The sequence below is a fragment of the Bufo bufo genome, chromosome 3, assembly GCF_905171765.1.
Source record: "Bufo bufo chromosome 3, aBufBuf1.1, whole genome shotgun sequence".
NCBI lineage: Eukaryota > Metazoa > Chordata > Amphibia > Anura > Bufonidae > Bufo > Bufo bufo.
The window spans coordinates 23,626,721-23,698,809 of NC_053391.1; the positions used below are offsets into that span (position 1 = coordinate 23,626,721).

The following is a 72,089-nucleotide window of genomic DNA, read 5'->3' on the forward strand; positions in this document are numbered from 1 at the left end:
CGATCCGAATTTCAGGAAAAATTTGATTTGCACCAAATGCGAATTTCCTCGCGCTTCGTGGTTACGAATCACATTTTTTCCTAAAATGGCTGCTAGTACTGCTACACGTGTGAGGACATGGAGAAAGGTTGTATATGGCGAAACATGTCGGGGGGCAGTGTATAAGTTTTTAGGCTATATAGACCTCTGTCCGTCATAAATATAGACCCCGCTTAGTACCACCGAGTGGTGACTGGAGCAAGCGCGCCACTACCAGGCCACTATTATAATAGCACAGCTAGCAAAACAAACGGCACATCAGAGGCCCTATTAGATAGTTTTAATAGTAGGTTAGGTAGTTCATTTCTATTTTAATAAGTTAGTAATAAAAGCTATATTTGAATGTCAATGCTCAATATACACATGTCAAGAGAAGGCAACCAGTAGTATTGCACTATATGAAAATAGAATTAAAAGTGCCTCTACATGTGTATGGTATACCTTTTGGAACAAGTGTTCAAACAATAGGGGAAAACCCTACTAATACCCCAAAATAAGCATAGGAAAGAAACGGATGCTATAAATTTAGCTAAGTATGGCTAGTTTTTTATCAAGCCATCATTCCACACAAATAACATTAGCTGAAGCTAATCTAGTTTTTTCTACTGAAAGCTTGCCAATAACTCTTCTTGACATCAATCAAGCAATCAGAGAGCTAAATAAAACCTACAAAAATTATGTACGTTCTATCTGGGAAGTTAGGAGCCTAGATACCTATCTACAACAAAAATTGGTATATAGAGGTATCCGTATAAACATAACACCTAACTCACATTAGGACGATCCAGAGTTTACTAAAGGGTGGGAGACTCTTCTAACGGAGAATTCGCTGCGCATGCAAGCATACCTGTTAGATTATGAAAAGAAGCATATGGTAAAAATCTCCCAACAGCTAGAAAAGGAAATAGCTGATATTAAAACATTTCAAACACACCCTGAGTATATACAACTAGAAAGTAAACTACAGAAGAACGTAGAGTATCTCCAAAGTGAGATTAAGGAGAGAAAACATTGTAAATATAATCGCGATAAAACTGACTTTGAATCTGGTAATATCTATAATAAAAAAAATACTGGTTATAGAAGCGGTAAATTCAGCTACCGTAAACCAACCCAATATACAGATATATCAGAGTCAGAAATCTCTGAATCAGATTCAAGCTCTAGTACCGCAAAACTAGGCACCAAAAGGAAGGCTAAGAATAAAACAGGACAGTATCAAAAAAGATACAATTACAACAGTACATCAAAATGTGCAGAAAATCAACAAAGCAGATCTGGAGGACATCCAGCACAGAGCACAGAGAGAAGGTCCGTGCAAAATACAGAAAGAGGAGCCGATGCAGCTCCATCATCATTATTCTCCTCAGCCTTGTCCTTTCCTTTTGTGACCACACAGATGCCAATAGGAACGCAAAATACCGCTCCATATCAGCCCCCGCCAACCCCAATCCCAACGTCTTTTTTAGCATCGGGAACACAGTTAAGAGACCGGGACAAGTGGGGATATCAACCGAAGACATAGTGCCCCCTTAAAGCACCTCTGAGATGCAAATAATTAATCTATCAAACATTCTCCTGGATTCTGAACATGAAAGACTTATACAAAAAGGACTCTCGTACACACCAGCACCATATTTTGACTGCTTCACTTGGGTGAAAGATATAAATCTATTTGCCAGAAAATTGGCTCTACATAAAGAATTTAAAAACAAAGAAAAAGACACCCAAGAAATGATAAGACGAGAACAAGAAGCAGTCCAAATATTGGAAGAATTACAACAGGAACATCTTGGTCAAATTCCAGTACCCAAAGCACCATTTACCACTATGAGCCCCCAGTCAAAATTTACACCACACTTCACCAAATATAATAATATACAAACCTGTGTAGATCTAGTCACCATAGAACTACAAAAAATAAAAGCAAAAAAATCAGATATTAATAGTAATCTTACAGTTAAGGAAAAGACAGCGCTACAAGAACTAATTAAAAACCAAAGTTTAGAAATAAAGCCGTCAGACAAAGGGGGGAACATAGTAGTTATGGAGAAAAAAAAGAGTACAAAAGCATGGTCATGGACCTTTTACAAGATAAAAATACATTTAAAAAATTAAAAACTAATCCAACCACTCAATACGTTCATGAAATAAAAAATATTTTACAACATGCTAAAGAAAAAAATCTTATTACTAAGGAGGAGTTCAAAGTCATGTTCAAACCCAATCCAGTCATGGCAACATTTATGCCATCCCAAAGATACATAAAAATCGAGTTCCCATTCCAGGGAGACCAATTGTATCGGGAAATGAAAGCTTATGTGAGGGTATAAGTGCCTATGTCGACGAGGTGATATCCCCATTTGTCCCCAGTCTGACATCATATTTAAAGGACACCAAAGATGTACTGTCAAAACTACAAAATATATCTGTCGAAAAGGAGATGCTATTAGCAAGCCTGGACGTTGAAGCGCTATATACTAGCATACAACACTCAAAAGGCCTAGAAGCAATAAAATATTATTTGGATACCAGAGGAACACAATACAAAGAACATAATGAGTTTGTCCTGTCAATATTACAATTTCTACTCACACACAACTATTTTATTTTCAATGGTGATTATTATTTGCAGACCACTGGTACCGCAATGGGTACGAAATGTGCACCGAATTTTGCAAATCTTTTTTTAGGGTGGTGGGAAGATAGAACAGTTTTCACTGAGGCACATAGTAAATTCACTAAGTATATCACATATTGGGGTCGTTATATTGACGACGTCATCATACTGTGGGAAGGCCCTAAGCAAGAATTTCACGAATTTGTAAAAATTCTTAATATTAACACTGTAGGACTCACATTCACTGGAGAAATTGATGAACACCAACTTAATTTCTTAGATATCACTCTTAGGCTAACAGATGGAATCATCATGACAGAGATATACAGAAAGCCGACATCAAGTAATAGCCTTCTCCACTGGTCAAGTTACCATCCCATGCCACTCAAAAAAGGTATACCAGTGGGCCAGTACCTGAGAGCAAGAAGGAATTGTTCCACTGAAGAAGCTTTCGAACGCGAGAGCTGTACTCTATATCAAAGATTTATAGAACGTGGGTACCCAAAAAAAGTGCTTCATAAGGCCTATCGGAAGGCGAAGGCAAAAAACAGGACTGACCTTCTACATAACAACAAAACTCCAATAACTAAAAAAATAGTACGGTGCATTGGCACCTTTGATATCAAACATCAAGAAGTGAGTAAAATCTTAAATAAATATTGGAATGTTTTAAAATTGGATGATGACATCAAAAATGTCATATCTGAACATCCCACAATAACATACAGAAGAGGACCCAACTTAAAAGAACAACTAGTACACAGCCACTTCCAAGAAAACTACCAAAAAACAGAAGCAAAAACAACGTGGCTAACCACTAAAGGGTCTTATCCGTGTGGTAATTGCCAGTTCTGTAGTAAAATGAGAGCATGTAAGCAGTTCCAAAATCCAGTTGATAATAAAATCGATCAATATATCAACTGTAAGACTACAGGAGTAGTCTATGCTATAGAATGCGGATGCCCCAAAATATACGTGGGAAAAACCATCCAAGAGCTCCGTAGAAGAGTTTCAAAACATCTCAGTGATATAAATCTCAAAACAGATACCACACTATCTAAACATATCCAAGCTGAGCACAATGGTAAAAGCGTCAGTTTAAAAATATGGGGCATAATAAAACTTAAGCCTGGCCCTAGACAGGGTGACTTAGACAAAAAATTACAGCGTGAAGAAACACGCTGGATATATAGACTAAAAAGTCTTTCACCCCGGGGACTTAATGAAGGATTTACCTTTGCCTCCTTCTTGTAAAAAATGACATTATCAATATCGCTAATAATAATTATTATTATTAACAGTTATATAAAAAACAATATTATAAAATAATATTAAATAACAAATCAGAATCAGACCACCTACCATACAATAATAGATAAGTGACAAGCGAAGAACCATCAACAATAAATAATTTAAAATAAAAAATAAAAATTAATAAATAAATAAAATTAATTACCTCCGAGTAGACTCAATTCAATCTAAAATGTAAAGAAAAAAGAAAAAGCATTTATTATTAATACATATCAAAATAATAAAAAATAAGAAAAATAATATGTTAAAATACGGATAACAAAATATCAAAAAATAAAAATAAGAAATAAAATGTTATGAAAAATCTAAATATTTGAAAATAATCAAATACAAAGATCTAATAATTCAGTGATGATATTCATTAATATCAATAATCAATTACACCAATCATAACACTATACAACATATAAAGTAGAGATAATATGCCAATACCAAGTAAAACACTATTAGCTAATATAGCATATTAAAAACTAAGTGTCTGAGCAAGCGCAGGAGAATCTAAAAAAAGCCCCATAGTAATGACAGAATATATTCTGAAGATTCATATAAGGATGGGAGCATGTGCAGAACTATTGACATGCCGATTTCTGCATCAGCAGGTTAACATACGAAATCTCTATTAAATGTAGCATAATAAAGTTGAATCATCTGAATGAAAGTAAGTGCTTAAAAGAACTATAGATATTTGCGCCAAATATTTAACTCACAGCATCGGCTAACGTCTTGTCAGGAGAATATCATTGACAAAAAATCCAAGTGCGGTGACATGCGCGAGATCTCGGATCATATCGCGAGATCATAGACGTCACCGAAATAAAGCAGACCCATAAGAAGAACTGACTAATCGGGTTATCCGATACTAAGAACAATACAACAAGGTACAAAATAACCAGTCAGTGACGGATTACGTCACAAAAGAGGAGGTTATAAATAGGTTGTGTCACTCGTATCTTATTGTAGACTGCCCGTGCCCCTGAAGACGCCATGTATATGGCGAAACATGTCGGGGGGCAGTGTATACGTTTTTAGGCAATATAGACCTCTGTCCGTCATAAATATAGACCCCGCTTAGTACCACCGAGTGGTGACTGGAGCAAGCGCGCCGCTACCAGGCCACTATTATAATAGCACAGCTAGCAAAACAAACGGCACATCAGAGGCCCTATTAGATAGTTTTAATAGTAGGTTAGGTAGTTCATTTCTATTTTAATAAGTTAGTAATAAAAGCTATATTTTAATGTCAATGATCCATATACACATGTCAAGAGAAGGCAATCAGTAGTATTGCACTATATGAAAATAGACATGGAGAAAGGAACTCTGGGAAGGCGGGATGACCCATATGCCATGCATGCAGCCAATCAGCAGCCAGCCAGCCCTCTGATGTCACAGCCCTATAAATAGCCTCAGCCATCTTGGATTCAAACATTTTTCAGCGTTCTGAGTGCAGGCAGAGACGACAAAAGGCGCTAGGGACAGTGCTAGAAAAAACCTCATTGTGGAAAAAAAAGTGATTTACAAGTGCAGGGAAACATTATTCTGCGTTCAGCGCTGCAATTATCTGTTCAAAAGCCTTTATGTCACTACCAGAGCTTTGGGACGTTCTCACAGCTCTGTTTCTCCACCCCTGTGATGATGTCACTACTAGAGCTGGGAGGAGTTCTCACTGCTCTGTTTACTTTTGGTTTCCTTCCTCCCAGCTGTTCCTCATGCGTTTGATTTCCCTCTCTTTATATCACCCCTCCTCCTATTGTAGGGCGTGGATTATAGTTCTCATTTCAGTTGTAGCTCTTGCTTTAGTATCTTCACTTGTAGCTATCAGTTCACTAGACCTGTGTTCTGCTGCAGCAAGCACTCCGGATATTGCCAGCTGTCCTTGGATCCGTCTTCTCTGCGGCTGCAACACCTTCAGCTAAGTGTACAGACATTGTTGTGTACCTGATTATTTTCTGACTGGATCTGAGGTGGCCACGGTTCCCTCCATATACTGAGTAGGGCACCGGTGGCCGTGCCCCTTCCACTATTGTAGGGGTTACAGTGGTCATCAGTCTTAGGTACGTGGGCATGCCTCGTTCCGCCATTTGGATCCGGGCATGTGCTTTAGCAGCATAGGGAGAGCTTTGAGGGTCTGACAGGGGTCACCCTTTATCCTCCCTAGTTTGGGTCCGGTCAGTAGCTCTTTTACTGTGTATACTATTGTTGCTCACATACAGCCATGACATTATAATCCACCATAACCGTCCTTTTTTTGACATGGATCCACTTTCTGGCCTGGTTGACCGCATGCAGGGTCTTTCTTTGGAAGTAGCGGATCTCCGTCAATCTATGACTCAGCTTCAAGCATTGGGCTCTGCTCCGGCTCATGGAGTCTGTTGCGAGCCAAAGGTCTCACTTCCGGAAACGTTCTCCGGGGGCAGTGAGAATTTTGTTCGCTTCAGAGAGGCATGCAAACTCCATTTTTGCTTGTGTCCCCACTCCTCTGGTAAGGAGGAGCAGAGGGTGAGGATTGTCATCTCCCTGCTCAGGGGTAATGCTCAGACTTGGGCTTTTTCGCTGCCATCAGGGGATCCCTCCCTTCGATCCGTGGAAAGATTTTTTGTGGCCCTGGGGCAGATTTATGATGACCCGGATCGTGTTGCTCTGGCCGAATCTAACTTACGTGTTTTATGCCAGAACAAACTGTTTGCAGAGCTTTATTGTTCTGAATTTCGGAGATGGGCAGCTGATTCGGGTTGGAATGATGCTGCACTCCGGAGTCAGTTCTGTCATGGTCTCTCAGAGAGATTGAAAGATGCGTTTGCTTTCCATGAGAGACCAACGTCCTTAGAGTCTGCCATGTCATTGGCGGTACGCCTTGACAGGCGTCTAAGAGAAAGAAACGAGACCTCTCTGTCCAGCCATTGTCAGTCTAGGGGCAGTGGTGCGGACTCATTCAGTGTGCAGGGGCCTCATCCTGTCTCGCTCCCCTCTGAGGAGGAGCCCATGCAGCTAGGTCGACTTGCCCCTGATAAAAGAGGATTTAGTCCTCAGAGTATGGTGTGTTTTTGTTGTGGGGGCATAGGTCATTTGGCAAATGTTTGTCCGTCTAGGAGATTCTTGAACTGTACTAAGAGCGATAATAAGAGAAAAACCTCAAAAGGTAAATCATCAAATTCTGCTTCATCTGCTACTTTGGGCAAAGTTGATGTAGGAATTGATGCTTTTCCTCTGACCTGCAGTTCCCGTTTTCTCCTGTCTGCCAGGGTGGCGCTAGAGAGCAAAGTCATTTCTTGTGAGATTTTTGTCGATAGTGGAGCCGCCGTCAATCTTATTGACACTCAATTTGTAGCCATGCATGGTTTTCAGGTTTGCACATTAGAAAAGGATATACCTGTTTTTGCTATTGACTCTGCTCCACTCTCACAGAGATCTCTGAAGGGCATTGTTCACAATATCCGGCTAGCTGTAGGTGACACTCATGTGGAGGATATATCTTGTTTTGTCCTTAACGGATTGCCTTCTCCTCTAGTTTTGGGGTTACCCTGGCTCACTAGACATAACCCCACTATTGATTGGCAAGGAAGGCAAATAAATGAGTGGAGTGACTTTTGTAAAGAGAATTGTCTCACAGCGACTTTTGCAGAGGTGTCTACTAAAACTGTGCCATCATTTCTCTCTGATTTCTCGGACGTGTTTTCCAAGAGCGGTGTTCAGGAGCTACCTCCTCACCGGGAGTTTGACTGTCCCATTAACCTCATTCCCGGCGCCAAGCTGCCAAAAGCACGCCTCTACAATCTCTCACAACCGGAAAGAATCGCAATGCGAACTTATATCTCCGAGAGCCTCGAGAAGGGGCATATTCGTCCCTCAAAGTCACCTGTGGCCGCGGGGTTTTTTTTTTTAAAAAAAAAAGATGGCTCTCTGAGACCTTGCCTAGATTTTAGGGAGCTGAACCGTATCACGATTCGCGATCCCTATCCCCTTCCTCTGATCCCGGACCTCTTCAACCAAATTGTTGGGGCCAAGGTGTTTTCCAAATTGGATTTGAGAGGCGCGTACAACCTGGTCAGGGTCAGAGAGGGGGATGAATGGAAAACGGCCTTTAATACTCCTAACGGGCATTTCGAGAATCTAGTTATGCCTTTCGGCCTGATGAATGCTCCGGCCGTCTTTCAGCATTTTGTTAATAGTATTTTCTACCATTTAATGGGGAAATTTGTATTGGTGTATCTTGATGATATTTTGATTTTTTCCCCTGATGTTCAGACCCATCAGGATCATCTTTTTCAGGTTCTGCAGATTCTGCGGGAAAATAAATTGTACGCCAAGCTGGAGAAATGTCTTTTTATGGTATCGGAGATTCAATTTCTGGGTTTTCTCCTCTCTGCTTCTGGTTTTCGCATGGATCCGGAGAAGGTCCGTGCTGTACTTGAGTGGGAGCTTCCTGAGAATCAGAAGGCATTGATGCGCTTTCTGAGTTTTGCGAACTATTACAGAAAGTTCATTTTGAATTATTTCTCTGTTGTCAAACCCCTTACTGACATGACAAAAAAGGGGGCGGATTTTTCCTCTTGGTCGGAGGAGGCGCTTGCAGCCTTTTCTAAGATTAAAGAGAGTTTTGCGTCTGCTCCCGTCTTGGTGCATCCCGATGTTTCCTTACCTTTTATTGTTGAGGTGGATGCTTCCGAGGTGGGTGTGGGTGCAGTTTTGTCCCAGGGCCCTTCTCCTGCCAAATGGCGACCCTGTGCCTTTTGCTCTAAAAAACTCTCCCCGGCAGAGAGAAACTATGATGTGGGAGATAGGGAGTTGTTGGCCATCAAGTTGGCTTTCGAGGAATGGCGCCATTGGTTGGAGGGGGCCAGGCACCCTATCACCGTTTTTACCGACCATAAGAATCTGGCATACTTGGAGTCGGCCAGGCGTATGAATCCGGGACAGGCCCGATGGTCTCTGTTCTTCTCCAGATTCAATTTTGTCGTTACATTCCAACCTGGGATCAAAAATGTGAAGGCTGATGCTCTCTCTCGCTGTTTTCCGGGAGGAGGAAACTCAGAGGACCCGGGTCCTATTTTGGCGGAGGGGGTAGTTGTTTCTGCTCTATATTCCAATTTGGAGGCCGAGGTCCAGGCTGCCCAGACTGAGGCACCTGCCCGTTGTCCTTCTGGGAAGTTGTTCGTGCCTCCTGAGCTACGTCACAAACTCTTCAAGGAGCATCATGATACGGTTCTTGCTGGTCACCCCAGGAGTAGAGCCACGGTAGATCTCATTGCTCGGAGATTTTGGTGGCCGGCTCTTCGTAAGTCGGTGGAGGGTTTTGTGGCTGCTTGTGAGACGTGCGCTCGCGCTAAGGTCCCTCGTTCACGGCCTTCAGGTTCCCTTCTCCCGTTACCCATACCTTCCCGTCCTTGGACACACCTGTCCATGGACTTTATCACGGATCTTCCTCGTTCCTCGGGGAAGTCGGTGATCCTGGTGGTGGTGGACCGTTTTAGCAAGATGGCTCATTTCGTACCTTTCCCTGGTTTACCCAATGCTAAAACGTTGGCGCAAGCTTTTGTCGACCATATTGTTAAATTGCACGGCATTCCCTCTGATATTGTTTCCGATAGAGGCACGCAGTTTGTGTCCAGGTTCTGGAAGGCTTTCTGTTCTCGCCTGGGGGTTCGGCTGTCCTTCTCTTCTGCTTTTCACCCGCAGTCGAATGGTCAGACTGAGCGCCTCAATCAGAATCTGGAGACATATTTGCTCTGTTTTGTGGCAGAGAACCAGGAGGATTGGTGTTCATTTCTCCCTCTTGCTGAGTTTGCTCTGAACAACCGTCGTCAGGAATCTTCTGATAAGTCACCATTCTTTGGTGCATATGGGTTCCATCCGCAGTTTGGGACATTCTCGGGAGGGGCTCTTTCTGGTTTACCTGAGGAGGAGAGATTTTCCTCGTCTTTGACTACCATTTGGCAAAAGATTCAGAGTAATCTTAGAAAGATGAGTGAGAAGTATAAGCGTGTGGCTGATAAGAGACGTGTGCCTGGTCCGGACCTGAATGTGGGTGATCTGGTGTGGTTGTCTACAAGAAATATTAAACTGAAGGTTCCCTCCTGGAAATTGGGTCCCAAGTTTATTGGGCCTTATAAAATCTTGTCAGTCATCAATCCTGTTGCCTTCCGTCTTGATCTTCCACGGGTTTGGAAGATACATAATGTATTTCACAGATCTCTCTTAAAACCATATGTCCAGCCCACAGTACCCTCCTCTTTGCCTCCTCCTCCGATTTTGGTTGATGGCAATCTGGAGTTTGAGGTTTCCAGAATTGTGGACTCTCGCATTGTCCGCGGTTCTCTTCAGTACCTCGTTCATTGGAAGGGTTATGGTCCTGAGGAGAGGATGTGGGTTCCGGTGTCGGACATTAAAGCCACTCGCCTCATCAGGGCATTTCATAGGGCTCATCCTGAGAAGGTGGGTCCTGGGTGTCCGGAGTCCACCCGTAGAGGGGGGGGTACTGTCACTACCAGAGCTTTGAGACGTTCTCACAGCTCTGTTTCTCCACCCCTGTGATGAAGTCTTTACTTTCTGTTTCCTTCCTCCCAGCTGTTCCTCCTGCGGTTGATTTCCCTGCCTTTAAATCACCCCTCCTCCTATTGTAGGGCGTGGATTATATTTCTCATTTCAGTTGTAGCTCTTGCTTGAGTATCTTCACTTGTAGCTATCAGTTCACTGGACCTGTGTTCTGCTGCAGCAAGCACTCCGGATATTGCCAGCTGTACTTGGATCCGTCTTCTCTGCGGCTGCAGCTCCTTCAGCTAAGTGTGCAGACATTGTTGTGTACCTGGTTATTTTCTGACTGGATCTGAGGTGGCCACGGTTCCCTCCATATACTGAGCAGGGCACCGGTGGCCGTGCCCCTTCCACTATTGTAGGGGTTACAGTGGTCATCAGTCTTAGGTACGCGGGCATGCCTCGTTCCGCCATTTGGATCCGGGCATGTGCTTTAGCAGCATAGGGAGAGCTTTGAGGGTCTAACAGGGGTCCCCCTTTATCCTCCCTAGTTTGGGTCCGGTCAGTAGCTCTTTTTACTGTGTATATTCTTGTTGCTCACATACAGCCGTGACACCCTTATTTGGCAAGGGTACCATCTTTATGTGGACAATTTCTACACAAGTGTGGCCCTCTTCAGGCATTTGTTCCTAGAACAGATTGGCTGCTGTGGCACCACGCGACCTAGTCGCCGGGGGTTCCACCAACGGCTCGTTACCCCCCGTCTTGCAAGGGGGGAGAGGGCTGCCTTGTGTAGCGAAGAACTGCTCGCGGTGAAATGGAGAGACAAGCGTGACGTTTACATGCTCTCCTCCATTCACGCAGACACGACAATACAAATTGAGCGAGCAACCAGAGTCATCGAAAAGCCCCTCTGTGTCCACGACTATAATGCGCTCATGGGAGGGGTGGACTTCAATGACCAGATGTTGGCTCCTTATTTAGTTTCCCGACGCACCAGACGCTGGTATAAGAAGGTGTCTGTATATTTGATTCAATTGGCGATGTACAATAGTTTTGTTCTCTACAGTAAGGCTGGGAGAACGGGATCCTTCCTCAAATTTAAGGAAGAGATCATCGAGAACATCCTGTATCCAGAAGGTTCCGTGGCCCCATCCACCAGTGTAGTGAGCCGTCTACACGAGCGAAATTTCCCCAGTGTCGTTGCTGGTACCTCAACCCAACCGTCATCCCGAAAAAGATGTCGTGTCTGTAGCAGGAGTGGAATAAGGTGTGACTCCCGCTATTTCTGTTCTGACTGTCCTGACCACCCTGCCCTATGCTATGGAGAGTGTTTCCAGAAGTACCACACCCAGGTACACCTAGCATAGGGATTGCATCTCACAGGACAGGCACACAGGGCTATTAGGGCCCTTTTACTCACAGCTGCTGCAAAACTCTTCTTTTACCTGGGATAAAGTGCATAATGTACTTCGCCACATCTTTGGGCGATTTGCGCTTTGCACATTGTCCCATGGGGAAGGAGAGGTTTGTCCTATAAAAGGTAAAAAAAAAAAAAATCACCGGTAAGCCAAAAAGTTAACGTTCAGTTCAAAAAGTTAAATAAAGTTTATATGTTCTGTTCAAAAGTTATTATAAAGTTAATAAAATTTATTGCGTTGCGGCCTGGTATTTTCTTTTTTGTGATCGCACACTACATCCAGCACTCTGCCCTCCATGCTGGACGAGACATTGGTTTATATTTTGGCCAAAGCATAGTAAGCCACTCACCGCGTCAAGGCTGTCTCATGAGTGGTCCCTAACTCTTGCTCCTACCTGTTCATGGGCCACGACAGCCACACAAAATCCAGGGAATGCAGGTCAGCATGCAAGCCAAGTACACTTTGCTTGTAACCCCGTCCGGTGCCATTACAGCTTTCATCGGATCCAGGGATGCAAGTACCAACATGCATGCTGAACCCACCATATACTTCTCCCGGAGCCAAATGGCCAATGGTAGGCTCTATACAAGCAGACTCAGTTTGATACTGACTTTAAAACCAGCCTCAAGGACAGATTAACTGGTCAGGTGTGCAATGACTCCAAGGAGATCGCCACGCCTCCAATATATACTACAAAGAAAAAAATAAGGGGTTGGGTCAGCACAACCTGCCTGTAGGTGCAGATCGCTATGGCGAAATACATATACAAACGGAAAATGCAAATGTGATCGCACACTACATCCAGCACTCTGCCCTCCATGCTGGACGAGACATTGGTTTATATTTTGGCCAAAGCATAGTAAGCCACTCACCGCGTCAAGGCTGTCTCATGAGTGGTCCCTAACTCTTGCTCCTACCTGTTCATGGGCCACGACAGCCACACAAAATCCAGGGAATGCAGGTCAGCATGCAAGCCAAGTACACTTTGCTTGTAACCCCGTCCGGTGCCATTACAGCTTTCATCGGATCCAGGGATGCAAGTACCAACATGCATGCTGAACCCACCATATACTTCTCCCGGAGCCAAATGGCCAATGGTAGGCTCTATACAAGCAGACTCAGTTTTATACTGACTTTAAAACCAGCCTCAAGGACAGATTAACTGGTCAGGTGTGCAATGACTCCAAAGTGTACTTGGCTTGCATGCTGACCTGCATTCCCTGGATTTTGTGTGGCTGTCGTGGCCCATGAACAGGTAGGAGCAAGAGTTAGGGACCACTCATGAGACAGCCTTGACGCGGTGAGTGGCTTACTATGCTTTGGCCAAAATATAAACCAATGTCTCGTCCAGCATGGAGGGCAGAGTGCTGGATGTAGTGTGCGATCACATTTGCATTTTCCGTTTGTATATGTATTTCGCCATAGTGATGTGCACCTACAGGCAGGTTGTGCTGACCCAACCCCTTATTTTTTTCTTTGTAGTATATATTGGAGGCGTGGCGATCTCCTTGGAGTCATTGCACACCTGACCAGTTAATCTGTCCTTGAGGCTGGTTTTAAAGTCAGTATAAAACTGAGTCTGCTTGTATAGAGCCTACCATTGGCCATTTGGCTCCGGGAGAAGTATATGGTGGGTTCAGCATGCATGTTGGTACTTGCATCCCTGGATCCGATGAAAGCTGTAATGGCACCGGACGGGGTTACAAGCAAAGTATACTTGGCTTGCATGCTGACCTGCATTCCCTGGATTTTTTGTGGCTGTCGTGGCCCATGAACAGGTAGGAGCAAGAGTTAGGGACCACTCATGAGACAGCCTTGACGCGGTGAGTGGCTTACTATGCTTTGGCCAAAATATAAACCAATGTCTCGTCCAGCATGGAGGGCAGAGTGCTGGATGTAGTGTGCGATCACATTTGCATTTTCCGTTTGTATATGTATTTCGCCATAGCGATCTGCACCTACAGGCAGGTTGTGCTGACCCAACCCCTTATTTTTTTCTTTGTAGTATATATTGGAGGCGTGGCGATCTCCTTGGAGTCATTGCACACCTGACCAGTTAATCTGTCCTTGAGGCTGGTTTTAAAGTCAGTATAAAACTGAGTCTGCTTGTATAGAACCTACCATTAGCCATTTGGCTCCGGGAGAAGTATATGGTGGGTTCAGCATGCATGTTGGTACTTGCATCCCTGGATCCGATGAAAGCTGTAATGGCACCGGACGGGGTTACAAGCAAAGTGTACTTGGCTTGCTTGCTGACCTGCATTCCCTGGATTTTGTGTGGCTGTCGTGGCCCATGAACAGGTAGGAGCAAGAGTTAGGGACCACTCATGAGACAACCTTGACGCGGTGAGTGGCTTACTATGCTTTGGCCAAAATATAAACCAATGTCTCGTCCAGCATGGAGGGCAGAGTGCTGGATGTAGTGTGCGATCACATTTGCATTTTCCGTTTGTATATGTATTTCGCCATAGCGATCTGCACCTACAGGCAGGTTGTGCTGACCCAACCCCTTATTATTTTCTTTTTTGTTTTGTTTTTTTTACCTTCCAGGTGGACCAACCGATCGACCAGCTGCAGCACTGATGTGCATTCTGACAGAAGCATTGCGCTGCTGTCAGATTACACAAAATTCGGTGCATGCGGCGCTGCAAGACGAGATTTCTCCTCTGCAGTAAAAGATACGTTTGCCGAGGCTTATGAGCTGAGGAGGTGGCGGTGTTCATATGCTTTGGCAAACACTTTGTATATATATAAAAAAAAATAAAAAAAATCCCGGCAATGATTTATTCATCCACATCGATTGATGTGAATGGAGAAATCGGGTTTGCCAGGGCATACGAGCTAAGTGGGTATGGATGTTGGGCGGAGCTCCTATGTCCTGGCAGACGCCTTTCCCCTCCTTTTTTTTTTTTGGCAGAGATTTTTTCATCCACATTGATCGATGCGAATGAAGAAATCTGTGCCGTTTATTTTTTCTTTCAGCCCAGAGGCAGAACGGAAAAAAAAAATCTCATTACCCGTATGCTCAATATAAGGAGAATAGCAGAAACTCCTAATGCTGGGCATACATGTAATGATTGCGGAGACCCTCAAATGCCAGGGCAGTACAAACACCCAGCAAATGACCCCATTTTGGAAAGAAGACACCCCAAGGTATTCGCTGAGGGGCATATTGAGTCCATGAAAGATTGAAATTTTTGTCCCAAGTTAGCGGAAAGGGAGACTTTGTGAGAAAAAATGAAAAAATATCAATTTCTGCTAACTTGTGGCAAAAAAAAAAAAATTCTATGAACTCGTCATGCCCTCATTGAATACCTTGGGGTGTCTTCTTTGCAAAATGGGGTCACATGTGGGGTATTTATACTGCCCTGGCATTTTAGGGGCCCTAAAGTGTGAGAAGAAGTCTGGGATCCAAATGTCTAAAAATGCCCTCCTAAAAGGAATGTGGGACCCCTTGCGCATCTAGGCTGCAAAAAAGTGTCACAAATCTGGTATCGCCGTACTCAGGAGAAGGTGGGGAATGTGTTTTGGGTGTCATTTTACATATACCCATGCTGGGTGAGATAAATATCTTGGTCAAATGCCAACTTTGTATAAATAAAATGGGAAAAGTTGTCTTTTGCCGAGATATTTCTCTCACCCAGCATGGGTATATGTAAAATGTCACCCCAAAACACATTCCCCAACTTCTCCTGAGTACGGCGATACCACATGTGTGACACTTTTTTGCAGCCTAGGTGGGCAAAGGGGCCCATATTCCAAAGAGCACCTTTAGGATTTCACCGGCCATTTTTTACACATTTTGATTTCAAACTACTTACCACACATTAGGGCCCCTAGAATGCCAGGGCAGTATAACTACCCCACAAGTGACCCCGAGGTATTTCGTAATTGGGCATAGTGAGTTCATGGAAGTTTTTATTTTTTGTCACAAGTTAGTGAAATATGAGACTTTGTAAGGGAAAAAAAATATATATCATTTTCCGCTAACTTGTGACAACAAATAAAAAGTCACTATGAACTCACTATGCCCATCAGCGAATACCTTAGGGTGTCTACTTTCCGAAATGGGGTCATTTGTGGGGTGTTTGTACTGTCTGGGCATTGTAGAACCTCAGAAAACATGACAGGTGCTCAGAAAGTCAGAGCTGCTTCAAAAAGCGGAAATTCACATTTTTGTACCAAATCCCGCTCCTGCGCCATTCACTTCTGTACTCGGCGCAGTAAGTAAAGGCCGCTCTCCTGGTGCCGGATTTTTCACTGTGACGTAGTCGGCGCAGGCGCAGTGAGGAATCCGGCACCAGGAGCGCATCATTCACTTACTGCGCCGAGTACAGAAGTGAAAGGCGCAGGAGCGGGATTTCGTCAACGATGCTGCGAACTGTCACATCAATCAAGAGGAGCGGGGCGGGCAGAACAGGGGACCTGGGCGGGATAAAGGGTGAGGAGACGGAGCCTCTGGGTGCTGATTTTACCAAAACGGCTGCAGGGAGAAAGGTAAAAAACATCCTGTTATGTAGCACAACCACAACCCATTTGGGCCGTTATTATTTGCTGGGAGAGGCGGTGACACTGGGTGCAGGTGATCTGTATCTGTCAGTAATAGAGCCGCGATCTGCTCCTGACGTCTGGTCTCAGTGCACATTAGTGGAGCCCAATGTCCGGGGCCTGACCCTTCTCTACTCATCCGGACAGCGACTGACCTCCTCCCGTTAGCCCATACATTCTAGTGAACCTCCTCCCGTTAGCCCATACATTCTAGTACACCACCTCCCGTTAGCCCATACATTCTAGTACACCACCTCCCGTTAGCCCATACATTCTAGTGAACCTCCTCCCGTTAGCCCATACATTCTAGTAAACCACCTCCTGTTAGCCCATACATTCTAGTGAACCTCCTCCCGTTAGCCCATACATTCTAGTGAACCTCCTCCTGTTAGCCCATACATTCTAGTGAACCTCCTCCCGTCTGCCCATACATTCTAGTGAACCACCTCCCGTTAGCCCATACATTCTAGTAAACCACCTCCCGTTAGCCCATACATTCTAGTGAACTTCCTCCCGTTTGCCCATACATTCTAGTGAACTTCCTCCCGTTAGCCCATACATTCTAGTGAACCACCTCCCGTTAGCCCATACATTCTAGTGAACCACCTCCCGTTAGCCCATACATTCTAGTAAACATCTCCCGTTTGCCCATACATTCTAGTGAACCACCTCCCGTTAGCCCATACATTCTAGTACACCACCTCCCGTTAGCCCATACATTCTAGTAAACACCTCCCGTTTGCCCATACATTCTAGTAAACACCTCCCGTTTGCCCATACATTCTAGTGAACCTCCTCCTTCAGGACATGCGCAGTAGTGCAGGCAGGCGCGCGCTGCCCAGCAGATACCACCCGGTGACGCACGGAGCCGACCCCCCCTCAGACTCCGTCCTGTTGGGACCTTCCTGTAAGTACTGAGGTGATACAGAAGGGTCTCTCATCTGACAGAGGCTCAGATTCGCTCAGGGGTTTTCTTCTACATTTATTTATGTACCTTACGACGTGTCACATGACTCACTGGCGTCCCCCCAGAGCCCCCCATCCCTCTGTCTGCTGCTTCCCCTGCGGGTGTAGCTCCAGCAGCAGAGCGCTGTGTGAGAGAGAGGGGGCCGCACCGGACATGACGTTCCCAGCTTTGGAAGGAGGTGTGCCGCTCCGCTGTGAAATTTCCCTACCCCGTCGTTGTGCGACTGCGCGGCGCAGCACACCTCCTTCCAAAGCTGGGAACGTCATGTCCGGTGCCCCCGCCCCCAGAACAGTGACCTCTACAGACCCCCGCCCCCATAACAGTGACCTCTACAGACCCCCGCACCCATAACAGTGACCTCTACAGACCCCCGCCCCATAACAGTGACCTCTACAGACCCCCGCCCCATAGCAGTGACCTCTACAGACCCCCGCACCCATAACAGTGACCTCTACAGACCCCCGCCCCCATAACAGTGACCTCTACAGACCCCCGCCCCATAACAGTGACCTCTACAGACCCCCGCCCCATAACAGTGACCTCTACAGGCCCCCGCCCCATAACAGTGACCTCTACAGACCCCGCCCCCAGAACAGTGACCTCTACAGACCCCCGCCCCATAACAGTGACCTCTACAGACCCCGCCCCCAGAACAGTGACCTCTACAGACCCCCGCCCCCATAACAGTGACCTCTACAGACCCCCGCCCCATAACAGTGACCTCTACAGACCCCCGCCCCATAACAGTGACCTCTACAGACCCCCGCCCCATAACAGTGACCTCTACAGACCCCCGCCCCCATAACAGTGACCTCTACAGACCCCCGCCCCATAACAGTGACCTCTACAGACCCCCGCCCCCATAACAGTGACCTCTACAGACCCCCGCCCCCATAACAGTGACCTCTACAGACCCCCGCCCCCATAACAGTGACCTCTACAGACCCCCGCCCCCATAACAGTGACCTCTACAGACCCCCGCCCCCATAACAGTGACCTCTACAGACCCCCGCCCCCATAACAGTGACCTCTACAGACCCCCGCCCCCATAACAGTGACCTCTACAGACCCCCGCCCCCATAACAGTGACCTCTACAGACCCCCGCCCCCATAACAGTGACCTCTACAGACCCCCGCCCCCATAACAGTGACCTCTACAGACCCCCGCCCCCATAACAGTGACCTCTACAGACCCCCGCCCCCATAACAGTGACCTCTACAGACCCCCGCCCCCAGAAAAGTGACCTCTACAGACCCCCGCCCCCAGAACAGTGACCTCTACAGACCCCCGCCCCCAGAACAGTGACCTCTACATGCCCCGCCCCCAGAACAGTGACCTCTACATGTATCCGCCCCCATAACAGTGACCTCTACAGGCCCCCGCCCCATAAAAGTGACCTCTACAGACCCCCGCCCCCATAACAGTGAACTCTACAGACCCCGCCCCCATAACAGTGAACTCTACAGACCCCGCCCCCATAACAGTGACCTCTACAGACCCCCGCGCCCATAACAATGACCTCTACAGACCCCCGCCCCATAACAGTGACCTCTACAGACCCCCACCCCCATAACAGTGACCTCTACAGACCCCCGCCCCCATAACAGTTACCTCTACAGACCCCCGCCCCCATAACAGTGACCTCTACAGACCCCCGCCCCATAACAGTGACCTCTACAGACCCCCGCCCCCATAACAGTGACCTCTACAGACCCCCGCCCCCATAACAGTGACCTCTACAGACCCCCACCCCCATAACAGTGACCTCTACAGACCCCCGCCCCATAACAGTGACCTCTACAGACCCCCGCACCCATAACAGTGACCTCTACAGACCCCCGCCCCATAACAGTGACCTCTACAGACCCCCGCCCCATAGCAGTGACCTCTACAGACCCCTGCCCCCATAACAGTGACCCTCCCCCATAACAGTGACCTCTACAGACCCCCGCCCCCATAACAGTGACCTCTACAGACCCCGCCCTTTAACCCTGACCCCCCACAGTGCCTGCCACTTTAAAATGGGACCTCCACAGCAGCCCATCCCCTTAACAGTGACCTCCTCAGCAGTTGCCCCTTTAATAATGGTGCCTGCCCCCTTAACAGTAACATCCACAGTGCCCGCCCCTTTAACCCCTTAAGGACCCGGCCATATTTCACCTTTCTGCCCAGGTCATGTTTTGCAGATCTGCCCAGTGTCACTTTATGTGGTGATGACATTAAACGCTGTCACTTCTCCAGGCCGTTCTGTTTTCTCGTCACATATTGTACTTCATGACACTGGTAAAATGGAGTCAAAAAATGTCATTTTTATTTATAAAAAAAATACCAAATTTACAAAAAAATTTGAAGAATTTGCAAGTTTCAGTTTCTCTACTTTTATAATAGATGGTGTTTTGGATCTGATCGATGGTCGGTGAAGTGGATGTGCCGGTCCGAATGACAGAAGTAGGTTTAGGCCCCTTTCACAAGGGCGAGTATTCCGCGCGGATGCGATGTGTGAGTTGACCGCATTGCACCCGCACTGAATCCCGACCCATTCATTTCTATGGGGCTGTTCACATGAGCGGTGATTTTCACGCATCACTTGTGCGTTGTGTGAAAATCGCAGCATGCTTTATATTCTGAGTTTTTCACGCAACGCAGGCCCCATAGAAGTGAATGGGGCTGCGTGAAAATCGCAAGCATCCGTAAGCAAGTGCGGAGGCGGTGCTATTTTCACGCATGGTTGCTAGGTGACAGTCTATAAACTGTGTTATTTTCCCTTATAACATGGTTATAAGGGAAAATAATACCATTCCGAATACAGAACGCTTAGTAGGTGATCAATTGAGGGTTAAAAAAAATAAAAATAAATGAACTCGCCTTCTCCTCTTGTTCGCGTAGTTCCATCACCATGGATCCGTCTGTATAAAAAGTAACCTACGGCCACGGATCACGGACACGGATGCCAATCTTGTGTGCATCCGTGTTCTTTCACGGACCCATTGACTTGAATGGGTCCGTGAACCGTTGGCCGTAAAAAAAATAGGACAGGTCATATTTTTTTCACGGCCAGGAAACACGGATGCGGCTGCAAAACGGTGCATTTTCCGATTTTTCCACGGACCCATTGAAAGTCAATGGGTCCGCGAAAAAAAAACGGAAGACGCCACAACAGCCACGGGTGCACACAACGGTCGTGTGCAGGAGGCCTAACTTTGTTAACCCTTTAGGTGTTCCACAAGAATTAATGGAAAATAGAGATACAATTTCAAAATTTTACTTTTTTGGCAGATTTTCCTTTTTAATATTTTTCCAGTTACAAAGCAAGGGTTAACAGCCAAACCAAACTCAATATTTATGGCCCTGATTCTGTAGTTTACAGAAACACCCCATATGTGGTCGTAAACTGCTGTACGGGCACACGGCAGGAAGCAGAAGGAAAGGAATGCCATACGGTTTTTGGAAGGCAGCTTTTGCTGGACTTTTTTTTTTTTGACACCATGTTCCATTTGAAGCCCCCCTGATGCACCCCTAGAGTAGAAACTCCATAAAAGTGACCCCATCTAAGAAATTACACCCCTCAAGGTATTCAAAACTGATTTTACAAACGTAGTTAACCCTTTAGGTGTTCCACAAGAGTTATTGGCATATAGAGATGAAATTTCAGAATTTACATTTTTTTGGCAAATTTTCCATTTTAAACCATTTTTCCCAGTAACAAAGCAAGAGTTAACAGCCAAACAAAACTCAATATTTATGGCCCTGATTCTGTAGTTTACAGAAACACCTCATATGTGGTCGTAAACTGCTGTACGGGCACACGGCAGGGCGCAGAAGGAAAGGAGCGCCATACGGTTTTTGGAAGGCAGATTTTGCTGGACTGTTTTTTTGACACCGTGTCCCATTTGAAGACCCCCCGATGCCCCCCTAGAGTAGAAACTCCAAAAAAGTGGCCCTATTTTAGAAACTACGGGATAGGGTGGCAGAATTATTGGTACTAGTTTAGGGAACATATGATTTTTAATGTGCAGTTGTGGCGGCTCACTTCCAGTAGTAGAATTCTAGCTGTGCTCAGTCCGAGGAAGCTAACCCAAAGCTTCAAAGTAGTAGGATAAAAAATGAAATGAATGGACGGCACTCGCAACAAATGGGATATGTGGATGTAGTTTATTAGATTATAAGGGAACTTAAAAGGTGTCAAATGGTAATTGACATATATCAGATCGCGATTAACATATAGTAATCTGTCTTATCTGTATAACTTTAATAAAACTTGGGATGTGTGTGCTCTTTAGAAAATAGATATTAGATAAATGACTAAATAAATAAATAGGTGGCAAAATGCTGCTTCCTATAAAAAATTATTAGTCAAGGTTTAATATCCGTGAAGTTGTAAGTTGATGTCCATATATAAAAATATATATATAAAAAAATATATATAAAAGATATAGATGAATAAATAGGTGTCAAATCATATTAGAGTCCATCTGTGATTAGAAATTCATATAGTCCACAAATAAGTTCATATAGTCAGCAAAAAAGTGAAGGAAAACTCCATAAAAAAGTTCATAAGAGATGCCTATAGATCAAGGCGTTATCTATAGATCCCAAAATTCATATAGTTCAAAAAGTTATTCTGATTTCATATAAATAATTAAAGGCAGTTCATATCCTAATGGTAGCTTTTAAAAAATTGTTGGTGATCACTTATAATGAAAGAATAGAATCGAGGTGGTAGTGGATGCAGATAGATCGTTCCTATATCTGCTCCTATATCTGCATTCACATTAGCATTAGTGCCGGATCTCCACCTGGAAGGAAAATAACACAGGGGTGCGTTACCGCTCTTCTGTGCTTCTCCGGCCGTCCAGGTAGGAGGCGCCGTCCTCGCTGTGCCTGGGGATTACAGGAGTGTTGCCGTCACATTTATATGAGATACATCTAACAAGACTACTATACATACAATAATGAAAATGCAGATTCTCATTATCCCAAATAACTGATACATACACACGTTGGAACTTCATATATATATTTTTGGAATATCGCTCAATATATATACAGGGTGGGCCATTTATATGGATACACCTTAATAAAATGGGAATGGTTGGCGATATTAACTTCCTGTTTGTGGCACATTAGTATATGTGAGGGGGGGAAACTTTTCAAGATGGGTGGTGACCATGGCGGCCATTTTGAAGTCGGCCATTTTGAATCCAACTTTTGTTTTTTCAATAGGAAGAGGGTCATGTGACACATCAAACTTATTGGGAATTTCACTAGAAAAACAATGGTGTGCTTGGTTTTAACGTAACTTTATTCTTTCATGAGTTATTTACAAGTTTCTGACCACTTATAAAATGTGTTCAATGTGCTGCCCATTGTGTTGGATTGTCAATGCAACCCTCTTCTCCCACTCTTCACACACTGATAGCAACACCGCAGGAGAAATGCTAGCACAGGCTTCCAGTATCCGTAGTTTCAGGTGCTGCACATCTCGTATCTTCACAGCATAGACGATTGCCTTCAGATGATGCGGCGCATTGCCTATAGCACAGACCTGTCACTTACCAGTAGGAGGAGCGCCCGGCCGGTCACAGACATCGCAGCTCGCAGGTAAGTATAATGCTTCTAAAAATTGCTAAGTAACCATGGCAACCAGGACTGCAGTAGCGTCCTGGTTGCCATGGTTACCGATCGGAGCCCCAGCGATTAAACTGGGACTCCGATCGGAATTATCCACTGCCACCAATGATGGGGGAACGTGATTTTAACTAGGGGGGGGGGAGAGGTGAGGCCGCACTGGCCACCAATGATGGGGGATTCGGAACGTGATTTTAACTAGGGGGGGGGGAGATGTGAGGCCTCACTGGCCACTAATGATGGGTGATTCGAAACGTGATTTTAACTGGGGGGGGAGAGGGGAGGCTGCACTGGCCACCAATGAATATAATATTGGGGAGGGAGGGAGTCTGCCCCCTCCTGCCTGGCAGCACCTGATCTCTTACAGGGGGCTATGATACGCACAATTAACTCTTTAGGTGCGGCACCTGAGGGGTTAATTGTGCGGATCACAGCCCCCTGTAAGAGATCGGGTGCTGCCAGGCAGCAGGGGGCAGTCATGTACACAGTTCTCAGTATATTCTAACTTGAAGCGTCCCCATCACTATGGGAACGCCTCTGTGTTAGAATATACTGTCGGATATGAGTTTTCACGAAGTGAAAACTCATATCTGAAAAAGCTTTTATGCAGATGGCTCTGCGATCCGTCTGTGTGAAAGTTGCCAACGGCCACGGATCACGGACGCGGATGCCAATCTTGTGTGCATCCGTGTTTTTTCACGGACCCATTGACTTAAATGGGTCCGTAAACCGTTGTCCGTCAAAAAAATAGGACAGGTCATATTTTTTTGACGGACAGGAAACACGGATCACGGCCGCGGATGAACAACGGTGCATTTTCCGAGCTTTCAACGGACCCATTGAAAGTCAATGTGTCCGCAGAAAATCACGGAAAACGGAACAACGGCCACGGATGCACACAACGGTCGTGTGCATGAGGCCTTACAGAGATATTTCTCTCACCCAGCATGGGTATATGTAAAAATACACCCCAAAACACATTGCCCTACTTCTTCTGAGTACGGAGATACCACATGTGTGACACTTTTTTGCAGCCAAGATGCGCAAAGGGGCCCAAATTCCAACGAGTACCTTTTAGGAGGGCATTTTTAGGCATTTGGATTCCAAACTTCTTCTCACGCTTTAGGGCCCCTAAAATGCCAGGGCAGTATAAATACCCCACATGTGACCCCATTTTGGAAAGAAGACACCCCAAGGTATTCTGTGAGGGGCATGGCGAGTTCATAGAAGATTTTTTTTTTTTTGGCACAAGTTAGCGGAAATTGTTTTTTTTTTTGTTTTTTTTTCTCACAAAGTCTCCCTTTCCGCTAACTTGTGACAAAAAGTTCAATCTTTCATGGACTCAATATGCCCCTCAGCGAATACCTTGGGGTGTCTTCTTTCCAAAATGGGGTCATTTGTGGGGTGTTTGTACTGCCCTGGCATTTGAGGGTCTCCGCAATCATTACATGTATGGCCAGCATTAGGAGTTTCTGCTATTCTCCTTAGGCCTCATGCACACGACCGTTGTTTGGGTCTGCGGCGGCTCGGATGCGGACCCATTCATTTCAATTGGGTCCCGCAAAAGATGCGGACAGCACTCCGTGTGCTGTCCGCATCCGTGGCTCCGTACCGCGGCCCCGCTAAAAAAATATAACATGTCCTATTCTTGTCCGCGCTTTGCAGACAAGAATAGGCATTTATATTGCCGGCGCCCGTTCCGTTCCGCAAATTGCAGAAGTCAACACGGGCGCCTTCCGTTTTTTGCGGATCCGCGGTTTGCGAACCGCAAAAAACTGCACGGTCGTGTTCATGAGGCATTATATTGAGCATACGGGTAATGAGATTTTTTTTTTCCGTTCAGCCTCTGGGCTGAAAGAAAAAACGAACGGCACAGATTTCTTCATTCGCATCGATCAATGTGGATGAAAAAATCTCTGCCAAAAAATGTGCAAAAAAATTTAAAAGCTGCGATCGCTAATAAAAATCCAAAAAGCTCAAAAGTGATCTTTATAGCGCCGCAGCGATTTTACGGTGTTTTTGCAGTGATCAGAAAATATTTATTTCTGTCACTGCGGTGGGGCGGACTGAACGCAAGTGTGCGCACAAGATCAGGCCTGATCGGGCGAACACTGCGTTTTTTGTAGAGCCTAAGGTGACCCTAATGTACTGCTATAGATCTGATTGCGATCAGTCTTGATCACTTACAGATACTATATAGTACTAGTGCTGATTAGCGACAGCGATGACACTAATCAGTGACTGCGGTGGGCTGGGCGCGAACTACCTAACAAGTAGCTAACTAACTGGCGGTGATAAGGGACCCTTAGGCCCCATTCACACGTCCGCAATTCTGTTCTGCATTTTGCGGAACGGAATTGTGGACCCATTCATTTCTATGGGGACAGACTTTGTCCCGCTCGGATCCGGAATTGCGGATCTGCACTTCCGGGTCCGCACTTCCGTTCCACAAAAATATAGAACATGTCCTATTCTTGTCCGCAATTGCGGACAAGAAAAGGCATTTTCTATATAGTTCTGGCAATGTCGGGATCCGTAAAATGCGGAAAGCACATTGCCGCTGTCCGTGTTTTGCTGATCCGTGGATCTGCAAAACACATACGGACGTCTGAATGGAGCCTTACAGGGGGGTGATCAATGACAGGGGGGTGATCAGGGAGTCTATATGGGGTGATTAGGGGTTTATAAGGGGTTAATAAGTGACGGGGGGCGGGGTGTAGTGTGGTGCTTGGTGCTACTTACAGAGCTGCCTGTGTCCTCCGGTGGTCGATCCAAGCAAAAGGGACCACCAGAGGACCAGGTAGCAGGTATATCAGACGCTGTTAACAAAACAGCGTCTAATATACCTTTCTAGGGTTAAAAAAATCGCATCTACAGCCTGCCAGCGAATGATCGCCGCTGGCAGGCTGTAGATCAACTTGTTTACTTCGCAATCCTGTGAACGCGCGCTCACAGGAAATCTCGGGTCTCACGAGATTACGCCTATTGGCGTCATCGAGACCTGGGAGAGCCGCCGCACTCACGCCTTTTGGCGTTAGTGTGACAGCAAGCGGTTAAGGACTCGGGATCCATGCCGTACCGGTACGTCATGGGTCCCTAAGGGGTTAAAGGGGCGGTCACTGTGAAAGTCGCTGTTAAAGGGGCGGTCACTGTGAAAGTGCCTGTTAAAGGGGCGGTCACTGTGAAAGTGACTGTTAAAGGGGCGGTCACTGTGAAAGTGACTGTTAAAGGGGCGGTCACTGTGAAAGTGACCGTTAAAGGGGCGGTCACTGTGAAAGTGACTGTTAAAGGGGCCGTCACTGTGAAAGTGACTGTTAAAGGGGCGGTCACTGTGAAAGTGACTGTTAAAGGGGCGGTCACTGTGAAAGTGACCGTTAAATGGGCGGTCACTGTGAAAGTGACCGTTAAAGGGGCGGTCACTGTGAAAGTGACTGTTAAAGGGGCGGTCACTGTTAAAGGGGCGGTCACTGTGAAAGTGACTGTTAAAGGGGCGGTCACTGTGAAAGTGACTGTTAAAGGGGTGGTCACTGTGAAAGTGACTGTTAAAGGGGCGGTCACTGTGAAAGTCACTGTTAAAGGGGCAGGCATTGTGATGGTCACAGTTAAAGGGACGGCCACTGTGGAGGCCACTGTTAAAGGGGCAGGCACTGTGGAGGTCATTGTTAAAGGGGCGGGTTCTGTAGAGGTCACTGTTATGGGGGAAACTTTCTATATTTTTTTCACGCCACATGGAAATAGAAGATGAAATAGATTAAATATACCCGTGCGAAGCCGGGTCCTTCTGCTAGTGTAATTATAAACCGCGCAAACTTTCACTACTCTTTGACCATTGGTTTTTGGGCGATTCAATAGGTTGAATGCCTGTCCTACACACATACTAATTATCCTATATATACAGGGAGTGCAGAATTATTAGGCAAGTTGTATTTTTGAGGATTAATTTTATTATTGAACAACAACCATGTTCTCAATGAACCCAAAAACTCATTAATATCAAAGCTGAATATTTTTGGAAGTAGTTTTTAGTTTGTTTTTAGTTTTAGCTATTTTAGGGGGATATCTGTGTGTGCAGGTGACTATTACTGTGCATAATTATTAGGCAACTTAACAAAAAACAAATATATACCCATTTCAATTATTTATTTTTACCAGTGAAACCAATATAACATCTCAACATTCACAAATATACATTTCTGACATTCAAAAACAAAACAAAAACAAATCAGTGACCAATATAGCCACCTTTCTTTGCAAGGACACTCAAAAGCCTGCCATCCATGGATTCTGTCAGTGTTTTGATCTGTTCACCATCAACATTGCGTGCAGCAGCAACCACAGCCTCCCAGACACTGTTCAGAGAGGTGTACTGTTTTCCCTCCTTGTAAATCTCACATTTGATGATGGACCACAGGTTCTCAATGGGGTTCAGATCAGGTGAACATGGAGGCCATGTCATTAGATTTTCTTCTTTTATACCCTTTCTTGCCAGCCACGCTGTGGAGTACTTGGACGCGTGTGATGGAGCATTGTCCTGCATGAAAATCATGTTTTTCTTGAAGGATGCAGACTTCTTCCTGTACCACTGCTTGAAGAAGGTGTCTTCCAGAAACTGGCAGTAGGACTGGGAGTTGAGCTTGACTCCATCCTCAACCCGAAAAGGCCCCACAAGCTCATCTTTGATGATACCAGCCCAAACCAGTACTCAACCTCCACCTTGCTGGCGTCTGAGTCGGACTGGAGCTCTCTGCCCTTTACCAATCCAGCCACGGGCCCATCCATCTGGCCCATCAAGACTCACTCTCATTTCATCAGTCCATAAAACCTTAGAAAAATCAGTCTTGAGATATTTCTTGGCCCAGTCTTGACGTTTCAGCTTGTGTGTCTTGTTCAGTGGTGGTCGTCTTTCAGCCTTTCTTACCTTGGCCATGTCTCTGAGTATTGCACACCTTGTGCTTTTGGGCACTCCAGTGATGTTGCAGCTCTGAAATATGGCCAAACTGGTGGCAAGTGGCATCTTGGCAGCTGCACGCTTGACTTTTCTCAGTTCATGGGCAGTTATTTTGCGCCTTGGTTTTTCCACACGCTTCTTGCGACCCTGTTGACTATTTTGAATGAAACGCTTGATTGTTCGATGATCACGCTTCAGAAGCTTTGCAATTTTAAGAGTGCTGCATCCCTCTGCAAGATATCTCACTATTTTTGACTTTTCTGAGCCTGTCAAGTCCTTCTTTTGACCCATTTTGCCAAAGGAAAGGAAGTTGCCTAATAATTATGCACACCTAATATAGGGTGTTGATGTCATTAGACCACACCCCTTCTCATTACAGAGATGCACATCACCTAATATGCTTAATTGGTAGTAGGCTTTCGAGCCTATACAGCTTGGAGTAAGACAACATGCATAAAGAGGATGATGTGGTCAAAATCAATTTTCAGGATGGCTGCAGTGGTTAGCACAGTGTCAGCACACCGATGTCAGCCGTTTAACCCCTTCCATGCCGCTGTATGGAAAGGGTTAACAGGGAGGGAGCTTCCTCCCTCTCCCATTGGGCCGCTGCTGTGCCGTTGCAGCGACCCGATGCTTGTTGGGTACACAGAGAGAGCTCCCTCCCTTCCACATCTGCCCGCTGCGCTGCTGTGGCTGCGTCCCGATGGTTACCATGGGTACTTTCACTCTAGCGTTAAAGTTTTCCGGCATTGAGATCCGTCTTAGGGGTTCAATACCGGAAAATAAACCCCTCAGTTTTGTCCCCATTCATTGTCAATGGGGACAAAACTGAACAGAACAGAATGCTCCAAAATGCATTCCGTTATGTTTAGTTGCGTTTCTCAGACCGGAGAGCAAACCACAACATGTTGTATTTTGCTTTTCGTACTGGGAAATACGGATCCATCATGACCCCCAATGCAAGTCAATGGGGACGGATTTGTTTACTCTGGCGCAATCTGCCACAATAAAAAACGGATCCGTCCTCCATTGACATTCAATGGAGTTCATGACAGATCCGTTTTGGCAATGTAAAAAAAAAAGTTTAAGATAATACGGATGGTTGAATTATCAGTAACGGAAGCGTTTTTGCTGGACCCTGCCGGATCCAGCAAAAATGCTAGTGTGACAGTACCCTAAGCCTGATCAGGTTAGGTGTAAAGTTACTATACACTGCAGTACACTATATAGTGTACTGCAGTGTATTATAGAGGCATCAGACCACCCGGATCTTCAAGAATCAAGTGGGTCTGGGTCACAAAAAAGTAAAAAAAAAAAATAAAAAAAAATGTATTTCTTATAGCATTACATTTATAATTGATTAAAAAATATATATATATACACTACACATGTTTGATATCACCGCGTCCGTAATGACCTGATCTATGAAAGGGTCTTATTACTTTCCCTGCATGGTGAACACCATAAAAAAGAAAACTATGATGAAATGTAAATTTTGCTCTCCTCACTTCCCAAAAAAAGGTATTAAAAGTGATGCAAAAAGTTGTATGTACCACAAAATGGTACCAATGAAAACGTCACCTCATCCTACAAAAAATGAGCCCCTATATGAAACAATCGCCCAAAAAATAAAAAAAATATGGGTTTCAGAAAATGGAGACACAAAAACATGTTTTTCTTTTCTAAAATACTTTAATTTTGTTAAAGTGAAACAAATTTTAAAAAAAAGTATACATATTGGGTATTTCCGCGTCCGTAACAACCAGCTCTATAAAAAAAATCACATGACCTAACCGGTCATATGAACATTGTAAAAACGATGCCAAAACAGCTATTTTTTGTTACCTTGCCTAACAAAAAGTGTAATATAAAGCAACCAAAAATCATATGTACCCTAAAATAGTTCCAACAAAACTGCTACCTAATCCCGTAGTTTCCAAAATGGGGTCTTTTTTTGTGGTTTCTACTTTAGGGGTGCGTCAGGGGGTCTTCAAATGTGACATGGCAACTTACAATTATCCCAGTGAAATCTGCCCTCTAAAAACCATATGGCGTTCTAAACGTCTAAATATTGAGTTTTGTTTGGCTGTTAAAGTGTTTCTGTCATGGGAAAAATCGTTATGTGCTAATGTCAGCAGTACATAACAGTATGTTTAAGTCTCTGCCTGCCGCTGTTCTCTCTAGGTGCTATGAGGGCATTGCTGCAGCACCTAGAGGCTCGGTCTACTCGCCTTTTGCACGCCCACGTCCACTTGATTGACATCCTTCTTCTCCGCATCGTCCTCATAATCCCGCGCCTGCACCGTTCTGTTTAGTATTCGGCGCAGGTGCAGTGAGTGAAGGACGCTCTGCTGCTGCCAGGCAGGCCTGCCGGGGAGGCCTGTCACGTAATCAGCGAAGGCGCAGTGAGGAAGCTGGCAGCAGCCGAGCGTCCTTCACTCACTGCGCCTGCGCCGAATACTAAACGGAACGGCGCGGGATTATGAGGACGATGCGGAGAAGGACGTCAATCAAGTGGACGTGCAAAATGAGAGTAGACCGAGCCTCTAGGCAGGGCTCCAGACCAAAAAAAAATATCAAGGAGACAATGGCTCCTAACCTGAAAAATTTAGGAGCCAAATTTAAATTTTTAGTTGTCAAATTTAAAATACATCTAATTACGGTAAAATAAAAAATGTCTTACCTAGGGTTGTCACGATACCAAAATTTTGACTCTATTTCGATACCATAAAAAGTATTGCGATACTCAATACCACGTGAAAAAAAGAAAACTCCAAAAAAGCTGTGTGCATTCCACATTTTATGGAACGTCTGGACCATAATAGAACAGTCCGATCCTAATTTTTAACCTTTGCTTTGTTATTGGAAAAAAGTTTATTAAAATGAAAAATCTGACAAAAAATTTAATTTCATCTCCATTTTCCTTTCATTCTTGTGGAACACCTAAAGGGTTAACAAAGTTTGTAAAATCAGTTTTGAATACCTTGAGGGCTGTAGTTTCTAAAATGGGGCCATTTATGGGTGGTTTCTATAATGTAAGCCCCACAAAGTTACTTCAGACCTGAACTGATCTACACAAACAGGTGTGTTCATTTATGAGTTTCTTTTGATTGGCCATGTCTTCGCTGTTGTATCATATTTGTTTGTTGATTGGATGGATGACCCTGTGGGAGTATTTTGTATCTCACTATATATATGTTGGCATTATCACTGATGTTTTATGCTTGACAAAGGCTATTTCCAGCCGAAACGTTGCATTTTTGTACCGCATTTTGGAAACCTCAATAAAGAAGTTTATGGAGATGCTGCTGTAGCCCACATCTTTCTACTACGTTCAGACCTGAACTGGTCCTTTAAAAATTGGGTTTTGGAAATTTTCTTAAAACTTTTGAGATTTGCTTCTAAACTTCTAAGCCTTCTAACATCCAAAAATAAGAAAATGTAATTTACAAAATGACCCAAACATGAAGTAGACGTATGGGGAATGTAAAGTAATAACTATTTTAGGAGGTATCACTATCTGTTTTAAAAGCAGAGAAATTGAAATTTTGAAAATTGAGAATTTTTCTACATTTTTGGTAAATTTGGTATTTTTTTTATAAATATAAATGAAATATTTTGACTCAAATTTACCACTGTCATGAAGTAGAATATGTGACGAGAAAACAGAATGGCTTGGATAAGTAAAAGTGTTTTAAAGTTCTCACCACATAAAGTGACACAGGTCAGATTTGCAAAAAAATGGCATGGTCCTTAAGGTGAAAAATGGCAGGGTCCTGAAGGGGTTAAGTATGCAGTAAGTATAACGTTGGTAAATTTTTTATCTGCATGTTAATTACATTTTATATTTTAACTGTTTGTGTGTAATTAGGGAAAAAAAGAGCCTTTTATCTTAAAAAATGTTTCTTTCTTCAGGTAAAGACTGGATAAAAGTCTCCCAAGGTCATCTAATTCCATCTCCTTCTTATGAAATAGAAAGTAATCAATCCCAATTTAGCAATAATAGAACCGGGCATATTCTGGGTGAGATGTCTGCAAATTCTGAATATGGGAATGATTTTGAAAATAATGCTAATCTTTCTGTGCACAATGAAATTCAGAAAGATGAACGGTCATGTTCTGAAAGAGAGAAAACTTTTAATGTGCTATCAAGTGTTGCTGAAAATCAGACAAATGACACAGGAGAGAAGCCATATTCATGTTCAGAATGTGGAAAGTGTTTTTGTCAGAAATCACATCTTGTTGAACATCAGAAAACTCACGCAGGGGAGAAGCCATTTTCATGTTTAGAATGTGGGAAATGTTTTAGTCGGAAATCACATCTTGTTGAACATCAGAAAACTCACGCAGGGGAGAAGCCATTTTCATGTTTAGAATGTGGGAAATGTTTTAGTCGGAAATCAAATCTTGTTGAACATCGGAAAACTCACATAGGAGAGAAGCCATTTTCATGTTCGGAATGTGGGAAATATTATAGTGATAAATCAAGTCTTCTGAAACATCAGAGAAATCACACAGGAGAGAAGCCATATTCATGTTCAGAATGTGGGAAGTGTTTTAGTCTGAAAGCACATCTTGTGAGACATCAGAGAATTCACACAGAGGAGAAGCCATTTTCATGTTTAGAATGTGGGAAATGTTTTAGTCGGAAATCAAATCTTGTTGAACATCAGAAAACTCACACAGGAGAGAAGCCATTTTCATGTTCGGAATGTGGGAAATGTTTTAGTAACAAATCAATTCTTGAGGTACATCAGAGAATTCACACCGGAGAGAAGCCATATTCATGTTCAGAATGTGGGAAGTGTTTTAGTCTGAAAGTACATCTTGTGAGACATCAGAGAATTCACACAGGGGAGAAGCCATTTTCATGTTTAGAATGTGGGAAATGTTTTAGTCGGAAATCACATCTTGTTGAACATCAAAAAACTCACACAGGAGAGAAGCCATTTTCATGTTCGGAATGTGGGAAATGTTTTAGTAACAAATCAATTCTTGAGGTACATCAGAGAATTCACACCGGGGTTAAGCCATTTTCATGCCCTGAATGTGGGAAATATTTTAATCATAAATCAGATCTTGTGAATCATATGAGAAATTACACTGGCGAGAAGCCATTTCCATGTCCTGAATGTGAAAAGTGTTTTAAATCAAAAACACAGCTTGATATACATCTGAGAATTCACACAGGAGAGAAGCCATATTCGTGTCCTGAATGTAAGAAGTGTTTTACTAACAAATCAAGTCTTGTGCAACATCAGAGAATCCACACCGGAGAGAAGCCATTTTCTTGTCCCGAATGTGAGAAGTGTTTTAATAACAAATCAGGTCTTGTGCAACATCAGAGAATTCACACCGGAGAGAAGCCATTTTCATGTCATGAATGTGGGAAATATTTTAATGAAAAATCAAATCTTAATTCACATCTGAGAAATCACACAGTAGAGAAGCCATTTTCATGTCCAGAATGTGAGAAGTGTTTTAGTGAGAAATCAAATCTTGTTCGACATCAGAAAACTCACGCAGAGGAGAAGCCATTTTCATGTTTAGAATGTGGGAAATGTTTTAGTCGGAAATCAAATCTTGTTCGACATCAGAAAACTCACATAGGAGAGAAGCCATTTTCATGTTCGGAATGTGGGAAATGTTATAGTGATAAATCAAGTCTTCTGAAACATCAGAGAATTCACACAGGAGAGAAGCCATTTTCATGTTCGGAATGTGGGAAATGTCTTAGTAACAAATCAATTCTTGAGGTACATCAGAGAATTCACACCGGGGTTAAGCCATTTTCATGCCCTGAATGTGGGAAATATTTTAATCAGAAATCAGATCTTGTGAATCATATAAGAAATTACACTGGCGAGAAGCCATTTCCATGTCCTGAATGTGAAAAGTGTTTTAATTCGAAAGCACAGCTTGATATACATCTGAGAACTCACACAGGAGAGAAGCCATATTCGTGTCCTGAATGTGAGAAATGTTTTAGTATTAAATCACATTTTGTGCAACATCAGAGATTTCACACCGGAGAGAAGCCATTTTCATGTCATGAATGTGGGAAATATTTTAATGAAAAATCAAATCTTGATTCACATCTGAGAAATCACACAGTAGAGAAGCCATTTTCATGTCCAGAATGTGAGAAGTGTTTTAGTGAGAAATCAACTCTTGTTCGACATCAGAAAAGTCACACAGGAGAGAAGCCATTTTCATGCACTGAATGTGGAAAGTGTTTTAGTGAGAAATCACGTTTTGTGAGACACCTGAGAATTCACACAGAAGAGAAACCTATTTAATATGCAGAATGTGGGAAATGCTTTGGCTGTAAATTAAAGGGGTTGTCCGGGCTTTTAACCCCTTCATGTATTATGATGTTACTGTACAGGTGAAACTCCAAAAATTAGAATATTGTGCAAAAGTCAATTCATTTCAGTAATGCAAATTTAAAGGAATTGCATTAATGCAGCTTAAAAAATTTAAACTTTAGGGTTTCATAAGCTGTAAACCATAATCATCCAAATTATACCAAATAAAGGCTTGAAATATCTCGTTTTGCATGTAATGAGTCTATCTCATATGTTAGTTTAACCTTTTAAGTTGCATTACTGAAATAAATTAACTTTGCATGATATTCAAATTTTTCAAGTTTCACCTGTACGTCATAATGCCTGAGGGGATGTATCTGACCTGACAGGGAGCGGAGATTGCGTTGCGCCCGTCATTTAACTCCTCAGGTGCTGCGTTCAACGCACCTGTGAATGAAGGCAGAGGGATGCTGCTCCCTCTGGGTGCTGGCACACAGTGCAGTTCTGACATGCATTCAGAATGTCATTTTTTTATTGTAGCTAGCTGAAATTACTTAAACCATTCCCACTATGCAGAACATCAGAGGTTAAAGAGGCTGCCAAACTGGCTAAATTGAAAACTGCATCCTGAATGAATGTCAGAACTGCACTGTGTGCCAGTACCCTCTGCCTTCTGATCGGTTGCCATGGCGTTCTCCATACTGAGCTATGTACGAGGCACAGCACAGAATGGAGAGAGTAAAAATCCTATTCGCCCTAAGGGCTCATGCACATGAATGTATTTTCTTTCCGTATCTTTTCCGGGTTTTTTTGCGGACTGTATGCAGAACCATTCAGTTCAGTGGGTCCGTAAAAAATAAATGGAAGCTACTCTGTGTGTATTCCGTTTCTGTATGTCCGTTCCGCAAAAGAATAGAACATGTCCTATTATTGTCCGCATTACCAACAAGGGCCAGACGTTCCGTTCCGCAAAATATGGAATGCACACGGACGTAATCGTGATTTTTGTGCAACCAATTTTTTCGCACCTAAAAATACATATGGTCGCGTGCATGAGCCCTAATAGAGATCTATTAGTGTGAATAGGAGACGGGATCAAGAGATCACATGTACTATGCCCCTAAGGGCCATTATTTATTTTAAAAAAAAAGTGAAATAAAATAAAAAAAATAATAAAAAAACATCAATATAAGTTTAAATTACCCCTTTTTTCCCAATTTTATATATAAAAATATATTAACAATAAAAAATTTACATATTTTATTATCGCTGTGTTAAAATGCTTGAACTTAAAATATATATATATTGTACGATGAACGCAGTATATACCACAAACATGGTACCAATAAAATATAGTTAGTTACACAAAAAACAAGCCCTCCTACAGCTTTGTAGACTGAAATATAAAAAAGTTATATGGCAATGCAAGGAAAATTGAGTTTTATTTTCAAATGTTTTTATCTTTTTTAAAGTAGTAAAACAAATAAAACCTATACAATTTGGTATCGCCACATTTGTATGGAGCCAGAGAATAAGGATGTTAGGTCATTTTTAGAGCACAATGAACGATGTGATATCAAAACCCCAAAAACCTTGACAGAATTCTTATTATTTTTATTTTTTTTCTATTTTTCCACACAAATAATTTTTTCCTGTTTTCCAATACAAGGTATGGTAAATTAAATGATGACATTAAAAAAATGCACCATGTCCTTCAAACAATAAGCCCTCCTATAGCTATGTGAATGGAAAAATTAAAATGTTATGGTTATTGGAATGTGGGGAGAAAAATGAAAATGGGCATCAACCTCAAAGGGTTAATATTGATGACCTATCCTCTCAGAATAGGTCATCAATATCAGTTCGGTGGGGGTCTGACACCCGGAACCCGCACTGATCATCTGTACGAGGAGATGGATCGCGCAGTGCACACGTGCCTTCTCCCTTCTCTCTTCCTGCTCTCTGCTGTATGTCTATGGGACAGTAGCGGTGAACAGGAAGAAAGAAGGGAGACGGTACATGCACACTGCGCAAGCCGTCTCCTCAAACAGCTGATCAGCGAGGGGGCCGGGTGTCGGACCCCGGCCAATCTGATATTGATGACCTATCCTGAGGATAATGTATAAGTAATCCCAGCAGGCGTTTCTTGTTCAGCACGGTGTATTCTATATTGCAGAATATAAATCAGAGTTTTTCAGGATGCGGTTCGACCCGTCCAGCCGTCCTCAGCTGATGGAACAGGAAGGCTGGACGGGCCGAAACTCATCCTGAAAAACTTTGATTGATATTCTGCAATAAAGAATACACCGTGCTGAACAGAGAAACGCCTGCTGGGATTACTTATACACTGTTCGTGGGGATTGCCACTTCCCGTGCAGCGCGGACCACGGATCGAGTGCTGTCGGATTTCCTATAAGACTATTCTGAGGATAGGTCATCAATATAGAAGATCCCGGACAACATCTTTAAGTGAGACATCTGAATATTCATATGAGGGAGAATCCATACGTGCTTAGAGTCTAGGAGGGATCCATTGTAATGTTCAGAGTGTAGAAAATGTGGAAGGTGTGGAGCTTAGTTTTAGGACCTGCTGCTTCACCATGATTTCTGATCTATAACATAAAGGTGTTTCCAGGATTAGAAGAAGAACTTTACTCCAAAACATCACCTCTCCTGTCCAAGGGTTGAGCGCAGCATTGTAATTCTGCCATATTAACTTTAAAGGGGTTGGCCACCCTAAGTATCAAAAATCCAAAGTGCCCCAGACAATAGCCAAAACCATGAAGTATTTACCACCTCACCTCCCCTAGCTTAAACCCCCTTAACCACCTCAGCCCCCATGGCTTAAACACCCTGAAAGACCAGGCCACTTTTTACACTTCTGACCTACACTACTTTCACCGTTTATTGCTCGGTCATGCAACTTACCACCCAAATGAATTTTACCTCCTTTTCTTCTCACTAATAGAGCTTTCATTTGGTGGTATTTCATTGCTGCTGACATTTTTACTTTTTTTGTTATTAATCGAAATTTAACGATTTTTTTGCAAAAAAATGACATTTTTCACTTTCAGTTGTAAAATTTTGCAAAGAAAACGAGATCCATATATAAATTTTGCTCTAAATTTATTGTTCTACATGTCTTTGGGTAAAAGTTATAGCGTTTACAAACTATGGTACAAAAATGTGAATTTCCGCTTTTTGAAGCAGCTCTGACTTTCTGAGCACCTGTCATGTTTCCTGAGGTTCTACAATGGCCAGACAGTAGAAACACCCCACAAATGACCCCATTTCGGAAAGTACACACCCTAAGGTATTCGCTGATGGGCATAGTGAGTTCATAGAACTTTTTATTTTTTGTCACAAGTTAGCGGAAAATGATGTTTTTTTTTGTTTTGTTTTTTTTCTTACAAAGTCTCATATTCCACTAACTTGTGACAAAAAATAAAAACTTCCATGAACTCACTATGCCCATCAGCGAATACCTTGGGGTGTCTTCTTTCCAAAATGGGGTCACTTGTGGGGTAGTTATACTGCCCTGGCATTCTAGGGGCCCAAGAGTTTGAAATCAAATTCTGTAATAAATGGCAGGTGAAATCCGAAAGGTGCTCTTTGGAATGTGGGCCCCTTTGCCCACCTAGGCTGCAAAAAAGAGTCACACATGTGGTATCTCCGTATTCAGGAGAAGTTGGGGAATGTGTTTTGGGGTGTCATTTTACATATACCCATGCTGGGTGAGATAAATATCTTGGTCAAATGCCAACTTTGTATAAAAAAAATGGGAAAAGTTGTCTTTTGCCAAGATATTTCTCTCACCCAGCATGGGTATATGTAAAATGATACCCCAAAACACATTCCCCAACTTCTCCTGAATACGGAGATACCAGATGTGTGACACTTTTTTGCAGCCTAGGTGGGCAAAGGGGCCCATATTCCAAAGAGCACCTTTCGGATTTCACTGGTCATTTTTTACAGAATTTGATTTCAAACTCCTTACTACACATTTGGGCCCCTAGAATACCAGGGCAGTATAACTACCCCACAAGTGACCCCATTTTGGAAAGAAGACACCCCAAGGTATTCGCTGATGGGCATAGTGAGTTCATGGAAGTTTTTATTTTTTGTCACAAGTTAGTGGAAAATGATGATTTTTTTATTTTATTTTTTTTCTTACATTTTCCACTAACTTGTGACAAAAAATAAAAAATTCTAGGAACTCGCCATGCCCCTCACGGAATACCTTGGGGTGTCTTCTTTCCAAAATGGGGTCACTTGTGGGGTAGTTATACTGCCCTGGCATTCTAGGGGCCCAAATGTGTGGTAAGGAGTTTAAAATCAAATTCTGTAAAAAATGGCCGGTGAAATCCGAAAGGTGCTCTTTGGAATGTGGGCCCCTTTGCCCACCTAGGCTGCAAAAAAGTGTCACACATGTGGTATCGCCGTATTCAGGAGAAGTTGGGCAATGTGTTTTGAGGTGTCTTTTTACATATACTCATGCTGGGTGAGAGAAATATCTCGGCAAAAGACAACTTTTCCCATTTTTTTATACAAAGTTGGCATTTGACCAAGATATTTATCTCACCTAGCATGGGTATATGTAAAATGACACCCCAAAACACATTGCCCAACTTCTCCTGAGTACGGCGATACCACATGTGTGACACTTTTTTGCAGCCTAGATGCGCAAAGGGGCCCACATTCATTTTATGAGGGCATTTTTAGACATTTGGATCCCAGACTTCTTCTCACGCTTTAGGACCCCTAGAATGCCAGGGCAGTATAAATACCCCACATGTGACCCCATTTTGGAAAGAAGACACCCCAAGGTATTCAATGAGGGGCATGGCGAGTTCATAGAAATTTATTTTTTTTGGCACAAGTTAGCAGAAATTGATATATTTTTTTTTCTCACAAAGTCTCCCTTTCCGCTAACTTGGGACAAAAATTTCAATCTTTCATGGACTCAATATGCCCCTCACGGAATACCTTGGGGTGTCTTCTTTCCGAAATGGGGTCACATGTGGGGTATTTATACTGCCCTGGCATTCTAGGGGCCCTAAAGCGTGAGAAGAAGTCTGGAATATAAATGTCTAAAAAATTTTCCGCATTTGGATTCCGTGAGGGGTATGGTGAGTTCATGTGAGATTTTATTTTTTGACACAAGTTAGTGGAATATGAGACTTTGTAAGAAAAAAAATAATAATTTCCGCTAACTTGGGCCAAAAAAATGTCTGAATGGAGCCTTACAGGGGGGTGATCAATGACAGGCGGGTGATCAATGACAGTGGGGTGATCAGGGAGTCTATATGGGGTGATCACCACAGTCATTGATCACTCCCCTGTAAGGCTCCATTCAGACGTCCGTATGCGTTTTGCGGATCCGATCCATCTATCAGTGGATCCGTAAAAATCATGCGGACATTTGAATGGAGCTTTACAGGGGGGTGATCAATGACAGGGGGGTAATCAATGACAGGGGGGTGATCAGGGAGTCTATATGGGGTGATCACCACAGTCATTGATCACGCCCCTGTAAGGCTCCATTCAGACGTCCGTATGCGTTTTGCGGATCCGATCCATCTATCAGTGGATCCGTAAAAATCATGCGGACATCTGAATGGAGCTTTACAGGGGGGTGATCAATGACAGGGGGGTGATCAGGGAGTCTATATGGGGTGATCACCACAGTCATTGATCACTCCCCTGTAAGGCTCCATTCAGACGCCTGTATGTGTTTTGCGGATTCGATCCATCTATCAGTGGATCCGTAAAAATCATGCGGACATCTGAATGGAGCTTTACAGGGGGGTGATCAATGACAGGGGGTAATCAATGACAGGGGGTGATCAGGGAGTCTATATGGGGTGATCACCACAGTCATTGATCACTCCCCTGTAAGGCTCCATTCAGACGCCTGTATGTGTTTTGCGGATTCGATCCATCTATCAGTGGATCCGTAAAAATCATGCGGACATCTGAATGGAGCTTTACAGGGGGGTGATCAATGACGGGGGTAATCAATGACGGGGGTGATCAGGGAGTCTATATGGGGTGATCAAGGGTGAATAAGGGGTTAATAAGTGACAGGGGGGGGGGGGGGGTAGTGTAGTGGTGCTTGGTGCAACATATTACTGAGCTATCTGTGTCCTCTGGTGGTCGATCCAAACAAAAGGGACCACCAGAGGACCAGGTAGCAGGTATATTAGACGCTGTTATCAAAACAGCGTCTAATATACCTGTTAGGGGTTAAAAAAATCACATCTCCAACCTGCCAGCGAACGATCGCCGCTGGCAGGCTGGAGATCCACTCGCTTACCTTCCGATCCTGTGAACGCGCGCTCCTGTGTGCGCGCGTTCACAGGAAGTCTCGCGTCTCACAAGATGACGCTTCGATGCGTCCAGGAGGAATAACCCGGCCGCCCGCCCGCAGGAGGCATCCCTGCGTTAGGCGGTCGGGAGGTGGTTAATGTCTAAAGCTAAATGTACCGGCTATATATCATTTTTCTAACCTGTTCACCATGACGCACTTCCCTGGAGGAGCTCCTCAGACCGGCTGTGTGGGAGGAGCAGCTGCAACGTGAAAGTGAAAATCCCAGCATGCATTGCAGCAAGCATGTTCAGAGGAGCCGTCACATGACATCCCCGCCCACCTTCGTTTCCATAGAGACAAGAGCCCCTCAGATAATATCAATAACTCAGTCATCAGTGAATAACTGCTGTACAGACATAGCAATCCGCCCCTGTCCCAGCAGCACACAGGAATATGATGCTAATGTATCACACATCTGTTACTGGGGGGAGGGAGGGGGCCCTGCTCATAAACTATGGACTGCCGGGGGAGGGGGCCCTGCTCATAAACTATGGACTGCCGGGGGAGGGGGCCCTGCTCATAAACTATGGACTGCCGGGGGAGGGGGCCCTGCTCATAAACTATGGACTGCTGGGGGAGGGGGCCCTGCTCATAAACTATGGACTGCCGGGGGAGGGGGCCCTGCTCATAAACTATGGACTGCCGGGGGAGGGGGCCCTGCTCATAAACTATGGACTGCTGGGGGAGGGGGCCCTGCTCATAAACTATGGACGGCCGGGGGAGGGGGCCCTGCTCATAAACTATGGACTGCCGGGGGAGGGGGCCCTGCTCATAAACTTGCTGTGGGGCTCAGTCCTTTCTAGTTGCACCATTGGATTGAGGGGGAGATTTATCATTTCCCTTGTTTCTGAGAAGTGGCGTTAAAAAGTTGCAAATTATGTGTTTGTGACTTTTTGAATGTGCCTTTAAAATGTTTTTTTTTTAAAAAAAAGGGCGTGACAGTGGCCGGGAGGGGGTATGACCAGTCGCCCCAACAAATGTATGTTCATTTTCGCCAGTTTTCTGACTCAAATGAAGCCAGAAATCTCCAGCAGCTCTGAGCCGTCATAGATTTCTGTTTCGGTGCACGGACTGCCGGGGGAGGGGGCTGTTGAGCGGGGGGACAGATCTTTGTTGCACAAGATCTCTGATGAATACATTTGTACAAATCGATCTGCTCACATAGAGAGGAGCCTCCTGTCTATTATCACACGACTAAGGCTACTTTCACACCAGCGTTAGCAGGGTCTGGCAGGCTGTTCCCCGGCCGGGTCCGTGTTAATGCTTGCCCACCAGTGCTGTCGGAGGTCCGCCCCGGCCACATTCACTGATGCCCAGCACGCTGCGTTTTTTGTCCGGCCGCCTCTCAGCCATGCTGCGGCCATATCTCCTACCTGACCCCATTAAAGTAATTGGGGCCGGAGCGGACTTCCGGCGGCACTGTTGGGCTACCGTTAGCACGGGTCACGGTATACAGTGTACAGGGGGTCACGGATCTCTATACGCAGTGGTGGGGGTCACATATCACCATATACAGAGTGCAGGAAGGAGAGGGCACACATTTTATAGATGGTGAAACCAGTGACTGCTGCTGATATCACTGACCTCAGCCACACTGACAGCTCACAAGGGGTTAAAGCTCCTGAACTGTTGGTCTGGCTGTAATATCATGTCAGGGATAAGAACACAGAACAGAGGGACCATAAACAGGACAGACACTGGGACTGCTCACAGTTTGTGGTCCACAGCGCTTCCCTGGCTCTGCTACATCCTCACATGTTGGCAGGGTCCTCTCAGTACAGAGGGGGCAGAGCCTGCAGTCAGATCGGCCATCACAGCTTCTCCTCAGTCTTCCTTCTGCAAAAGTTTCTTTATTTCAGCTTTTAACAAGTGTCCCTGCTAAGCCCCTGCCAGCCCTGCACAGCCAGGAGTGCCAGTCACCTCTGATACAAGCAGGGTGCTTTAGGACCCAGACAGCAGCACAGGCTTTAGGCATGGACGAGATTGCTCCTCCATTGCACGTGCAGGGATGGATGAGATAGGGGGCGTGGTGAGAGCAGGACAGGAGGGGGCGTGGTGAGAGCAGGACAGGATGGGGGCGTGGTGAGATCAGGACAGGAGGGGGCGTGGTGAGAGCAGGACAGGAGGGGGCGTGGTGAGAGCAGGACAGGAGGGGGGCGTGGTGAGATCAGGACAGGAGGGGGCGTGGTGAGATCAGGACAGGAGGGGGCGTGGTGAGAGCAGGACAGGAGGGGGGCGTGGTGAGATCAGGACAGGAGGGGGCGTGGTGAGAGCAGGACAGGAGGGGGCGTGGTGAGAGCAGGACGAGACAGGGGGCGTGGTGAGAGCAGGACAGGAGGGGGCGTGGTGAGAGCAGGACAGGAGGGGGGCGTGGTGAGAGCAGGAGGGGGGAGTGGTGAGAGCAGGAGGGGGGAATGGTGATAGCAGGACAGGAGGGGCGTGGTGAGATCAGGACAGGAGGGGGGAGTGGTGAGAGCAGGAGGGGGAGTGGTGATAGCAGGACAGGAGGGGGCGTGGTGAGATCAGGACAGGAAGGGGGCGTGGTGAGATCAGGACAGGAAGGGGGCTTGGTGAGATCAGGACAGGAGGGGGCGTGGTGAGAGCAGGATAGGAGGGGGCGTGGTGAGAGCAGGACAGGAGGGGCGTGGTGAGATCAGGACAGGAGGGGGGCGTGGCGAGAGAAGGACAGGAGGGGGCGTGGTGAGAGCAGGACAGGAGGGGGGCGTGGTGAGAGCAGGACAGGAGGGGGGCGTGGTGAGAGCAGGACAGGAGGGGGTGTGGTGAGAGAAGGACAGGAGGGGGCGTGGTGAGAGCAGGACAGGAGGGGGGCGTGGCTGCCAATAGCAGGAAAACCAGGCAGATCTGCTAAAGAAGATATATTAGTAAGTGTAATATCTCCCTACTTTCTTTACAGTTGTAATAAGTGCTAACAAAGTGGCCAACCCCATTAAATAGAGCCATACTGCAATACCAGACATAACCTGTGGACAGATGTGTGGCTGTTTTTCTAAGAAAGCAGCCACAAGTTCTAATCCTGTACAACCTCTACAAATATCTGGATATAATACAGAAAACTATTATTACTACAACTATAGATCAGCAAATCTCTTAAAGTTAGTCGGAGTCCTATTTGTCCAAAGTGACCTTGTGATTCAATTAGGGTGGAATCAACTCTCTTGTATTTGCATGTAATTATAATGTAATGTAGCCGCTGAGTTATTTAATAAAATGTACCTGTATAGCGCCACCTGCTGTTTGTTGTTTTCCCTATTTCTCTATCCACCTAAGTGACATTACTGAGGAGGACGCACATGCTCACTTATATCCTTCATCGGTCTCCAGCCCTTTCCATGGTTAGAAGCCATCACAGGTACAGGAATAACATGGACAGGACGAGATCTGCAGCAGAAAGGACACGCTCTGTGAGAAAGGACATGCACCTGAGCTGCCAGCTGGAAATGAATCTACAAGAGCAATTGAAGAAATGATTGGGAACATCATTGGATCCACATGATCTACAGTCTGGTTTTATCCTTGTTAGAAAGACTATCGTGTATTGTATGAAGTCCAATTTAAATTTTTTAATAATTATTAGATAATTAATTTAATTGTAGAGTAAGTATAGGTAAATGTGAGTTGATGGGAGCAGTGTCAGAAGCGGAGCAAAAGTATATAAAGAATCCGCAGAAAGGAAGATATTAAAATAAGAGACCATTACAGAATAAATGAGGTTACTACGGAAAACTTGTGGCTGAGTTAGTTTGTATAAGTACCATATTTTTTGCCCTATAAGAAACTTAGGTTTTATAGGAGGAAAATAAGAAAAATATATATTTTGAACCAGAAGGTGTGCTTTTGGTGCGTTTTGAACTAATCGTGGTCTGTGAATGACACTGTTATGGGGATCTCTGGATGACACTGTTATGGAGGGGATCTCTGGATGGCACGGTTTGGGGACATCTGTGGATGACACTGCTATGGGGGGGATCTGTGAGTGACACATATATAGCATCTTATGCTATGTGCCATCCACAGATCCCCCTCCCCCCCATAACAGTGTCTCTGCAGTGTGAATGTCCCCCAATACAGGGGCTGGGGGCCGGCATCTGGATTAGGAATGACAGCGGGAACCGCTGCAGTCCCTGTTTTCTAACGCACCGGCCCCGCTCACTGTTGTGTAATCTTATCTAACCTGTAGGCATTGTTAAAATATAATAATCATGTGTAATCCAGCTGTATTACTTACAACTAAGTTCCGTAGGAGAGAGGACGGGCGGGCGACGTGTCACTCAATACGACACTCTCCCGTGCCGCCTGCTTCATTCATAAAATGGGCGGCGCATGACGTAGTGAGTGACGCGCCTCCCAGGCCTGCCTCCTCCCTGCTACAGAACTTATAGTTGTAAGTAATACAGATGGATTACAAATTATTATATCTTAACAATGCCTACAGGTTAGATAAGATTATACAACAGTGAGCGGGGCCGGTGCAGTAGAATACAGGGACTGCACCGGTCCCTGCTGTCATTCCTAATCCAAACGCCGTGTGTGCAGCTATTTAGAGGATGGTGGTAGTAGTAGTAGTAGTGGCAACTAAGTAGCAGGTAATGGAAGTGGCAGAAGGGGGATTAGCAGCAGAAACATGATAGTAGGAAGGCAGACAGTGACATAATGATGTCAGCAGCTGTATGTCACAAAACATGATGGGTGAAAGGCAGGCAGAGGCATGATGGTGGCAGTAGCTGTACAGCACACAACATGGTGGTAGGCAGGCAGACAGGAGCAGTGGCATAATAGGGCACCCTCTGAGCAGATCTAGTCATCGGCCTCAAACAGAGAATTGTAAAATCTGCATGGATCTACGACTCATTCTTTTGACGAGAGTGATATTTTATACACTGGTGAAGGACAACTTGGTTTGCTTGGGTGTCACAACTAGAGATGAATGAATTGAAGTTGGTGAAGTTGAATTTGATCCGAACTTAAAGAAAACATTGATTTGTCCCGAAGTCGATTTTCCTTGCGCTTCATGGTAAAGAATAGTATTATTTCTAAAATGGCAGCTGCACATGTTAGAAAGAGGAAGTAAGAAGCCCGGGAACAAGGGAGCACCCATTATACCATGCAGATAGCCAATCAGCAGCTAGCCAGCTCCTGTGATGTCACAGCCCTATAAAAAGTCTCCTCCTGCTCGGTCTCCGCCATTTTGCAGTGAACTAGGTGCAGTGAGAGATGTAACAGGCACTAGGGACAGTGATCAGGAAAGGTTTTATTGACAAAAATTACTACTGAGCAGTTCAGGGACAGCTTATTGTTAATGTAGGGATAGAATAGGGAGGCTTTATGCACACTACAGGGAGAGAGCAGGGATCAAGAGAAGAGTGTAAAGCCTGGGTAATAGAGAAGCTATTCTATTACACCTTGCTGCACTAATTGAAGAAACAAAAAGTAATCTGATACTACAGATTTTAGGTTGTTTGCATTTTTGATACATCAGTAATTTTACTAATCCTTGATTCTGTTATTCAGGGAGATTTTAGGGTGCTCAAGTGATATTACACATAAATATACCTGTTAATCCCTAATTGTGGAATTGGTGTGAAATTGCAGCCTGATACTACAAGTTTTGGGGGTTTTCATTGTTTTTATATATAACAGACAGGTGCCAGGGCCTTCTAAGGGAACGGGCAGTGGTCAAAATGTTGCTGTAGCAGCAGAAGGGAAAATGGTAGCAGCAGTTGCAGGGACAGGCTAGAGCTGCCAGTGTCATCCAGCGGTCGTGTTTTGACTGTTCTTGAATGGTTGACTTGGTGGAGGAAAAATGCCATACTCGGCGGTGTGGGAATTTTTCATCAAGCTGCCAGAGAACGTCCGCATGGCCATTTGTATTATCTGTGGGCAGAAGGTGAAGCGTGGCTAGGGTGACAATGTTGGCACCATGGCCCTGCGTCAACACATGCAGCATCAGCATGAAGTGGCCTGGGAAAACCATGGCGCTAATGTAGTGGTACAGCCTGACGCAGCAACTTCTGCATCACCCAATGGCCTGCACCAATTCTCCAGCAGTCAAGGCTACACCACCTCAGCAGAAGGAAGCTATGTTTCCTTCCCATCATCTACTGGTCCTGATGCTTCCACTCCTCCTTCTGCTCCTTATCACTTGTTTTGTCAGCAATCGATCATTGAGGCAATTGCAAAAAGACAACAGTATGCATGCACACATCCAATGGCACAGAAGCTGAACATGCTCCTGGCCAAGTTGCTGGTACTACAGTGCCTCCCTTTACATATGGTGGACTCTGCACCTTTCAGAGAACCGATGGCTTGTGCTGAGCTAAGGTGGAAAGTCCCAAGTCATCATTACTTTTCCATAAAGGCAGTACCAGCCCTGCACTTGTATGTTAAATAGAAGGTGGGTCAGTCCTTGAGCCTGTTGGTGTCTGCTAAAGTTCACAGCAGCACCAACGTGTGGAGCTATGACTATAGTCAAGGACAATATATGTCCTTTATGGCCTAGTAGGCAAATGTGGTTCCTGCCCAGCCACACCAGCAACTTAGCCAGGTGACGGCACTGCCGCCTCCACGTTCTCAAGCTGTGAGTCCTGCGCCAATGTTCTCCTCTGCCTCATCATCCTCCACCTTGTCCTCAGCCTCCACTGTAGGCACAATTCGTAGTGCTCCTCCAACATACCACCTTTCCAGAGAACCCCCGGTGTCGCACTGTTATGCACCTGGTTTGCCTGGGCGAACTGAGTTACACAGGGGAAGAACTGCTCTGCATCCTCAAGAAATCGAATCCTGGCTGTTTCCTTGCCAACTAAAAATGGGAACCATGGTCACCGACAACGGGAAGAACATTGTGTCAGCGCTGATTAATGAGGGCTGAGCCATGGGCCCTGCATGGTGTACGTCTATAAACTGGTTGTAAAGTGGTTTCTGAAGTCTTCCACCCATCTGCAAGACATCCTGAAAATGGCGAGGAAACTGTGCATGCACTTTAGCCAGTCTTACACTGCAAAGGCAGAATAACGTTCCCCAACATTCCCTGAAGTGTGACGTTTTCACCTGTTGGAACTCCACCCTCCACATGTTGGGCTGACTATTTCAGCAGAGGCAGGCCATAAATTATTTCCTGATGATGCAGGCGGACAGGAGAACTCCCCCGTGTAATTTCGACATTAGCCAGTGGCACATCATGCGTGACACCTGCCATTTCCTCAGGCCCTTTGAGGAGGCCACTTTATTTGCCAGGATTATGGGATGAACTACTTCATTTCACTCCTTCATGTCCTGGAGCAGATTCGGCTAAATCTGGCTGGACAGGAGACGTGGTACCTACATCTCACGGCCACCTAAGCCCTGTAGGGGTTTAACTGGAGGAGGAGGAGAAGAAGGATTAGGACATTCACAAACAAGCAATGTATACAGAAATGGGTGTTTTTTCTGCACAAGTGACAGCAGAGGAGCAGGAGGAGCTAGAAGGCGATGAGTGAAAAAGCCACGCAGCAGCAGCAAGACATGGAGCAGAATCTGAACCAGCAGGAGGTGGCATACTTGGACTGTACCCTGCCAACCCACATCCAAGATCCCCTGAACTACTGGGCAGTCAAGCTTGATTTGTGGCCACAACTGGCCGAATTTGTCCTGGACAAGCTTTCCTGCCCGGCCAGTAGTATGGCATCAGAGCGGGGGTTTAGTGCAGCGGGAGGGGGTATAGTTACCCCAAAGAGAACTCTCCTTTCCACCCAAAATCTTGAGAGACTGCCCCTTGTGAAGATCAATCCGCCAGGATTTCCACACCCAGTGCCTGATGCATCAGACTAGATAATTCTGAGTGCCACACCAAAACTTTGTGAAGAGACCCGCTTTTTCTGGCCACCTGCTTCAGCCACTATTCTGATACTGCCACCCACCTGATGCCACACCTGCTACCTCTGCTGCCATGTTTTCCTACTGCCACCCACCATCTTGTGCTTTTACTGCCACTTCTGTTGCCCCCCACCTCCCCACTCTGTGACTAGGCTACTGTGTTGACTCATCATGCGGTTGCCACCTCACCACTCTGTGACTGACCACTATGTTGACTCCTCATGCTGTTGCTATCTCACCACTCTGTGACTGACCAATATGCTGACTCATCATGCAGTTGCCACCCTCCCCATAATGTAACTGGACCACTGTTTTGACTCCTCCTGTGGCTACCGCCACACCACTCTGTGACTGACCACTATGTTGACTCATCATGTGGTTGCCACCTCACCACCCTGTAACTGGGCCACTGTGTTGACTCCTCATGAGGTTGCCACCCTCCCCACTGTATGATGTGGCCACTATTCTCCCTGTTTGGCCTTGACATCATTGTTGACATCTATTTTACCCTTCTTCTCATCTGTCAGAAGCATGGGAAAATTAGAAAAACAAGGACCTTGTCTTTCAAGGAGCCTTAATGCCTGTATCACACAGTCCCTATTTTGCATCAGGATTTGCTCATGATTTGGCAGCCAAAAGCAGGAGTTGGTACAAAACAGAAGACACGCAAACTTTCCAATCATGTGTCATGTCTGTTTTTGATCCAGTCCAGTTTTTTTGGATTACTGACCAAATGCTGACCATATGAAGGCGGATGCTGAAAAGACAGGATCGGTTTTTCGGAGGTTGTTCTTATGACGGATCAGAAGAAGGGCAAAATAAACTGCGACGTCAACAGAAACACCCTCTCCACTCCACTGTCATGGGGCCACTACTTGCATCAGCGTGTAACAGAACAGTTTCTGTAGAAATCTATGTGGAATCAGCTGACGGTGTAAAAGGAGTGTTCTCTTTTACTCTATAGTAGAATCTTGGGCCACTGCACGGTTCTTTATACTTGGCGCTAACATTGACCTGCAAGGTTGAGTTCATACTTGAGTTATTTGTTCAGTTTTGGCCCCTTAACTGACCTAATAAGTGAAGTGTGAAGTGATTCTAAAAGTGACGCCAGCACTTGCATGTCATACAGATGCAAATTAACTGTTTCACTACCACAGCAGACTACTTATGCATGTTTCTGCAATGCACAGTGTTCTACACCAATATACAGGCTCTCTGCAGCCTGGAAATAGTTGTTTTTAACCATGATTCGATCCGAATTTATTCATGACTAATCAAATCTTTTTTGGGAAATTCAGCGAACTGTCCGAATCTCTAGTCACAACGTCTCCTGCCATGCTGAAAATCCTCTCTGAGATGACACTGGAGGCTGGGCAAGAAAGAACAGACTGCACATACTGGGCGAGTTCAGGCCACTGTACCAGTCTTCCTGAACCACATGAAGCAGCATCACCCCATCCTGTTGGCAAACAAAGGTGGCCACCAGTATCCGCAACAAGAGCTTCTTCCATCTCCTGATCTCCCTTGTGGCAGCCACATCCACGGGCGGTACAGTGTCTTTCACATCGTCGCCATCACTTTCTACTTCTGCTGAGATTCCTCCTCTGCTTCTTCGTCAGCCATCGATCATGGAATGCATGGCCACGAAACAACTTTACATGCCCAGCAATCCAATAGTGTCAAGCTTATTTCCAACCCAGCCAAGTTGCTGACGATGCAGTCACTAGCATTTGGTAGAGTCCACCACCTTTAGGAAGTTGATAGTTTATGCTCCGCCTCATTGGAAACTACATAGCCAGCATTATTTCTCCCAAAAAACGATCCCCACCTTGTTCTCTATATGTCTTGGTGGACACCTGGAGCAGCAGTTATGGGCATGGACAGCACCAGAGATGAGCAAACGTATTGAGATTCAGTTTGTTCTGATTTACAAAATAAACAAAAAAAAATTGGTCTGAAACAACTGGCTCCAAATGCCCTTCAAATTAGTTACTATTCTTCTAGGATTTAAAATTTTAGCTCTTTTAGTCAATGTTTTATGATTTTTTGCTCTTTCTCTCCCGAATCTGAATGCAATGACCTAAATACCCAGATCACCAAAGAAAAAGCGACCATATGTAAGCAAAAAATATATACTTTATTAGAACACCACAATAAAACACATATAATGGAGTCTTACATCATTGGATGGGGTAAAACAGGTATAAAAGAGGGACACAGGGGGGAGGGGACCGATAAATGTGAATACATGTAGGGGAAGCAGCAAATGTAATTAAATAAAAAAATACACAAGTGTGAACGCTCCCCCAAGTTAGTAACAGAAAAGGAAATAGATACTACAGCAGGTTTCCAAACACAGGCAAAGAGCCTAGTAGAGTACATAGCAATAGTGCCTCAGGTAGACCAGGAACCACATATAGTAGCTCATTCAATTGTAAACATACGTATTAACGGTCACATAACCCATCCAGTGTCCCTCTGGGTAAGAACAAGAAAAGAGATTTTGGACACGAGGGAAATGAATCAGTCCGTTTGAAGGTAGTTAACTTGTCAGATGTTATACTAAGAGCCAAGTAGATGTCCTGAGCTTAGGCTTGAATTTCTGTCCTAGTAACAACGTAGATAATTTTATTGCAGTAAAAGATCTACATCTCTTTGGATGTAAGCTGTTTTTTAAAAAGGTTTTTCACAGAGAGGGCGAAGAAAGTAATACCCTGGACTCCACACAGGAGCAAGAATCTGTGGATAACTTACAGGCACTTCTTGGGGAACAACAGATATCACTGAATGGTGAGTATTCATACTTACCATATCCATGTACGCTACTCCGCAGATCTAGGAAGTTTCCACAACTGGCACAACACCCAGAAATTGATCTTTTTATTAGATTGGTATCGGATGAAATTGAGAAAATACCTAGGGGAAAAGAGAGACATAACCTTAACCAGGAACAGAAAAAGGCACTCCAACAACTACAGAAGATGAAGGACGTCCTTTTCAAACCATCGGACAAAGGTGGGAATGTGGTTGTTTGACCGATTAAGATGTATGAAAGGGAGGCTTTTAGGCAATTGAGGGATCCTGTATGTTATAAGAGACTTACTTTCAATCCGCTTTCCAGGTATAAGACTGAATTAATGGAAGTTATCACATGGGCAAAGGAAGATGGCGTTCTGGATAAACAACATGCAATGGGATTAGTGGTGGAAGAGCCATCAATACCGACCTTGTACCTACTTCCCAAGATACACAAGAGCCTAAGTAATCCATCAGGTAGGCCTATAGTGTCTGGGGTGGACAATATTCTGGAACCTCTATGCCATCTGATTGACTTCCATTTAAAACCTCTTGTAGAAATTCGCCCATCCTACACACGATATAGTCTTGACCTTTTGGGAAAGATTGACGGGATCCATATGGAATCAGACACTCTCCTGGTAACATGTGATGTGGAGTCTCTTTACACTTCCATCAGACACCATGATGGCATTTCGGCAGTATCCAAGTCTCTAGTGATGAATAATTTGGGCGCTAGATTAAGCAAATTTCTGGTAAGAGCTAATAGATTTGGCCTGACCCTTTGCGCCGTCCTATGTAAATCTCTTTTTGGGACAGTGGGAGAGGAAGATCTTCATGACGAACCCTGCCAGGGGGACTGAGAAGGTCCAATTTTGGGCGAGATATATAGATGATATCTTGTTTCTCTGGCAGGGTTCGATTCAGGAACTGGGAGAATGCATCCTGACACTCAATGGGAATCTGTATAACATAAAATTAACTCACAAATGGAGTGCAAATGAGATTGAGTTTCTGGATATTATACAGAGGAAGGATAAAAATGGCTAAATACAAATGGACCTATTCAGGAAACCCACGGCTACGAACAGCTTCTTACGTGCATCTTCCGCACATCCACAACATCTTATAAATAATATACCGGTAGGACAATTTTTATATGTGAGACGTATATGTTCGGAGGAACATACCTTCAAGAAACAAGCAACCGATTTAGCTACTCGATTTTGAGAGAGAGGCTATAGAGGGCGGGCTATAAAAAGAGCCCAGACCCGAGCATTGCATGCAAATCGTAACAAACTTTAACATGAGAAAAAGATCCCTGCACAATCTGGACCTGTAAGGTTTATTACCACCTTAAATTCTAGATCTCAAGAAATAAGTAGAATTCTACAAAAGTATTGGCCGATACTTCTCTCTGATGAAACTCAGAGGAAATATTTACCTTCCCATCCTTTGGTGGCATACAGAAGACCTCAAAGCCTGAGAGACATGCTGGTCCACAGTTACCATAGAGGTGGTTGTCTTTTAATGGTTTTTAGCTGTTTTTTTTAACATGTTTTATATCTTTTTTCTTTACACTTAGTGGCATGGATGTTTTGACTATGTATGCAGAACCGAGGATGAACTTCGGGACTAATTTGGACTTTACCACACATGTTTATCGGTTGTGTCGTTGTTGTATTATATTACACTAGGGTTCTACATAAATAACATGATTGTTAGTATAGTTTTTCATATCCACGTATTCTGCATTATGCAGCACTTAACTCTTTGCAAATTTGGGTTTCTCTTTTGTATTACACATTATACATCCATCATCAACACATTATATTATTTATATATATATATATATATATATATATATATTTAGTTTTCTATAAAAAAAAACACAAATAAACAATATAAGAGTATAAATGTTTTTATAAAGTGTTATAATATTTATTGCTGTATAGCTGGTCAAGTTTGGTATGTATATCACCTTCACGTGTGTCACATTACACCTTTTACTTGTCACAGTGTTTTGAGCACTTCACGTATCAATTGTATATACCGGTTGGGTATCTCCATACCGTTATACATTTGATTGTTTTACACTGCATGAATTTTTGGGTTATTTTATTTAAAAAAAAAAAATTTTTTAACCCAACCCCTTAAAGGACTTAGGACGTACCGGTACGCCATGTTTGCCGAGTCCTTAAAGAGGACCTTTCACCTTGAAAAACATTGTGAACTAAGCATGCTGCCATGGAGAGCGGCGCCCAGGGATCTCACTGCACTTACTATTACCCCTGGGCGCCGCTCAGTTCTCCCGTTATGCCCTCCGGTATCTTCGCTCACTAAGTTATAGTAGGCGGTGTCTTCCCTTTTTCTGTGGGCGTCTCCTTCTCCTAGGCTGTAGCGCTGGCCAATCGCAGCTACACAAAATACAATTAGAAGTTAATGCAAATTTTTTCCCCTTTTCTTCCTTCCCTTTTCTCCCCTCTCCCCCAACCCCCCCTCCCCCTTCCTTCTCTTATCCACTATCTCTTCCCCCCCTTAACCCCTATATACCCCCCCAGCATGTGATGCATGCCCCCCAACACCCCCCCCCCCCTTGAAAGAAGTAAGGAGAAGGGAGGAGAGGGAAAGAAGAAAAAAAAAAATTATAAAGTTTAAGACGCAATAACATTATACAGTCCTATCAGAATTGCCAGCCGTCCCATATCTTGACCCTTTTCTCTAGTCCACCCCTCTGCTTATAGAGGATCTGTTCATAATTTTTCACCTTATTAACCAGATTTATCCAGTTATTCACTTCTGGGGCCTGATGTGCAAACCAGCTCCGACTGATCAGGACCCTGGCCAATAGTAGTACTCTGCCTAATAGAATCTTTTGAGGCTTATGACCAATCAGTGTCGAGAGATCGTTCAACAAAAACAATTGTGGCTCAAGAGGAATCCGTATTTTTAATTTATAAATCAAGAACTTATTAATACCACTGCAATATGCCCCGATTTCTGGGCATGCCCAGATCATATGTAGGTAGTCCGCACCAGCAGTATCACATCGAGGGCAATTGGAGGAGGCTCTTATTCCACACCTATTTAACCAAGCAGGGGTAACATAAAATCTATGGTAAATATTGAACTGTATTAGAACATGAGTAAAGTTGTGTGAAAGTACATCTAAATTAGTGAAAATACTCCCCCCACCCTACGTTCTGTATATTTGGGCAGTCCCTCTCCCAGGCCTTTTGCCCTGGTGATTGTGTCTCAGAAAACCGTGACCTAATTAATAATTTATATATATTCGAGATCTTCATTCTTACTAGTGTCTTCCCAAACCTCTCATTTAACGGGGAGGAATTATCTATTTCTAAAAGTGATTTGTTATCAAAACTAAAAAGTGCCGAACGAAGCTGAAAATACTGAAACCATGACAAATTCTCTACACTATGTGACAGTTCCACAAATTTCTCCATTTTTAACAACCTGTGCCAAATAAAGAATCCCATTCTTTTGCCAGAATTGATCCTTTGCTATACCATCTAATATCTGTAAGTGAATTTTAAAAAATTTGGTAAATTTGGTATTTTTTTTATAAACAAAAATGAATTTTTTTTACTTCATTTTACCAGTTTCATGAAGTACAATATGTGACGGAAAAAAACAATCTCAGAATGGCCTGGATAAGGCAAAGCGTTTTAAAGTTATCACCACTTAAAGTGACACTGGTCAGATTTGCAAAAAATGGCCAAGTCCTTAAGGTGAAATAGGGCTGAGTCCTTTAAGGGGTTAAATTTGTATAATTATATGGTGTTATAAAGGAAATGCTTATATACTGTAGGATTATGTATACCTGTCTATGAATGTAGACGGTAGAATATATGTAGGGGTTATGTATTCACTAAGATTCATATTTATTGCTACCTGATCCGAGACATCCATCTCTAGATGTATTTATCTCCGTGCCACTTCGTTTTAACACAACAGTAATATGGTGTTTATCCAGTTGTTTATAATTCAGTTTTTAAAATTTGATAATTGTATCCGCGCTCTCAAGTGATTTTTTTCTCTATGTACTATAGTGCACAGAGCCGCTGCTAGATACCTAAAGAGATCGGCGCCTCGATTCTCAAAGTAGGATAAATATCAGAAAAAAAGGGGGTATGGTATCAGCGCAGGAATAAAAGAACACATGGGGTAAAGTCAAGTAGCAATAGTAAGTACCTGTGGCAATCGGATATCTGTCGAGAGTGTTCCCAGTAGGTAGGATCTTCACAGTATTGGGTAGTTCAGGATAGATAACAAGTTTTCCTGCTCAACTTCAAAAATCGCGCGCGTCGCTCCGGCCGGCAGCTGGCGCGTGCACGAAGGAGCGTGATGGTACGGGAATCCGGGAAGCGTAGCGTGTGACGTCACCACTCTAGTACGGGTGCTTCCAAGGACCAAAAAACCAGTCCTACGCGTTTCGAAGTCAGCGGACTTCTTCGTCAGGGACGGTTGCTGCAATCAGTCCTATGGAGTAAATAGGATTCCGGTTCCCATGGTAACTGTTAAACAATCCAGCGCTACAGTTCTGGGTCTGTATCCTAAGGGGCTATGGAGTATGTTCCAATAGTTCTGGGATTCCGTTTCTCTGTCTATGGAAAGTATGATTTTTAAGCTATTATTCAGGACGTTAGGGGTATTGTTAGGGGTGTTTTATTGTAGTTATTTTATTAAGGTTATATTGTTATGGTTAATATTAAAATTAAAAAGCAAAAAGTTCCATTTCCTGATTTAAACCCCTAGGGGCTAGACTGTTCAATCGAAAAATCCATTTGCTCTCACAGCGTGACATGTGTTGTATAAAATCTCCACCTCTTATGTTCGGTTTAACTCTTTCGATGCCGCCAAATGTAGAGCCAGAAAAGGTGCCCCCATGGAATTCCGTGTAGTGGCGGGACAGGGGGTGTCCGTCATATTTTTTACTTATATTATTTAGGTGTACACCCAATCTGACTTTTAGTTCCCGTTTGGTTCTCCCTACATAAAGTTTCTGGCAAGGACACTTAATAAAGTATATTACTCCCCTAGTACTGCAGGAGATGTATTGGTTAATTTTATAAGTATGGTGAGTGTTACCTATCTCTGTGATAGGGTATTTCATTAAACCAGATTTTATCCTTTTACAGTTTTTGCATAATTTACAGGGGAAGAAACCTCTCTGTCCCGCTTGGTTACTTTTTTTAAGGTAATTAGATGATTTACATGAGGGGGCTATCATATTAGCTAGGTTCGGAGCCTTCTTGAAGATAAATGTTGGATGTGCCGGAATTTTCTCCCCTATCATTTTATCCTGGCGCAGCATTTCCCAGTGTTTTTTCACGATCCTTCTCAGGATAAATGATCCCTCACTATATGTTGAAATAATAGGGATTTTTATGAGGGTATTAGTTGAATCAGTCCCCTCATTGATTAATTTTTTCTTCTCTTTTTTCTCTCCGGCATCTTGTAAGAGTGTGTTTCGATCTACTTCTCTAATTTGTTCCACAATTATTTTTAGATTTTTATTATCATACCCTTTTTCTAAGAGGTTTATTATTTAATTCCCTAGTTTCCTCTTCAAAGTGAATGATCTCTGAGCAGTTTCTGCGTATCCTGATATATTGGCTTCGGGGGATATTTGTAAGCCAGATGGGCAGGTGACAGCTATTCAGTGGAATAAAACTATTGCAGTCAGTTGGTTTGTGATATGTTTTAGTTTGAATAGTTCCTTCTTTAATAAATATTGTTATATCTAAAAAGTTTATTTGTTCCCTACTGTAGTGCGATGTAAAAAAATTTTCCTCAGTTTTTAAAATGTCTGTAGGTCTGTGTCACACAGCAGACTGCGTTCTCCTAATTTGGACATAGTTTTAAAAGATTTTCCTGTTTCCTTGTTTTTATGGGATTACTTGTCTGACCATGTCCGGCTCCTCTTTTAATTATGGATCACCTGACCTGCTTCGGTCACGTGACTTTGTCACGTTATCGCAGGTCCTTTGTATGTTGTTTGTGTATTAAGAAGGTCTTTACTAGTGAAGGACCTTTTGACTATGGGTCATATGACCTGCTGTGGTCACGTGACTCAGTCACGTGATCGCAACTTCTATGCATACTGCCTGTGTACTAAGAATGTCTCTATCGGTGAAGGACCTTCAGCACCTCCCTCTGTGATGTCGACTGGAGGATCTCGTGTTGCAATTAAACAAGTGGTTATGTGGTCAAGACATGTGCTCCAATGACCGCTTAGATTTAGCGGTCATGTGTTGGGGAGTGGGGGATGTGGTTTGGCTTTACTCACGCCCCTACTTTCCTCTTCAAGTTTCAATTGGATACTTCTAGGGTTTCAGGATCCCTTTTGCCCTATTGATTACATGCTGGGAGACGTAGCTGTGTGCCCACATGACTCGTGAGTCTCAGACGCCGCACAGGTGTCTGTAATTCAGCATTATGTACTGGATATAAATAAGACATCCATCTCGCTGCTCCTCACTTCCCCTGACGAAGCCATCCGGCGAAACGCGTAGGGTAAGTGAGGGACACTGGATGGGTGACGTGACCGTTAATATGTTTGTTTACAATTGAATGAGCTACTATATGTGGTTCCTGGTCTACCTGAGGCACTATTACTATGTACTCTACAAGGCTCTTTGCCTGTGTTTGGAAACCTGCTGTAGTATCTATTTCCTTCATTTTCTGTTACTAACTTGGGGGAGCGTTCACACTTGTGTATTTTTTTAATTAATTACATTTGCTGCTTCCCCTACATGTATTCACATTTATCGGTCCCCTCCCCCCTGTGTTCCTCTTTTATACCTGTTTTACTCCATCCAATGATGTAAGACTCCATTATATGTGTCTTATTGTGGTGTTCTAATAAAGTATATATTTTTTGCTTACATGTGGTCGCCTTTTCCTTTGGTGATCTGGGATGCACATAGTGTTATAGGCTGTGATTTAATTCATATATGTGGCCCTCATAGGTCGTCTGAGTAGGTTTTTGTTTTTTTCAATGACATAAATAGTAAATTATGCCTGAGTTACACTGACACACGTAGCTATAAGTAACTGCATGATTGACTGTATTAACATACAGCGTGTTTAAACACATTAAGCATTGGGTTGAAAATTTAGTATGGGGGGGGGGTGCTGTTTCAAATGTCGTCCCAGGCAGCAGGAAGGCTGGGTGTACCCTTACCACAAAGCTACGCCCCTGGTGGGAGGGAGACACATATGAGAAGTCTCATGGCAGCATGTCCTTGTAGCACAATATCTTGTGTTCGTAGCACAACTGCCCCAACTTATACAGACCACCTGTGCCAATGTAATCCTACAGCACCTCCCCCACGATCATTCAGTGCATGCTCTCCTGGCTAAGAGAAGCAGAGCATACATGTAGAACCTACACATACGTGTTCTGATTGAGCGGACACAGCTCCTGCATCCATCCAATCAGCCAAGCCCTTGTTGTATCTACTGACCAGGGGTGGATTGGCCATAAACTCTACAGGGAAATTTCCCAGTGGGCCGATGACTAGGAGAGCCACCCAAGCCCTCCTCAGGGCCACCATCCGGGTATACAATGATCTGATTCTCTCCTATGCAACTGGCCAGCAGCCGCAGGAGCCCTCCTGAATTCAACTGTATTTATGTCCACAGGACAGCAATACAGTTGAATACTGTGCGGCAGATGGCAGTATTTTGTGCTGCTCTGTGGTATTTGGTTCAGCTGGGGCAGTATAGTATGCACTATGGTATTGCTGGCCCCGCCTAATTATGTCACCCTGCCTTCTGTCAGTTTGGACCCGCCTACAACATGAGGACACTTTTATGTTTTTTTTTCCAGGGCAACTTTTTTTTTGTTCCCAATCTTCCTCTGCCATTGACATCACTGATTAAACCCTCAGATGCCACTGGTAATACTGACCGTACCATGTACAGAGGTTTCAGATTGAGGAGATTCCCTCTCTGACCCCATTGATCCCCAACGCCGCCATGATGGGCAAACGATGGCTGCTATGGCAACCCCGGGCCATGTAAAGGCATTGGTGCCTGCTAGTTATGGAGGTGTATGAGGTCCGGACCACACGCTAGGTCTCCTAGGTAATTGTAATGCTCAGTGACATACTACTGAGACCCTGTAATGGCGTGGGTACACGATCTATGCCCTCAACATTACACCATTGGCCACTATATTATACAGCTGGTATCCTGCTCTCATTGATAGGATCATAGATAACTCAAATCCGCACAGTTTAACCCATTACATGCCAGAAACAATACTGTCTCAACATTTAACTGTTACAGTCATGATCAAAAGTTTTAGACCACTTGAAAAATGGCAAAAAATCCTATTTAGCATGGCTGGATCTTAACAAGGTTCCAAGTAGAGCTTCAACATGCAACAAGAAGAAATGGGAGGGAGACAAAACATTTTTTAAGCATTCAATTTAATGAAAACAACGAATAAACTGAAACAGGCTGTTTTTCAGCTGATCAAAAGTTTAGGACCAAAAAAAAAAACAAAAAAAAAACAAAACAGAAATCCAACTTCCAAACATGAACTCAGTAATGAGTAGCTCCGCCATTATTGTTTATCACTTCAAAAATTCGTTTCGGCATGCTTGATGCAAGTGTTTCCATGAGGTGAGTGGGAACATTTCTCCAAGTGGTGAAGACGGCCGCATGAAGGCCATCTACTGTCTGGAACTGTTGTCCATTTTTGTAAACTTCCCTTGCCATCCATCCCCAAAGGTTCTCAATTGGATTTAGATCAGGGGAACACGCAGGATGAGCCAAAAGAGTTATGTTATTCTCCTGGAAGAAGTCCCTTGTCCTGCGGGCATTGTGTACTGTAGCGTTGTCCTGTTGAAATACCCAGTCGTTACCACACAGACGAGGGCCCTCAGTCATGAGGAATGCTCTCTGCAACATCTGGACATAGCCAGCGGCCGTTTGACGCCCCTGCACTTCCTGAAGCTCTATTGTTCCACTGAAGGAAAAAGCCCCCCAGACCATTATGGCGCCCCATCCACTGTGGCGCGTAGAAAACATCTCAGGTGGGATCTGCTTGTCATGCCAGTAACGTTGGAACCCATCAGGACCATTAAGGTTAAATTTTTTTCTCATCAGAGAATAAAACTTTCTTCCACCTTTGAATTTCCCATGTTTGGTGCTCTCTTGCAAAGTCCAAACGAGCAGTTCTGTGGCGTTCAAGGAGACGAGGTCTTTGAAGACGTTTTTTGTTTTTGAAGCCCTTCAGTCTTAGATGCCGTCTGATGGTTATGGGGCTGCAGTCAGCACCAGTAAGGGCCTTAATTTGGGTCGATGATCGTCCAGTGTCTTGACGGACAGCCAATTGGATCCTCCGGCTCAGTGGTGAAAAAAAAAATTTGGGTCTTCCACTTGACTTTTTTGTTCTATAACCCTCAGGATCATTTAAGAAATTCCAAATGTCTGTCTTACTGCGTCCCACCTCAGCAGCGATGGCGCGCTGTGAGAGACCCTGCTTATGCAGTTCAACAACCCGACCACGTTCAAAAAGGGAGAGTTTTTTGCCTTTGCCATCACAACGTGTGACTACCTGACAGAAAATGACAATAAATCCACATCTTTGAACAGATTTGGCCTTTTAAAGGCATGTGGTCCTAAAAAACAGCCTGTTTCAGTTTAATCGTTATTTTCAATTAATTGAATGCATGTTGAAGGTCTACTTGGAACCTTGTTAAGATCCAACAATGTGAAATATGATTTTTTGCCATTTTTCAAGTGGTCTTAAACTTTTGATCAGGACTGTATTAAGGAGTAAGAGTGCTTCCTTTCTCACCCTATTACCCTCCATGATTTATTGTTAGGTTTTGTAGGGTTACTATCTAAAATTAAGGTCCAGCAATGTCCCATAGGTCTACCATGTTGCCGACAAGAACCTCTCTTTACCAGGGCTGATTATGCATAATATCAGTTTTTACAGTAACTAGTGTAATACATTGCAAATCAGAAGTGTTACAGTGTATTAAATGGGCGATGAGCAGATCCCATGAACATTAGTACTAAACAAAATAAGAAATGATAAGTAATGTAACATAAAAATGCCACAGTTGTTTATTTCAATCATTCCATCTCACAAGAATACAATTAAGAAGGCAATCTTACCAATGGAAATTGTAACTTGTCCTTTAAAACAAGCTCTCATGCAGCTTGATTTCAAGAAAAGCACAAATGCTATGGGCCATTGAATGGAGAGATGCACATAATGTAAAAAAAAAAATGTTTGCTGTGCAAAAGTTAAAAAAAACTGTATGTTTGGAATAACAAACTCAAAAAGCAACAGCAGAATAACTGGATTTTTTATGTTGTCACTACAAAAAAGTTATCTCTTTTAAAATGTGCAAATGAAATAGAATAAAATTGTTGAATCCTTATTAAACAAATGCAAATAACGTTTTTAAAAATCATGAAAACATTGCCAAACAGGAATGTGTAGATGAGGCCGCACCTTGTGTATCGTCTTCACATTCGCAGAGACGTGTGATTGTCCCCACAACAATAGTGACAGATCCTCACCTGGACATTAGACTCTAGTCATTCAGATGGTGTCCCCCCACCCCCCTCCCAGATAACAGTCCAGGTTTTTGTGGAAAATAAAGAAACATAAAAAGAGAAGCTTACAAGTTATCCCCGACTGTGCATTTATCCATCCCCCCGACATTTCATGTCTCTTTCCTCTGCAACATGACTCCACCGCTTTCTGAAGTATCAACAAATTGTCTTTTGAGTTCTTCTGTTTTCTATGATCAGATGTGACCTTGTCAAGAATAGCCGATTGCAGATAGCTTGTAGTAAATAGGTAATCTATGCGAGACAGTGATCCCCGGACTGCCGTAAAAAGGAATGGTCCCTTTTGACTGGATACATTAGATGTCATGTATCTACTGTATGTCAGGGGTTGGGGCCCCACTTAAAATTTTGCCCAGGGCCACACTTTGTCTAAAACCCGAATATGAAAATTGGAAAATGAGCGGGCACTCATACACTTGGTAACCAAATTGAGATATGCAGAAAGTATTTATTACTATATCCCCAAAAAAATTAAGCAATAAAAAGTATATAATAAAAACAGTACAATAAAAATACAATAACATATGTTAAAAACAATCACATATACTATATAATCGGTATAATCGATAATATGTTCGATATAATCGATAATATGATCGATAATATAAATCATACCGAAGATATTCAACTTGTAAAACCAGACTTTGTGTATACTATTAAAGTTGGAGGTGTTTACTTGTGTCTCTATCCCGAGATTGGGAAGGTGAATGTCACTTAAGATGTTGCAGATACATTAACCATGGGAACGCAATATGTTCATGTAGCGTCCACAGGAATCCAGTGATACTGGGCTTAGAGTCTCTTATAACATTTTCTTTATGAATAGAGGTAAACTTTTGGTCAATATTCGGCTTACCATCTAGTATCTGCTGTCTCCCGATTGCTTGGACGGAGCTTTGAATATTCACCGGCTTGTTTAATCACTCCTTGAGGCAAGTTGGTTCGAATCCCGTGGGAGTTCCAAAGATCGCGGGAGTTAACACTCTGTTCCGCGATTTCCTTCGGTACAGCGTTCAACAAGAAAGATATTTATTCTTTTCCAGTAGAAGTTTTTCTGTATGGCCATACAGTTTTATCGGAGGATTTTCAATGCAGGTACATCACTTATTTCACCATACGCGTTTTGGGTGGATTCACTCTCCCTTCCTCAGTGGACCACTGACTAAAACCCACCTTGTGCGTTCCAAAGTTATTACCACTACTGTTGAGTGAATCGAAGTATCCGAAAATTCGATTTGCCACGAACTGGAATTTTCTTGCGCTTTGTGTTAAAGGGGTTACCCGAGTAATTTTTCTGTTCTTTCTATGTTCCTAACTAAGCAAATGTAACATCTTTCCAATTCACTCACTTTATCTCCGGTGGCTGGTTTCTCAGATTTCACTGAGGGTCACATGACCTGTGATGTCAGCTTCTCTCCCTGCTCTGATAAAGGTCGTTTGCAAGCCTGTAAACGAGACGTCACTGTGCTGGCCACGCCCCCCCCCCCCCCCCCCCTGCCGTCTGCTCTCTCTCCCCTAAGATTCTTAACCCCATCAGCTGCACATATTGGCTAGCTGCAGCAGTGACCATTCTGGGCACAGAAGCTGAAGGATTAGAGAGAGCATTGCACAAGAAGGTAGGGGGAAGATCCTGTGTGTATTAGCAGTGTCATTGTACAGCTGGGACTTGTAGTCCTACACATACAACATGCTGCACAGTCTCGCAGCAGGCAGACATGTCGCTCAGGGCTGCTCTTGTATTCACTCCCTTAGCAATGTCATTATACAGCTGGGACTTGTAGTCCTCCACATACAACATGCTGCAGAGTCTCCCAGCAGGCAGACATGTCACTCAGGGCAGCACTTGTATTCACTCCCTTAGCAGAGCAGGGGGAGGGGCAGAGATTGTTTTTATTGCATGTAAACAAAGGGCCAGAAAAGAACCAGGGAAATGAGGAAATATATATATATTTTTTTTGCATAAAACTTGCTTAGCTCAGTTATATATTGCTGCCCATCAGATTTTCAGTGCTATATTATTTTTTTTCATAACTCGGACAACTGAGCGAATCGAAGCTGACGAAGTGGAATTCGATCAGAATTTCAGGAAAAATTTGATTTGCACCAAATGCGAATTTCCTCGCGCTTCGTGGTTACGAATCACATTTTTTCCTAAAATGGCTGCTAGTACTGCTACACGTGTGAGGACATGGAGAAAGGTTGTATATGGCGAAACATGTCGGGGGGCAGTGTATAAGTTTTTAGGCTATATAGACCTCTGTCCGTCATAAATATAGACCCCGCTTAGTACCACCGAGTGGTGACTGGAGCAAGCGCGCCGCTACCAGGCCACTATTATAATAGCACAGCTAGCAAAACAAACGGCACATCAGAGGCCCTATTAGATAGTTTTAATAGTAGGTTAGGTAGTTCATTTCTATTTTAATAAGTTAGTAATAAAAGCTATATTTGAATGTCAATGCTCAATATACACATGTCAAGAGAAGGCAACCAGTAGTATTGCACTATATGAAAATAGAATTAAAAGTGCCTCTACATGTGTATGGTATACCTTTGGAACAAGTGTTCAAACAATAGGGGAAAACCCTACTAATACCCCAAAATAAGCATAGGAAAGAAACGGATGCTATAAATTTAGCTAAGTATGGCTAGTTTTTTATCAAGCCATCATTCCACACAAATAACATTAGCTGAAGCTAATCTAGTTTTTTCTACTGAAAGCTTGCCAATAACTCTTCTTGACATCAATCAAGCATTCAGAGAGCTAAATAAAACCTACAAAAATTATGTACGTTCTATCTGGGAAGTTAGGAGCCTAGATACCTATCTACAACAAAAATTGGTATATAGAGGTATCCGTATAAACATAACACCTAACTCACATCAGGACGATCCAGAGTTTACTAAAGGGTGGGAGACTCTTCTAACGGAGAATTCGCTGCGCATGCAAGCATACCTGTTAGATTATGAAAAGAAGCATACGGTAAAAATCTCCCAACAGCTAGAAAAGGAAATAGCTGATATTAAAACATTTCAAACACACCCTGAGTATATACAACTAGAAAGTAAACTACAGAAGAACGTAGAGTATCTCCAAAGTGAGATTAAGGAGAGAAAACATTGTAAATATAATCGCGATAAAACTGACTTTGAATCTAGTAATATCTATAATAAAAAAAATACTGGTTATAGAAGCGGTAAATTCAGCTACCGTAAACCAACCCAATATACAGATATATCAGAGTCAGAAATCTCTGAATCAGATTCAAGCTCTAGTACCGCAAAACTAGGCACCAAAAGGAAGGCTAAGAATAAAACAGGACAGTATCAAAAAAGATACAATTACAACAGTACATTAAAATGTGCAGAAAATCAACAAAGCAGATCTGGAGGACATCCAGCACAGAGCACAGAGAGAAGGTCCGTGCAAAATACAGAAAGAGGAGCCGATGCAGCTCCATCATCATTATTCTCCTCAGCCTTGTCCTTTCCTTTTGTGACCACACAGATGCCAATAGGAACGCAAAATACCGCTCCATATCAGCCCCCGCCAACCCCAATCCCAACGTCTTTTTTAGCATCGGGAACACAGTTAAGAGACCGGGACAAGTGGGGATATCAACCGAAGACATAGTGCCCTCTCAAAGCACCTCTGAGATGCAAATAATTCATCTATCAAACATTCTCCTGGATTCTGAACATGAAAGACTTATACAAAAAGGACTCTCGTACACACCAGCACCATATTTTGACTGCTTCACTTGGGTGAAAGATATAAATCTATTTGCCAGAAAATTGGCTCTACATAAAGAATTTAAAAACAAAGAAAAAGACACCCAAGAAATGATAAGACGAGAACAAGAAGCAGTCCAAATATTGGAAGAATTACAACAGGAACATCTTGGTCAAATTCCAGTACCCAAAGCACCATTTACCACTATGAGCCCCCAGTCAAAATTTACACCACCCTTCACCAAATATAATAATATACAAACCTGTGTAGATCTAGTCACCATAGAACTACAAAAAATAAAAGCAAAAAAATCAGATATTAATAGTAATCTTACAGTTAAGGAAAAGACAGTGCTACAAGAACTAATTAAAAACCAAAGTTTAGAAATAAAGCCGTCAGACAAAGGGGGGAACATAGTAGTTATGGAGAACAAAAGCATGGTCATGGACCTTTTACAAGATAAAAATACATATAAAAAATTAAAAACTAATCCAAAAACTCAATACGTTCATGAAATAAAAAATATTTTACAACATGCTAAAGAAAAAAATCTTATTACTAAGGAGGAGTTCAAAGTCATGTTCAAACCCAATCCAGTCATGGCAACATTTTATGCCATCCCAAAGATACATAAAAATCGAGTTCCCATTCCAGGGAGACCAATTGTATCGGGAAATGAAAGCTTATGTGAGGGTATAAGTGCCTATGTCGACGAGGTGATATCCCCATTTGTCCCCAGTCTGACATCATATTTAAAGGACACCAAAGATGTACTGTCAAAACTACAAAATATATCTGTCGAAAAGGAGATGCTATTAGCAAGCCTGGAACGTTGAAGCGCTATATACTAGCATACAACACTCAAAAGGCCTAGAAGCAATAAAATATTATTTGGATACCAGAGGAACACAATACAAAGAACATAATGAGTTTGTCCTGTCAATATTACAATTTCTACTCACACACAACTATTTTATTTTCAATGGTGATTATTATTTGCAGACCACTGGTACCGCAATGGGTACGAAATGTGCACCGAATTTTGCAAATCTTTTTTTAGGGTGGTGGGAAGATAGAACAGTTTTCACTGAGGCACATAGTAAATTCACTAAGTATATCACATATTGGGGTCGTTATATTGACGACGTCATCATACTGTGGGAAGGCCCTAAGCAAGAATTTCACGAATTTGTAAAAATTCTTAATATTAACACTGTAGGACTCACATTCACTGGAGAAATTGATGAACACCAACTTAATTTCTTAGATATCACTCTTAGGCTAACAGATGGAATCATCATGACAGAGATATACAGAAAGCCGACATCAAGTAATAGCCTTCTCCACTGGTCAAGTTACCATCCCATGCCACTCAAAAAAGGTATACCAGTGGGCCAGTACCTGAGAGCAAGAAGGAATTGTTCCACTGAAGAAGCTTTCGAACGCGAGAGATGTACTCTATATCAAAGATTTATAGAACGTGGGTACCAAAAAAAAGTGCTTCATAAGGCCTATCGGAAGGCGAAGGCAAAAAACAGGACTGACCTTCTACATAACAACAAAACTCCAATAACTAAAAAAATAGTACGGTGCATTGGCACCTTTGATATCAAACATCAAGAAGTGAGTAAAATCTTAAATAAATATTGGAATGTTTTAAAATTGGATGATGACATCAAAAATGTCATATCTGAACATCCCACAATAACATACAGAAGAGGACCCAACTTAAAAGAACAACTAGTACACAGCCACTTCCAAGAAAACTACCAAAAAACAGAAGCAAAAACAACGTGGCTAACCACTAAAGGGTCTTATCCGTGTGGTAATTGCCAGTTCTGTAGTAAAATGAGAGCATGTAAGCAGTTCCAAAATCCAGTTGATAATAAAATCGATCAATATATCAACTGTAAGACTACAGGAGTAGTCTATGCTATAGAATGCGGATGCCCCAAAATATACGTGGGAAAAACCATCCAAGAGCTCCGTAGAAGAGTTTCAAAACATCTCAGTGATATAAATCTCAAAACAGATACCACACTATCTAAACATATCCAAGCTGAGCACAATGGTAAAAGCGACAGTTTAAAAATATGGGGCATAATAAAACTTTAGCCTGGCCCTAGACAGGGTGACTTAGACAAAAAATTACAGCGTGAAGAAACACGCTGGATATATAGACTAAAAAGTCTTTCACCCCGGGGACTTAATGAAGGATTTACCTTTGTATCCTTCTTGTAAAAAATGACATTATCAATATCGCTAATAATAATTATTATTATTAACAGTTATATAAAAAACAATATTATAAAATAATAATAAATAACAAATCAGAATCAGACCACCTACCATACAATAATAGATAAGTGACAAGCGAAGAACCATCAACAATAAATAATTTAAAATAAAAAATAAAAATTAATAAATAAATAAAATTAATTACCTCCGAGTAGACTCAATTCAATCTGAAAAGTAAAGAAAAAAGAAAAAGCATTTATTATTAATACATATCAAAATAATAAAAAATAAGAAAAATAATATGTTAAAATACGGATAACAAAATATCAAAAAATAAAAATAAGAAATAAAATGTTATGAAAAATCTAAATATTTGAAAATAATCAAATACAAAGATCTAATAATTCAGTGATGATATTCATTAATATCAATAATCAATTACACCAATCATAACACTATACAACATATAAAGTAGAGATAATATGCCAATACCAAGTAAAACACTATTAGCTAATATAGCATATTAAAAACTAAGTGTCTGAGCAAGCGCAGGAGAATCGAAAAAAAGCCCCATAGTAATGACAGAATATATTCTGAAGATTCATATAAGGATGGGAGCATGCGCAGAACTATTGACATGCCGATTTCTGCATCAGCAGGTTAACATACGAAATCTCTATTAAATGTAGCATAATAAAGTTGAATCATCTGAATGAAAGTAAGTGCTTAAAAGAACTATAGATATTTGCGCCAAATATTTAACTCACAGCATCGGCTAACGTCTTGTCAGGAGAATATCATTGACAAAAAATCCAAGTGCGGTGACATGCGCGAGATCTCGGATCATATCGCGAGATCATAGACGTCACCGAAATAAAGCAGACCCATAAGAAGAACTGACTAATCGGGTTATCCGATACTAAGAACAATACAACAAGGTACAAAATAACCAGTCAGTGACGGATTACGTCACAAAAGAGGAGGTTATAAATAGGTTGTGTCACTCGTATCTTATTGTAGACTGCCCGTGCCCCTGAAGACGCCATGTATATGGCGAAACATGTCGGGGGGCAGTGTATACGTTTTTAGGCAATATAGACCTCTGTCCGTCATAAATATAGACCCCGCTTAGTACCACCGAGTGGTGACTGGAGCAAGCGCGCCGCTACCAGGCCACTATTATAATAGCACAGCTAGCAAAACAAACGGCACATCAGAGGCCCTATTAGATAGTTTTAATAGTAGGTTAGGTAGTTCATTTCTATTTTAATAAGTTAGTAATAAAAGCTATATTTTAATGTCAATGATCCATATACACATGTCAAGAGAAGGCAATCAGTAGTATTGCACTATATGAAAATAGACATGGAGAAAGGAACTCTGGGAAGGCGGGATGACCCATATGCCATGCATGCAGCCAATCAGCAGCCAGCCAGCCCTCTGATGTCACAGCCCTATAAATAGCCTCAGCCATCTTGGATTCAAACATTTTTCAGCGTTCTGAGTGCAGGCAGAGACGACAAAAGGCGCTAGGGACAGTGCTAGAAAAAACCTCATTGTGGAAAAAAAAGTGATTTACAAGTGCAGGGAAACATTATTCTGCGTTCAGCGCTGCAATTATCTGTTCAAAAGCCTTTATGTCACTACCAGAGCTTTGGGACGTTCTCACAGCTCTGTTTCTCCACCCCTGTGATGATGTCACTACTAGAGCTGGGAGGAGTTCTCACTGCTCTGTTTACTTTTGGTTTCCTTCCTCCCAGCTGTTCCTCATGCGTTTGATTTCCCTCTCTTTATATCACCCCTCCTCCTATTGTAGGGCGTGGATTATAGTTCTCATTTCAGTTGTAGCTCTTGCTTTAGTATCTTCACTTGTAGCTATCAGTTCACTAGACCTGTGTTCTGCTGCAGCAAGCACTCCGGATATTGCCAGCTGTCCTTGGATCCGTCTTCTCTGCGGCTGCAACACCTTCAGCTAAGTGTACAGACATTGTTGTGTACCTGATTATTTTCTGACTGGATCTGAGGTGGCCACGGTTCCCTCCATATACTGAGTAGGGCACCGGTGGCCGTGCCCCTTCCACTATTGTAGGGGTTACAGTGGTCATCAGTCTTAGGTACGTGGGCATGCCTCGTTCCGCCATTTGGATCCGGGCATGTGCTTTAGCAGCATAGGGAGAGCTTTGAGGGTCTGACAGGGGTCACCCTTTATCCTCCCTAGTTTGGGTCCGGTCAGTAGCTCTTTTACTGTGTATACTATTGTTGCTCACATACAGCCATGACATTATAATCCACCATAACCGTCCTTTTTTTGACATGGATCCACTTTCTGGCCTGGTTGACCGCATGCAGGGTCTTTCTTTGGAAGTAGCGGATCTCCGTCAATCTATGACTCAGCTTCAAGCATTGGGCTCTGCTCCGGCTCATGGAGTCTGTTGCGAGCCAAAGGTCTCACTTCCGGAAACGTTCTCCGGGGGCAGTGAGAATTTTGTTCGCTTCAGAGAGGCATGCAAACTCCATTTTTGCTTGAGTCCCCACTCCTCTGGTAAGGAGGAGCAGAGGGTGAGGATTGTCATCTCCCTGCTCAGGGGTAATGCTCAGACTTGGGCTTTTTCGCTGCCATCAGGGGATCCCTCCCTTCGATCCGTGGAAAGATTTTTTGTGGCCCTGGGGCAGATTTATGATGACCCGGATCGTGTTGCTCTGGCCGAATCTAACTTACGTGTTTTATGCCAGAACAAACTGTTTGCAGAGCTTTATTGTTCTGAATTTCGGAGATGGGCAGCTGATTCGGGTTGGAATGATGCTGCACTCCGGAGTCAGTTCTGTCATGGTCTCTCAGAGAGATTGAAAGATGCGTTTGCTTTCCATGAGAGACCAACGTCCTTAGAGTCTGCCATGTCATTGGCGGTACGCCTTGACAGGCGTCTAAGAGAAAGAAACGAGACCTCTCTGTCCAGCCATTGTCAGTCTAGGGGCAGTGGTGCGGACTCATTCAGTGTGCAGGGGCCTCATCCTGTCTCGCTCCCCTCTGAGGAGGAGCCCATGCAGCTAGGTCGACTTGCCCCTGATAAAAGAGGATTTAGTCCTCAGAGTATGGTGTGTTTTTGTTGTGGGGGCATAGGTCATTTGGCAAATGTTTGTCCGTCTAGGAGATTCTTGAACTGTACTAAGAGCGATAATAAGAGAAAAACCTCAAAAGGTAAATCATCAAATTCTGCTTCATCTGCTACTTTGGGCAAAGTTGATGTAGGAATTGATGCTTTTCCTCTGACCTGCAGTTCCCGTTTTCTCCTGTCTGCCAGGGTGGCGCTAGAGAGCAAAGTCATTTCTTGTGAGATTTTTGTCGATAGTGGAGCCGCCGTCAATCTTATTGACACTCAATTTGTAGCCATGCATGGTTTTCAGGTTTGCACATTAGAAAAGGATATACCTGTTTTTGCTATTGACTCTGCTCCACTCTCACAGAGATCTCTGAAGGGCATTGTTCACAATATCCGGCTAGCTGTAGGTGACACTCATGTGGAGGATATATCTTGTTTTGTCCTTAACGGATTGCCTTCTCCTCTAGTTTTGGGGTTACCCTGGCTCACTAGACATAACCCCACTATTGATTGGCAAGGAAGGCAAATAAATGAGTGGAGTGACTTTTGTAAAGAGAATTGTCTCACAGCGACTTTTGCAGAGGTGTCTACTAAAACTGTGCCATCATTTCTCTCTGATTTCTCGGACGTGTTTTCCAAGAGCGGTGTTCAGGAGCTACCTCCTCACCGGGAGTTTGACTGTCCCATTAACCTCATTCCCGGCGCCAAGCTGCCAAAAGCACGCCTCTACAATCTCTCACAACCGGAAAGAATCGCAATGCGAACTTATATCTCCGAGAGCCTCGAGAAGGGGCATATTCGTCCCTCAAAGTCACCTGTGGCCGCGGGGTTTTTTTTTTGTTAAAAAAAAAGATGGCTCTCTGAGACCTTGCCTAGATTTTAGGGAGCTGAACCGTATCACGATTCGCGATCCCTATCCCCTTCCTCTGATCCCGGACCTCTTCAACCAAATTGTTGGGGCCAAGGTGTTTTCCAAATTGGATTTGAGAGGCGCGTACAACCTGGTCAGGGTCAGAGAGGGGGATGAATGGAAAACAGCCTTTAATACTCCTAACGGGCATTTCGAGAATCTAGTTATGCCTTTCGGCCTGATG

At 43.6% G+C, this 72,089-nt stretch overlaps 1 protein-coding gene across 1 annotated transcript; it reads left to right on the forward strand.

Annotated features, from left to right (window-relative positions):
• Nucleotides 1–19,787: 19,787 nt before the first annotated feature.
• Nucleotides 19,788–33,452, forward strand: LOC120993587 (gastrula zinc finger protein XlCGF17.1-like; the record flags this gene model as incomplete). Its single annotated transcript, XM_040422062.1, has 2 exons — nucleotides 19,788–19,826; nucleotides 32,478–33,452. Coding segments are annotated over exons 1-2 (1,014 nt in total), but the record flags the coding sequence as incomplete, so codon positions are not given.
• Between the last annotated feature and the right edge of the window lie 38,637 nt (nucleotides 33,453–72,089).